The 54,787-nt window shown below is 49.1% G+C and overlaps 2 protein-coding genes and 1 long non-coding RNA gene across 5 annotated transcripts in view; 1 reads left to right on the top strand and 2 right to left on the bottom strand.

Moving 5' to 3' along the window:
- The window catches only part of Arfgef2 (ADP ribosylation factor guanine nucleotide exchange factor 2), an 81,994-nt gene extending 60,224 nt beyond the window's left edge, over positions 1 to 21,770 (bottom strand). For 2 of the 3 annotated variants that reach the window (XM_028868547.2, XM_028868550.2), the window contains exons 1-4: positions 21,474 to 21,769; positions 5,457 to 5,487; positions 4,734 to 4,857; positions 485 to 631 (exon numbers count right to left, since the gene is read on the bottom strand). In XM_028868547.2, the coding sequence (XP_028724380.1) occupies positions 485 to 631; positions 4,734 to 4,857; positions 5,457 to 5,487; positions 21,474 to 21,594 (423 nt within the window). In that variant the 5' untranslated portion in view covers positions 21,595 to 21,769. Of the gene's footprint in view, positions 1 to 484; positions 632 to 4,733; positions 4,858 to 5,456; positions 5,488 to 21,473 lie in introns of all 3 variants that reach the window. The other variant, XM_028868549.2, reaches the window with a different exon arrangement.
- A 10,933-nt stretch (positions 21,771 to 32,703) lies between these two features.
- On the bottom strand, positions 32,704 to 36,360 carry LOC114692652 (EKC/KEOPS complex subunit Tp53rk). Its single transcript, XM_028868546.2, has 2 exons — positions 35,925 to 36,360; positions 32,704 to 33,741 (listed from the first exon to the last, which is right to left on the bottom strand). The coding sequence occupies exons 1-2, from the start codon at positions 36,184 to 36,186 to the stop codon at positions 33,263 to 33,265; spliced, it is 741 nt and encodes a 246-aa protein (XP_028724379.1). The 5' UTR covers positions 36,187 to 36,360; the 3' UTR covers positions 32,704 to 33,262.
- A 4,797-nt stretch (positions 36,361 to 41,157) lies between these two features.
- On the top strand, positions 41,158 to 44,400 carry LOC119087805. Its single transcript, XR_005091280.1, has 3 exons — positions 41,158 to 41,710; positions 43,552 to 43,704; positions 43,963 to 44,400. It is a non-coding gene; the product is annotated as an uncharacterized LOC119087805 (long non-coding RNA).
- The last annotated feature ends 10,387 nt before the right edge of the window (positions 44,401 to 54,787 follow it).

The following is a 54,787-nucleotide window of genomic DNA, read 5'->3' as shown; positions in this document are numbered from 1 at the left end:
AGTACTAATACACAGAAGGTTCCCAGTTTCCCACTCAGCTGAGATACTCGGGATCTAAGATCTACAAGGATGCCTTCATCCATCTCGCTCACTTCCTGACACACTGGTGGTAGCAGCTCACGTCAAGCCCTTCCTGACAGTAAACATGGAACAGGGACGAGCTGGGGAGACGAGAGACAGGAGTGGGTTCTGATGTTAGAGTACCAATGCAGACCTGCAGAGCAATGGTTGGCTGGAACCCTGAATCCCCAGAGAATCTTAAGCAAATGAGTTCACAGGTGATTACAGCATTGTTGGCGGGATTGTCTACTGGGGACCCACCTGGTCCTAGTCCTCTGGGCTTGTTGCATGCTCATAAATCACGATGCTAACAGAAGCTCTAAGTAACTCTTCCACTCTTCTGTGCCAGCTCAACATCACCCAACCAACACTTGGTAAATGAAAAGCCCACATTCCCAAACCCAGACCATGCAAACAGAAATACCTTAATTATTTGTAGCTGAACCCCTTCATCCGTCTGAGGGCCTTGAAAACAATTGCAAATGGTTTCAACGATCCTGTCGATCAGCCGCTTCCCGGGAGCTCCACTGTCAGGGGCGTTGCCAGTGATGTGCCCATATGCGATGAGTTTCTGCACAAAGGAAAAGCCAAGGTTACAAGTTTCTGCCTGGCTAGATAAGACAGGAGGGATGATGGCCTTGAACTTCTGGCTCCTATGGCAGCAGGAGCCAGGCAAGCACAGCTGTTTGAGTACAACTTTAGCCATCTCCCAGTGGATAAGCTGCCTTTCAGAAGCTACCTTCCTGTGCCACCTTATACTCGACCTGGACCTTGGCACAGAGAGAGATCCGTGAGACAAAGGTCAGGGTGAGCTCTATACCTGGCTGAGATTCAGAATCATCCAGAGGAGCCCATAAAAATGCAGTCTCCTGGAGCTCAACCCAGACCTACTGAACTGGACGTTATGGGGCAGAAGCTCAGAATCTTTTTTCCCCCCCTCAACTGTCCAGGTTACTCTAAAGGTCAACCCGACATAAGGCCCAGACTTGTAAGGCACACTGTACTTCCAGGGAGCTGGTAAGGATGTGAACATGCTGTTGTTCTGTATGTAGTTGTGCTTCCTGCCTTTGCCTACACAGGTAGACAAGTGTTCCTGAGGTCGCCCACAGAGCAACCACCAGAGTGCTGGACGGTGGCCACCCTGCAGAAGCTCGCAACATTTCTGAGTGGCTTTCTCCACCTCTAGCTACAAAGTGCCTTCATTCAGTAAGCACAAAAAGACTAAGAGTGGCTTAAACCAGGTGCTGGTGCTGGTGGTGGTGGTGCTGGTGCTGGTGGTGCTGGTGCTGGTGGTGCTGGTGGTGGTGGTGGTGGTGGTGGTGGTGGTGGTGGTGGTGCTGGTGATGGTGGTGATGGTGCTGCTGGTGCTGGTGCTGGTGGTGCTGGTGATGCTGGTGCTGGTGCTGGTGGTGCTGGTGGTGGTGGTGGTGGTGGTGGTGGTGCTGGTGGTGCTGGTGGTGCTGGTGGTGCTGGTGGTGGTGGTGGTGGTGGTGGTGGTGGTGGCGGCGGCGGCAGCGGCACCTTTAACTCCAGCACTCAGGAGGCAGAGGCAGGCGGATCTCTGTGAGTTTGAGGCCAGCCTGGGCTACAAAGCGAGTTTCAGGACAGCCAGCGCTACACAGAGAAACCCTGTCTTGAAAAAAAAAAAAGCATTTATTATTATTTTTTATGTGTATGAGTGCTTTGCCTACATGTATGTCTGTGCACCATGTACATGCCTGCTACCTGTGGAGGCCAAAAGTCGCCATCAGATCCCCTGGAACTGGAGTTACAGAAAGTTTGAGCTACCATATAGGTGCTGGGACTTGAACCTGGGTCCTCTGGAAGAGCTCTTAACCACCGAGCTGTCTCTCTGGCCCCACTGTTGTTGCTTTTGAGAAAGGGTCTCACTGTGTAGTCAGTCCTACCTGGCCTCTGCCTCACACAACTCCACCTTTCTCTGCCTCTACACATGACTGGTGTTTAATTTTTATCTTGACCTTTTAAAAATTCTATTTTTATATGTTTATAATGAACAAAGTTTAGTAACAGTATACATAATGTTAATTTTAAGCTAAAGTAAACTGAAATATATTCCAAAAAATGAATATACAACCAGGAAAACATTAGCTTAGGCAAGACAGGCCCTGCCCTGTGGCAGTGTGGGCGACCAAGTGCTAAGGAAAGGAGCACAGGCCTCCTGGTGCTGCAGAAACTGCAGCAGGGAAGTCTCTAGGCTTCTCCATCAGAGAGGAGCGTCTGTGCCAACTGTGCTCATCACAAAGCAAACCGCGCAGTGTAGGTGACTTCAGCTGCTTCACTTCTCTCGAAACCAGACTTCACCCCTAGATTGTGGCCTTCGGTTTCCAGGACAGGAGTTTCCTCAACTGCCAGGAAATTCCAGTCAGGCAGGCTTAGCAAGGCAGCAGAGGGTGAGCTCCTTTTCCATTCAGTCTCCCAGGGAGCCCATCCACTTCCTGAAGTCATAAAAAGGGTAGTGCACTTTAGGCCTTGTACTAATGTACACAGAGACCCTAGTGTACCTATTAAACTCCAAAGAATTCCATTCAAAAGCAGAAGCACACACCTTAAGCCTCAAGACTCCTAGTGAGCTGGAGGGCAACAAATGCCAAGGTGTTTAATATCATGCATACAGAAACCAGGAAAACACTACTGCCATCCCTGAAAAGGCCAGGTCACGGGGTGAGAGTTAAGACCAAGGCTGCCAGGAGTGGCAGTGCACAACTTTAGTCCCAGCACCGAGGAGGCAGAACCAGGAGGATCTCTGAGTTTGAGGCCAGCCTGGTCTACAGAGTGAGTTCCAAGACAGCCAAGGCTACATAGAGAAACCCTGTCCTGAAAAAAAAAGGTCAGCCATCTCTTCAGAGAACCAGGTACTCTACTGAGCATACAAGTAGAGCATACAAGTCAGGTGGTCTCTACGACAACTACTCACCAACACTACAATGGTGGGAAGGCAGCCTCAGAGAAGCAAATAAACACACATCTCTCTGTTTCTATGACTGCGAGTTCTGTCCCCCAGATCCATATTCTTAAGCCCTAGAACCCAGTGACCATTAGGAGGTTGGGCCTTTGGGAGCTAAACAGACTTCAGGCTACAAGAGCTAGCTGGTACTCTAACACACTAGGGCACAGTGAGAATATGGCAATCTACAAGTTGAGCCAGAGTCCTTACCAAATCAGCTAAGGCCTTGAAACTAGACTGCCCACCCTCCAGAGCTATGAGAGAGGGCCTGGTGTTCTGTAGGACTCAATTACCACAGCCTAAGCTGAGACAACTCTGTTCCAACAAAACTATTCACAAAAGCAGACAACAGACCAGAGTTAGCTTTCAGATAAGATCTTAAGTGTGGGATTAGGAAGTTCTACATACCCAACAAGCCCATTACTTATAGGACAGGAGACCCTGAGCTGGGCTGGCCACTTTATTACCTAAGCCTCAGATTTCTTGACTCTAAACAAAAATGAAAATAGACACCTCAGGGAGTTCCTATAGCCTAATCAAGGTGATGGAAATGAGGTACCCGGGAGTGGGTGGGGAGGGTGATAGCTCAGTGAAGGGTGTGAGCTATTATTCTCCGGACATCAATGTGTTAGGCATGAGGACCAGCTCCCAATCAAATCTTGTCATGGGGAGGAAACAACTAAAATTAAACATATCAAATTTCCTGGGAAAACATTCACAGCCATCAACTATTTTAGGAGAGAAGCAGGACTGTGTCTGCCATTGAAGAGTTCTTGGCTCATTAGATGCTGCACATAGGACAATCTGTACAGAATGATCTGGAATGAAAGAAATGGTTTTTCATTTGGAAGAACTGCTTTTGTGAAAAAGAGAAAAAAAACCTGTCATCAATTCTAAAGTGTATGCGTATTAAAGAAAAGAGATTAATGGAGTAAATATTAGACTGAGGATGCCAAAAATGTGGCTGCCCTGCCACTCTGCAGTTCTCTGCCTTGGCAGACAGAAGCAATCAATGACAACATCCTTCCTCAAGAAACGTGGGGCTGTGTGAGGCTTCACAGACCTCTTAAGACACTCTCTAAGCAACCCTTTATGCTCTTTAGAATGCCCCCTAGTGTGTGAGAAAATGCTTCCCCGAGTTTAGGAGCATGGAAGCCAGGGCTGCCTCAGAACTGCAGTGTTAGGTAAACTTGGTTCAAGCGTGTTCCTAATGCTGCTGGCTGTAAAGTCAATGTTAATGAGCCAACCATACATATTAAGAGATGTCTTTAAATAGAAACACACAGAAAATGATGTTATATACGCATCAGGGAGCCCAAACTGGAGACCTGGAGAACCTAGGCCTGCATTTCTTAGGGCTGGGTAGTTCATGCTCAGAGAAACTGTAGATCAGAACTACCACAAATAATCAGGTGTGTCTGTTTCTACACCTGAGAGTACACGTTAATGCCATCAACAATGAGGCTGGGGGCACTGTATATCAAACACAATCAACCTACAAATAATATACTTCTGAGGAAAATGTGTATTGTAGTGAAGGAGCACAGATCCACCCCTTCCCACCAACATGAGATCTTCACAAAGGAAAATTCGAACGCTCTTGTGCCACCACCTCCAAGGGCATTCTCAGTGCCAGAGCAGTATGGCTGTGGGTAAGGGAGAGCCTGCTGCCCTGAAGGGCCCCTCGCACCAAGTTTACATGTGGTACCTGCAAGCAATCCAGGGATGTGCTGACCACCCGGGGGGACTTGGACTGGCAGGCCAGCTCGAATGGAAGGAAATACTTGTCGGCTTCAATGAAGTTTGCCTTTGGCGGAGCTGCAGCGCCAAGCCTGGAAAAGCAGGAAAGGGTGGAGAGAAAAAATGAAAAAAAAAAAAAAAGAAAGGAAAAAAAGCTCGCTTCTCTCTCCCTCACTCTATTCTCCCATTTTGCTTGTAAGCGCTTAGTTAAAAGTGCTGCAAGCTCTGTCCAGAGTGATGTGGCTACAAGCTGACTACATGTAACTTGAGAAAGAAACCCCCAGGATGTCATGTGCAGAGAGCAAGAGCTCTGGCTTACAAATGGACTCACTGGCGTCCTGGACTGACTCTGCTGCAGCCGCCAGGGTCAAGTTTCTAAACTCTGACTGGCTGGCTCCCGCCATCAAGACGTGGAGCAGGCAATAGGGCCAGCTGCCCCTCAACACGCAGGACAAGGCTTCTATCTCCTTCCCAAGAGAAGGCTAAAGGCATCGACTTGACCTTCTTTCACCATCCCTCCATTACACAAGCACTGGGCCAGCCACCTGCCCAGACCGGGGTTCCACTGTGTGAGGACTGTGCTAGCAGAGTGTGCGCTGCCCCTTTAAATGTAACAGTAAACATGCAAGGAAAGGGGTTCCCATGGCTGCCACTTGCTGTACTCCCAAAAGGAGGAAGCACTGCTGCTTACCTCTGCTTTTCTATTTCTGCTTTAATTTCATCTGGTGGAAGAAGAAAAAGAATATTAGGAGCATGCAACACTTACAGGAAAGAAAGGTTTGCTACAGTCATCCGGAAACCACTAGAAAGAGTATCTATGAGACTATAGAACACTCAAACATGCTATAAAGTGAAGCAAGGACCTATCACAGCAGCAACTGCCGGCCCACGGGAGTTACTGTGCCAGGCATGAGTTGACTTAACACCAAAGGGCCCTGTGGGTGGGCATTAGTGACACTCTGGAGCCATCCTGTGCACACCTCTACCCCTAGATGACAGCAGCACTCCCTCTACTGCAGTGCTGTGCTGTGCTCTGTGATAAGGTCTTTCTGTGCAGCCAAGGTTAACTGGGAACCCAGGATCCTCCTGCCTCAGCCTGTTGAGTGCTACTGGCAGGTACTAGCATGTTCCCCCACAGTCCTGAACTCCACTCATTCCTGAGCAAACTCCCTCCAATGAGAATGAATGATTTCAACGAGGAAACTCAGACATCATGAGAATAGAGAATTTCTCCACATTAAGAACTTGAGGGCTGGGCGGTGGTGGCGCACGCCTTTAATCCCAGCACTTGGGAGGCAGAGCCAGGCGGGTCTCTGTGAGTTCGAGGCCAGCCTGGTCTCCAAAGTGAGTTCCAGGAAAGGCACAAAGCTACACAGAGAAACCCTGTCTCAAAAATCCAGAAACAGGGCTGGAGAGATGGCTCAGAGGTTAAGAGCACCAACTGCTCTTCCAGAGGTCCTGAGTTCAATTCCCAGCAACCACATGGTGGCTCACAACCACCTGTAACGAAATCTGGCACCCTCTTCTGTGTACATAATAAATAAATAAATCTTTAAAAAAAAAAATCCAGAAACAAAACTGGGGGAGTCAGAGTTTGAACCCAGGTCTTGCCTCTGTGGTCTACAATCTACCTTCTCTGCATAGCAGGTATATGGTAAAATAGTTAACACAAAACATTCAACTATGCAAAAACAATACACAGGAGACTAGAAACAGGCTAAGACTGAAACAAGTAAGGCAAATATTGGAAGTTATCTAAATAGTGGACTGGTGATGTTTTGTTCTATTTAAATTACATTTATTTAGTTAGTTGGAGGAAGGGCAACAGTGTGTATGTGAAGATCAGAGAACAACTATTAGTTGTCTGTTCACGACTTCTACCAAGTGGGTCTCAGGGATTGAACTTAGATCATCAGGTGTGGCAGCAAGCACCATCACCTGATGAGTCTTCACCTTGGCCCCTATTCTATTTTTTTTCTTTTCTTTTGTGTGTATGAGTGTTTTGAACACATGTGTGTCTGGGCACATGCATGCTTGATACCTAAAATGGCCAGAAGAGGGAAACAAATCCCCTGTAACTGGAGTTACAGACTGTTGTGAGTCACCATGTGGGTGGTGGGAATCAAACCCAGGTCCTCTAGAAGAACATCCAGAGCGCTAAGACGCTGAACCATCATTCTAACTCCCTCCTTCCCCCCTCCCCCAGTTTCTATGACCTAAACACTTTTTTAGGTTGGTACCATGAAAACAAGAGAATATACTATCTAAATATTCCCGACTTTACCCACCAACCTACTGCGTGTACTCCTACAGGTTAGGCCCCCAGGCCCAGGTAGTATCAAAGCAGGTGAGGGAGAGAGAGGGAGAGAGGGAGGGAGGGAGGGACAGAAGGATGGATAGACGGAAGGACACCAAAGCCTTTCTACATATTCTCTTGAGAGCCAGCAGTCTGGATGAGGGCACGGACCATCCTAATAGCACCAAAACACAGTTCAGGAAGTTTTAAGTTTCATTTGCTTGGAAAAATCAAGAAACTGGACTGAAGAAGTGGTAATGTCTAACCTTCTGGTTGGCATGCACATCCCGACTGCATGCCTATGAAAACATCAGAGAACTGCCCAAATGACTAATATCAAGCCACAAGGCCTATGATGCTTGGGTTTGTGAAAGGAACTGTGCAACATGGACCCTGTCATTAGAGGACATGAATCTCCTAAGAGTGGGGGCCCTGCCTCTGACAGAAGGCTACAAGATTGGCCTACAGGATCTAGCTTCCATCAGTTTATGTAACCCAATGGCTTTGTGAGAGACATCAGAAACACTCTGCTGCCAACTCAAATGTAAGGTTTCCTTCTGGTCATGAGCAGCACTCTTAGGGCTCAGTCAGAAGCATCTGATGAAGCCAAGCCCACACTGGATGCAGGTGGTCCCCAGGTCTCCAACCATCTGTGTTTGAATGCCACTGATGCCAGTTAGTGATCCACAAATCTCACCAGTACAGCCATTTACTGTCTATGTGAGGAACCAAAAGCAACAAGACTAAATTCAGGACTACACACTTGAAGGCCTACATAGGCCAGGCAGGAAGTGTCAAAAGAGAAGTAGGGGATAAAATCTTAGGGACAGGAGAGCAGCAGTACATCCAGTGGTACCATTTCCTGTAAAATCCAGAATTTACAGGGAAGTTCAGATTGGAACTCAAAGTAACTTGTGCTATTCTATAAACACTGTGCCCAGATAAGACTGATCTACTGGCTGCCCTGGCCATGAGGCTACCTGTTTACAATTTCTCTTTCAAGGAATAGGGAAAGCTCAAAAACAGTACTTTACTGGCTACAGAAAAACACCTGTAGGTGGGAAAGATGGCTTTAAAGAACACAGCCAGCCATGAGTAGGGGAGAGAAGCCCTCTCCTAACCCTGCCCATCAATGCCTGAGGCAGGTGGGAGAGTTGGCCCTGAGGTTGTAGATCCAGAGAGGTGTCATCAGCTGCAGCACTCCTACAGCAAGCCTGGGCAACACAGTGGACCTGGCCCTGAAGGTGTAGGTGTGGGAGAACCAACCCTGAGGACTTAAAAGTGGGAGAACTGCCCCCGCCCCTGTGAAATTAGCCAGGGCAATGCAAGAAAGCTTACCCTGATGGTGAGGACAAGGGAGAGCTGGGGGGCTGGCCAACCGTGCAATTACCCAGGCCAGAACCAGGGTTATGAGTTGGCCTAACCCCAACATCCACCAAATTTGTGATCTGCTGGAGCACGGAAGGGATGGGTCCTGCAGACCCAAAGCTGCAGGATCTCCACAACACAGGGCAATAACAGGATAACCATGAGGAGTCCCAGTGAGGGCCAACATCGATAGTGTAGCAGAAAGAAGACCTCGACCAGACCAATGACTCTGCAATAAACATGTGCAAGTAAAGATATATGGATAGGAGGCTTTACTGTGTGACTCACTCTGTCACACTATAGCTTCCATGACGAGATTGATTTTTCCTTTTTTTCTTTTTCTTTTTTTTCTCTTAAATTTTATTTTATTTTATTTTGGGGGGAGGTTCTAAGGGCAGAGGGAAGATATGAAGGGATGAGGAAATGAATGGGATAGAGATGCATGATGTGAAAGACACAAAGAATAAATAACAATTTTTTTTTTTAATGCAGCCAGCAATTGAGCAGGCTCTGCTCAAGTTTAACATGGTTTAGCTGATGAGCAACAAGTGAAGCAGGCCAGAAACCAAGGTCAGACTCTATAAAGATCAGGAAACAAGAGCCAGGGAACTTTCCAGGTAGAGCTGGGATGAATCCAGGAAATGCGTCTAGAGAGCCTGTGTTCATAAGCTCATGTGTCCCTAGCTTTCAAAGTATGCACAGAGAATTAATCTTTACACTATAAGCAGAACATAAATGTAGTTTTGTTTTCACTAACACAAACCACAAAGGAAAAACACAGGCGCTTGCCTTCCCCACTCTGGCAGCTCTTCCAACAGGGAGCTGGTTTACAACCCAGCTATGGAATCTCCCAATCACCTTTCCCATCAGAACCAAGGTAAAAGTACACTCTGGTGTGCCTAGAGTGCTAGGGAAGCCTATGGCCTTCCATACAAAGCAAGCAGCACTGGCACACAGTCCGCAGCAGCAGCATGGAGAAACAGGAGGCCTCTCCCAGGAGCTACTGCTACCAGAGAGTTCAAGAAATCTGAGATGGCCGGACAGGGTGGTGCACACCTTTAACTCAGCATTTGGGAGGCAGAGGTAAGTGGATCTCTGTGAATCTGTAGCCAGCCTAGTCTACACAGAGACTTCCAGGACAGCCAGGGCTAGGTACAGAGACCCTGACTCAAAACAAAACAACAAAAAACAAAGCAAATCTCAGACGCAAATCCCACATTCACAGACTTTTAATTTTCCCTTAAGTATTAAGAATTAGGAATTGGCTGGGCAGTGGTGGCACACGCCTTTAATCCCAGCACTCGGGAGGCAGAGGCAGGCGGATCTCTGTGAGTTCCAGGCCAGCCTGGTCTACAGAGCAAGTTCCAGGATAGGCTCCAAAGCTAAAAGCTATACAGAGAAATCTTGTCTCAAAAAAACAAACAAACAAAAAATTAGGAATTGTTACACTTCGTAAACTACTTCTGTTGGAAAAACAAAAACAAAAACAAAAAACACCCTGAAATCCTGTCCACTGGGCACAAGGGCACAGCATGGCACAGACAGTACAATACCTTCCTAGAAGGAGGAAGCTCCTGAGCCTGCCTACCGTGGGGCAGCTTACACTGGCCATGAGTGTAAAGAGGAAGGCAGGACAGAAGCTAAGATTAGCCAAGAGCTAATCACACAGGCCAGTCAGTGAGCTCGGCCCATTCGCAAATCATCTAGGCAGAGAAGCATCAGCAAATAGGCCACCACAGCCTTTGTCACAGGCTGGACATGTCAAAAAAACAGCTCTGGTGTCCATAGTTCCAGTTGATTGATGGGCCCCAGATGTATCATAGTTCTGGCTGAGAGTTGGACCCTGGATATACCATAGTTCCAAATGATTGATGGGCCCTGGATATACCATAGTTCCAAATGATTGATGGGCCCTAGATATACCACGGTTCCAGATGATTGATGGGCCCTGAATGTACTATGGTTTCAGCTGAGAGATTGGCCCTGGATATACCATGGTTCCAGTTGAGAGGTGGGCCCTGGATATACTATGGTTCTGACTGAGACAGGCCTTGGATATTCCATACCATGGTTCTGGCTGAGATGAGCTCTGGGTAGATGTAGAGAATGTAACTGTTTTCTCACTAAAAAGAGGGAGAATAAGGAACCAGGGCAAGTGCGGGGTAGAACCTCACTGACAGCCTGTTAGTATGAGATTCAAACACAGCCAAGTTCCAAGCCCGGCATGGACAGACACCTGTCAGCTGAGTGGTACCAGATGGGTCATCAAACTTCCTGAAGCTTGACTTCCTACTTAAAAACTTCAGATGACAAGCAGCAGCCCCAGACCCCAGAGACTGTAAGAGGACATGGGTGCAGCTAACTGTATGAACAACCCCAGGAAAGAAGTCTTGCCATAATGTGACAGGGACAGAGCAGGCACACAGCAGGTGGCCAGTGTCACTTCTTTAGCTCTTATCTTAAACCAAAAGCCAGTGGGAATGCACAATCTCTAGTGCCTTGAAAGAAGAGAAGACTCAGGACAGCTGCTGGCCACACTGACCTGGCACTAGCAACAGTGCTGTGTACTCTGCAACCCTGGGTGGCAGAACAAGGTCCATTCATCAGCCAGTGTGACACGTGTGAAGCCCACAGTCCTCTCAGTGAGGACCTCTTAGCAGGCCACCTAATCCAGGGGACACACACCACCCACTTAAGAGGAGGACAGGGAGGATGACGGGGAGAGGGGCAGCTGGGGGGACTCACCCTTGCACTTCACTACTCCATATGCTAATAGCACTGCACTCCTGCCAAAGTGGTAGCTAGCAGCAATAAATGAGCAGGTTGCAAAGAGGGGAGAGAGGCCTGGGCAAGGGCAGCTGCAGCTAGAGTCACGGATTTCCCCGGAGATCCTCTCTGGGTGTTGCCATTACCTACGAAACAACACCCCCATTCACCAGAAACCTGGCAGCAGCTCACCCTCTCCTTCCCTACAGTGACATCACAACCCTCACATCCAACCCTGCCCAACAAGGCCATCATAGGCCAATGTCCTCAGACCCCAGAGCACCTCTTCTAACAGGACAGCCACATATCCCTGCTATCTTATCAGCCCTGTCCCCCTTCAAGTGTCTGTCAACCACCTGCTCCTCCATCCCAAATCCACCTACAATGGCTGGTCACACTCTGACTCTTGGCCCTGTATGGAACTGGGTCACGTGCAGCTCCTTGCTAGCCTCTGTGCATGACCTCCTCTCCTTTCACCTAGTCCTACTCAAATGCTCCCAAAGGACTTTCCTCTGTCCTGCAGCCCTTCCCATGACTGACTTCAGCATTCATTTTCTGCATTTTCCAGGTGGAGCCTTCAGCAGGACTGCTGTCAGAACGAGAGGCACTCAGCAGCCATGACTTCTGACCTCTGGTCTCAATTTCTGGCACAATCCCATCCTCTGGTGACCTGTCTCCACCTCTGCAGACATCCAACAACAGGCAGGTCTAAGATGTTGCCATGCCCAGCCTCATAGCAAGCCTGAATACCAATAGTATGTTCCTCCTGTCCTATTCCTGTACCATGAGGACCATACTTTGTTCTCAGTCTCTCCCACTAACTAGCATCATAACATCCTTCCCTCACAGCTGGTGTAGCAGCCTCTCCTTCACAGAGAAGTCAGAAGTTATCACAAGGAGACTCCCTCAACTTCCTGTTAGCAAGCCTACAAAGGAACGTGCCTGTGCCCACCCTCTGATCCTCTTGTGTCGGGGGAGGGGACATGGGGGGAACCCATGCCTACCTACTTGCTTGGGGACTTCATGTTCTCAGGACTACTCTGACCATTTCTCACCATAAGGCTCCTGTCACCACCACACTTAACTGCCTTACTGTTCTGCTTCAGACTTTTCCCTTTGCTCTCTCCCACTCCATAGCTTTTCTCCACACAGCCACCCGACGGGCTATCCTAGAGTGTGTGACAGTTAATACTGTCAACTTGACGGGATCTAGAATCACCTAGTAGACAAGCCTTTGGCCATGCTTGTGAGAGACTGCCTAGATTAGGCTGCTGAGGTAGGAGGACCCACTTAACTGTGGGCAGCACCTTTCTACAGACTGGAGTCCTGGGTGGAGAAGAGAGAGAGAGAGAGGAAGCTGAGTATCAGCAGCCACTGCTCACTGCTCCCTGAATGCAGACATGTGATCAGGGCCTCAAGCTCCTGAAACTGATCAATGCACGGTCCATCAAACTGTGAACGGAAACGAACTCTTCCTTCCAGAAGCTGCTTGCTGCAGCGAGGAGGTAAGCCATGTGGGAAGTGGCTCACACAGAGTGCAGCCAATGGCTCTCATTTGCTCACCTCTCTCCCACAGCTTGAGGGAAGTGCAAAATCCTTATGGCTATCAAGCCTCTATGATCTAAGCCCAGTCAACCCTTGGTCTCCCCATCCACAACCCTGGATGGCATCCTCCACCCCCAACTATATCCCATGGCTCCCTTCAGTCCCAGGCTCACATGTCACCACTCTAAAGAGGTCTTTGAGCATCATTAACTGCCACCTGGTACCACCCTACTCTGCATCTCCCTAACCCTTTACATGTCACTCTGCTTTCCTCTTCTCATCTTCCTCAGGGTACTGACCACCCTTGACACACTATGTGTCCTGTAGCCCTGCTTCCCCATCAGAGCAGAAACCCCACGGCAAGCCACCGTCTGCAGTGCCCAAGAGAACGTACAGCAGACAGAAGCAGGCATTGTGTGTGCTCAACACCTGTGTAAATTTAACCTCTCCCTCAGTGGATCCTTTTCAATGACATTTAGAAAATTCCAAGTGTCTTCTACCTTAAGGAAAGAAAACTAAAGCTGTGCATGCCAGCACGCCTATAATCCCGGCATTCGGCATTCGGGAGGCTGAGGAAGAACTGTCACCAGTACCAGGCCAACCACCACTCCAACAGCAAGACTGCTTCAAAACCAAAGAAAGAAAAACCTTGAACAGGCCACACACCCCTCCTTCTGAGAGCAACCTAAACACAGCCTGCACTCACTGGTTGTCTCCTCACCTCCCATTCTCACTTCTGACCATGCCAGTGTGGATCTCACCTGCAGCACTCCCCGCAAACCGCTCAAGAGGCCATCGGTGACCACGTCTCCAACCTGATAGCCATGCTTCCAGTCCCCACCTGACTGGCCTCCCTCAGCACCTGACTTACCAAGCCCATGCTCCCAGAATTTTTCTCTGCATCTGCCCTGTGCTTCTCACCTGTCTCTGCTCTAGCTCCCTCTGCACACTCCACCTCCTCTGCCCAGGAAGGAAGAGCTGGAGGTCCTCACGACAGGCCTCACCCACAGATTCCAGAGGGTGTGACTTTGGCTGCATCAGAGCACAGTCCTTGTTTATTTTGCTCCTCTGGCATCATGATCCCAGCTGTGACACCCAAGACATCCCTCTGAAGGAGAGTCAGATTGGTCTGGATAACAGACAAAAACAAAACAAACAGCAACAGATATGCATGGACAGCTCCCTAGCCCTGAGGGGAAAGCTTCTGCATCCCACCACAGAAAGCCTGTTCTCCCCACTCACCGTAAAACCTAGAATGCCACACTAACCAAAACTACCCTGGCAGGAAGAGTCCAAGAGTGAATGAGCAAATATAAAACTATTTTCTAAGGTAACCTCACTGGAAAGAAAGCCAAGCAGTCTCCTGGTGGGTCCCTTGCGCCGGCAGAGGGCCGTGATAAGGAAACCAAGCTCTGAGCTATTCAAAACTCCGCATCTTGGGATGAAGCACACGTTTTCACAGGCCTGCTCTTCTCCATAAGGAACAGGCTTGCTGTTTGCCCCGGCACTGCTTCCACCCTCCCAAGATTTACAAGTACACAGCCAGTCAGTCCTGAGCTCCACAGACCAACTCAGTGGCAGAAGTGAGCACCAGGTCCTCTTCCTTGGCCACACAAGCTTGAGAAGCAATAGGTCATCACCCGTTTCAGCCTGTGCCCCTGCTCACGGCACTAGTGATGCTAGCTCACTTAAGCCGGGTCAGTAGGTATTCTCATCATCTCAAAAACAAGGCATCAAGAAGCTAGATTAGTTACTCTGGGCCATAGGACTATAGGCAAAGGGTCAGCCTTTCTCACCAATCATGATATACATGTCAATTATCAACACAACACAATGTTGAGCTGCTGCTGCTGTAAGGTGAGCTCCCTCCTGGAAACACTACAAAACTTTTCAACAAAGAGGAATCTACAGGAAGCTGGAGAGATGGCTCAGTACTTAAGAGCATGGTCTGCTTCTGCAGAGGACCTGAGGTTGGTTCCCAGCACCCATGACAAGCACCTGTAACTCTTCTTCCAGGGTATCTAGCTGGTATTCTCTTCTAACTTTCACGGGTACTTATACACATGCATGTGCAAACACGCTAAAAACAAAACAAATCTATTTTTAAAAATGGAGATTTGTATTTTTTAAGTTATTTTATTATTTTGTGTATATGGGTGTTTTGCCTGCATGTCTGTGCATCATGTGTGTGCAAAGTCCTGAGAAGCCAGACAGCGTGTTGGATCCCCTGGGACTGGAGTTACAAATGGCTGTGAGCCACCATGCAGGTGTTGGGGGTCAAACCCAGGTCCTCTCTCTTATAGTCTGTGGTCTTAACCAATGAGCCATCAATCCAATCCCTATTGTTTTGTTTTTTAATCTTGGTTTTTTTTTGTTTTTTTTTTAAGTTTTTTTGTTTGTTTTTCAAGACAAGGTTCCTCTGTATAGCCCTGGCTATCCTGGAACTTGCTCTGTAGACTAGACTGGCCACAGTCTGCCTGTCTCCTGAGTGTTAAGATTAAGGGCATGCACTGCCTAGTTTGGTTTTTTGTTTGTTATGGTCTAAAAATATTTATTTATTTATTTATTTATTTATTTATTTATTTATTTATTTATTTATTTATTTATTATGTGTACAGTGTTCTGCTTGCATGCCGGAAGAGGAAACTGGATCTCACTACAGATGGTTATGAGCTACCATGTGGTTGCTGGGAATTGAACTCAGGACCTCTGGAGGAGCAGCCAGTGCTCTTAACCCCTGAGCCATCTCTCCAGCCCTGTTTGTTTTAAAGAGCAATCTGCAGAGGTCATAAGTCTTGCCTGTTCAGTTTTTGGCTTTTCAAGACAAAGTTTATCTGTGTAGCCTTGGCTGTCCTGGAACTCTCTCTGTAGACAGGCTGGACTCAAACTCAAAGATCCACCTCCCTCTAACACTCAAGTACCGGGATTAAAGAAATGCACCACCACCGCCCAGCTTCCAGTTCAGTTTTTATTAAGTGTATCGCCTGCAAACAAAATTCCTAATACAAACACCAGAATTTACTAAAATTGAAGACTTTATTCTGGACAGTATTTCAATTAATTACTCTATTTATTTTTGGATTTTGAGATAAAAGTTTTGCCATAGAACCTTGGCTTGTGCAGAACTTATTCTGTAAATCAAGTTGGCCTCAAACTACAGCAATCTCTTGTCTGGCTTTTGAGTTTTGGAATTACATGTGTACACCCCGATGCCTAATCAAATGTGTCATTTCCGAGACAGAATCTCAATAGATAGCAGAGCATGGCTTCCAACTCATGATCTTCCTGCCTCAGCTTCCAGAATGCTGGGATTACAGGTATGTGCCATATTGGGCAAGTAGCAGTATTTTTAACATTTTTCAAATTTCACACTTAAGGTTCTTCCTAACAGTGACAAGACATTTTTGCTTTGAGGGATTTTTGTACTGTGAACAGGACTTCACACATGCTAGACAAACACTCTGAACTGAACAAACTCTCTAGGCCTAAATGCTGACTATTCATGCACAACTAGGGCTTATAAATACATCTTGTAACTGTCTCTCTTCTGAATAACATTTAAACAAGCTCAACCAAAAAACCAACAAACCCCACCCATGAGCCAGCCACCTCTTCATCCTCTCACAGTACAGCTAAGCCTGGAGAAAGCCTTGCTTGTGCTTCCGATGTCCCCACCTCCCACCCACACCTCCTTTCACCTGCAGTGTGCCACTCAATTAGCTTAGTGGCCACCGTGACCCACAAGGCTCTAAACTCCGCTATCAAGCAGAGAGAGCAGCATGCTGGGACTGGACTTCATCCTCCACAGGTTAGATAAAGGGGAGTTGCAGCCTCCTTTCCTACCCACTCTACAATTGTGGGTAAACTACTCTCCTCTGTTTCCCACTGCATGGGTACCCCAAGACAGTCACCACTCCAGGATCTGTAGGACAGAGCTCAGTGTTGCTAATGCAGACATCAAGAATCAGAAAAAGCTAGCTCAGTGTTCATATGAAACCACCTCCCAGCAAAACAAAGAGTAAAATGCTGCAGAAAGAAACGATCATTTGTTGGACAGTGATGGTGAACATCTTTAATCCCAGCACTCAGGAGGCAGAGGTAGGCAGATCTCTGTGAGGCCAGACTGGCCTATAGAGCAAGTTATAGGACAGCCAGAACTACACGGAGAAACCCTGTCTCAAAAAAACAAAAACAAAAAAGAAAAAAAATCTTTTTGACCATAGCTTTCAAACGGATCTTAGAGTTAAGCTATAGAAAACAATTTCTTCACTGAAATGTCACCAGAGTGTAAAACTGTTTTTAAATACATGTAACTACAGAATCAGTTTTATATGAAAAATAGATACATGTTTGTTCTTAGATTTTTATGATGACTGAGCATGACAGCAATTACAGAACACTTTGACCCTTTCATAGTACTTTCTGCATATTAAATTATTAAATACTCTATCTCATAAACACACAGAAAGAGAGAGAGAGAGAGAGAGAGAGAGAGAGAGAGAGAGAGAAGAGAGGATCATTAGATGATCCAGTTAAACTGTAGACAAATCTTTCCATATTTAATTTAAAAACACTTAAGATTTATTTATTTTTTTTTTTGGTCAAGTTTCCAAACTCCATACAATTTAAGAACAGAAATATAAAGAGGCATCACTGAGAAAGATGGGCCTTAAGTAAGACAATTATAAAAGGAAGATTTTAAGTATGGAATCAAATCCCCCAACTGAGGGTTGAAAGGTTGGAGATTATTAATGCAAATCCAGGCTTCATTGAAGGGGCGAGAGCAACAGTGTCTTTGGGTGAAGAATACTCTTTCTCCTGACAGAGTTAGAAGGACACCACCATCTATGTATGCATTGATATTTAGAGAGATGAGTCACTGAGGTCACTCCTCTTCCACCCTGATCATCCCCACTTTTACAAGATACAACTCCTGTCTTCACTGCACTTAGCAAGTCAGCGCCATAACAAGCACAGCCTTTCTGTCATGTAATCACACTTTTTAGAAAGGATTTATTTATTCTTATTTTATTTGTCTACATGTGCATATATATACACCATGTGTATGTCTAATGCCCACAGAGGCGAGAAGAGGGTGTTAGATTCCTTAGTACTGGAGTTATAGACTGTTGTGAGCCACCATGTATGTACTGGGAATAGAACCCAGGTCTTCTGCAAAGGCAGTAGCACTCCTAACAATCCTAACTGCTAAAGCCAACTCTCTAGTCCCATAATTACACTCTGATTTATTTTATCTACAAACAAGAAAATCAGTAAGTAACTCCTAAAAGACCTAACCAAGGTTAAAAGCACCAAATTAGGGTGCTTACAGATTCTGTGGTAACAATCATGGCAGCAAGCATCTGCTGAGGGCCCAACTAACTTCATCTTTTTTTTTTCTTGTTTTTTGAGACAAAGTTTCTCTATGTAGCTTTGGTGCCTGTCCTGGATCTCGCTCTGTAGAGCAGGCTGGCCTCGAACTCACAGAGATCCGCCTGGCTCTGCCTCCCAAGTGTTGGGATTAAAGGTGTGCACCACCACCACCTGGCCTAATTTCATCTTAACGGTAACCCTGACAAACATGTAAAATTAAGTATAAACACAGCAAGTAAAGGCAGGTGATTTGAACCCGGAAGGTCTTGAATCCCAAAAGGCTCAGAGCTTCTCAGACATGAGCTACAGCCCTGAAGCCCTAACACAGTCCCCCCATTCCCCCCACTCTGCTGTAACTGGCAGAAACCTGTCACAGAAACAGTTCCTGGTAAGGACTCTTTATCATCCAAGCACTTCAGCTTTTATTGGTCACTTACAGTTCATACCATAATTAATGACAATCTACCCATTATCTTTAAAACACATTATACTTTTGGGGGTTGGAAAGAGAGTTCTGTGGTTAAGAGCACTGCCTGTTCTTCCAGAGGACCAAGGTTTCAATTCCCAGCACCCACATGGTGGCTCACAACTGTCTGTTCTTTAACTCCAGTTCTAAGAGATCCAACACCCTCACACAGACATATAAACAAGCAAAACATCAATGCATATAAAATAAAAATAAATCATTAGAAAAAAAAGCAAAGCAAGAGAAAAAATCCTGCTTTAAAAAAATAAATAATAAATAAAACACATTATACTTTTTACCCACTTTCTCGCTTCAGCCATTTTTCCTTATTTCTTCCTCTTTTTTGTGCATATATGTGGTACACATTCATGGTATGCATGGTCACGTGTGTACTCATGTGTGCATGTGTGTCTACGCCTGTGTGCACGGAGGCCCAAAGCTGAGGTTGGATGTCTTTCTTGATCACTCTCCACTGAACCAGGCAGTGTCTCCCACTGAACCAGAGCTTTCCAATTCAGCTAGCTAGCTAACCAGCTTGCCCCAAGCACCCTCTAGATCTACCTCCCAAGTGCTTGTGCTATAGGCAGCCACCGCACTTGACTGGCTTGTCTGTACGTGGGTTCTGGGAGCTGGTCCTCACACTCATGCTGAACACATTTCTCTTCTTAAGTGGGATTACTCAGACCCAAGACAAGGCCTCAAGATACAAAGTGAAGGAACACCACGTACTCTGTGATGTTTTTACTGTTCAGAAATAAAAGCAAGTCTTTTCACTAACTATGTACACGGCTATTCTCTTAAATGATGGCTCCCTTAAACCAGGCCTGTGTGAGCTCCCTAATCCCTGGTAACAACATGCCATCCCTCCAATTTCATATAACCTAGAGTCAAGTTACTTCCTGTTGAGGCCATTTTTTACATACATGTGTGTATGTAGTGTGCATGCATGTATGCATGCCCACATATGGACACACACATGTACAATAATTCAAATGTGCATTTCTACAGAGTTGGAAAATTCTGAACTTCTCAAAAAAAACATGATCCAAGAATATCTAATAATCTATCAATGTTATGGTCACCCAATAATTTTATAAATAGGTTCTTAGCAATGTGATATTTGATGTTAAAATTTCTGAACAATAAATTAAAACTATGGCAAGAATGGAGTCCAGGCAGTTTCAACCTGAGGCTCATGCCTAACTCACAAGCTGCTTTTCTAATGCTTACCCTACATTCCTGATAAAATAAAACCCAACTCTCAGGCCTGGTTTTCAAAGCAGAAAAGATTTAAAACTTTAGGTCTCAGTAAATCCCTTCCACAGACCCCAAATTTCATAAGATTAGCTGCTTCTGGATTACACAGGCAGCCAGCACCTCCTACCAACAACACTTTATGGCCCTACGGGTTCTCAAATGCTTCCCACACACGGCCTGGACCTTCCACAGGGAAGTGCAAAGCTCACAAGTCCATTCCGAGGTCTCAAGTGAACTCTCTCCTTGTACCAAATGGAGAAATGTGACTGTAACAGAAAATCTGCCTTTCTATTTATTCAATTTGTTAGGAAAACAGTCCCTCTAAAAAGATCCCAACAGGGGACCAGGCAGTGACTGTGCATGCCTTTAATCCCAGCACTGGGGGGGGGGGGGAGGGCAGAAGCAAGCGGGTCTCTGTAAGTTGGAGACCAGCCTGGTCTACAGAGCGAGATCCAGGACAGCCAAGGCTGTTACACAAAGAAACCCTGTCTCTAAAAACCAAAAAAAAAAAAAAAAAAAGGATCCCAACATGGAATTGCATAGGCATTAGGGTGGTGAATTAGCAGGAAGATAGATTTGGCCAAATGTTCTGGTGCTCCCCCGCCCACATCTTTTTCCTCTTGAAACTCCACATGGTAGACACATCTTGCCTTTCAGAACTGGGCTCTAACATCACGTTCTCGAGAAGGACTACTTTCCTAATCATCCGATCTAAAGCCGACCTCGGGTCCTCGGTGTCACTTCTTACTCTCTTATTCTCACAACAGTATTTATTAGTATTGTTTGATCTGCTCTACCAGAATGTAAGATCTACAGGAGTAAGCAAGGACTCCATTTCTCCTTCACAGCCATGTCCTCAGTGCCTGGTACACCAGCACTTGATAAGTACCTAAAAGCTAGGAGACTGATGTTGGTGTCAACTACCAAGCTTTTACCTAGTTAGAAGCTAGAGACATCTCTCTTTCCATAATCCATGGATCCATTCAACAAGCAAATATTTACCGAGTAACTACTGTATGCCAAGCACTGTCGTGGGTGCACAGGGTACCGCATTGAACAAATCAGACAAGTATCTTTGCTGGGCAGAACCTTTATTTTAGGGACCCGCCCTAAAATGAATAGATGTCTTGCACACTGTCCAATGCCTGGAACACAGATCACCCTACATGCCTTCGAGGTGAAGAGCTCTCAGAGCCCAAGTGTTCTCCAGTGGGACATTTCCAAACCAAGCCTCTGGGGTTCCTCAGCACCACCTGGGCAGCTCTGTCACCTGCTCTGCTCGCTTACGTGGGAGAACCCCAACCAGAACAGTCCAGGTAAAGGGAAAACTTAAAGAGCAAAGGCTTCTGAAGACTTGAGATGGTTGAGGGGAGGAACCAGGAAACGGGACAAGAAGTCGTGGCAAGGCCCTAGGCAAGGAGGCTGGAGAACCAGCTCTGGCTGTCACCAAGTTGCTAGGTGACCTTGGGCCAGTCCCGGCCGCCCCAACAGCAGCTCCCCCGGGGGCAGGAGGCGGAAGGAGCCGGGAGAATGGGACTCGGGTTGGGGGGAAGCAGAGGCCAGGAGGCCCGGGGGCCCGGGGGGTAACGGCCGGCGTGGGGAGGCCGGCGCGGGCCAGGCCGGGGCGGCTCACTCACCGAGCGCCACCTGGCAGGCCCTACGCAGCTGGGAGTGCTGGGGCCGCTTCACCTCCTTGTCAGCTAGGATCTTCTCCAGGGCCCGGGACACGAACATGCTCTTGGTCTGGCTTTCCTGCATGGCCCCGGCCGGCGGGGGCGGCGGCCCCGCGAGCCGGCGGCGCGAGCGAGCAGGGGAGCGAGGCTGAGGGGTCAGGCGTCCCGGCCGGCACCGGCCGCGTCCGTGCGCGCCGCCCTGTCAGGAAGAGACGCCCCGGCCCCACGGCGCCGCCATGTTGGAGCGCGTCACGTGACCACGTGACTGGTGGTGCCGCTACGTCTGCTGTGCGTCGGTCGGTCGACCCTGTGACCCCAAGGGCGGGGGCCAGCCCGGGGGCGGGGCCAGGGGTGAGGGTGGGACCCTGTGGGGGCGTGATGAGAGGGGGGCCTGCGGGGGCGGGGCTGTGGTGGGGGCGTGGTCTGTGTGCTGGGGGCGGGGCCTACACAGGTTGGGCGGGGTTGATGCCCGGCCTTGGGATGGGGGGCATGTCCAAGGGGGATAGAGGGCCAGGTAGGGCGAGTGATGGTCACAGGCGAAGACTATGAGGGAGAAGAAAAAGGAGGTGAGAGGCTGGAGAAGTGGGCAGCCCTGAAGGGAGGGAAGGTGCAGGTGACAGGTGGTAGGAAGAGAGGTGAGGAGCTGGAGCATGAGACAGATGAGCTGAGCAAAGAGAAAGAGGGAGGAGGTAAAAGGTGGGAAAAAGGAATTAGTGATAATAAGCACGAGGAGAAGGCAGAGGGGAGGGGAAGGAACGAGACAGGTGACAGAGAGTAGGGGCCGTGAAGAGCCAGGAGACTGAGGATAGGAAGATGGTGAGGAGGGGGATCCAGGAAGGGCAGAGGAAAGAGGAGGCTCAGTGAGAACCAGGGAGGAAGTGAGAACCAGGGCTGAGGATGAAGCCAGGAGGTGAGGGTATGAGAGGAGGCGGGGGAGAGGGGCCGGGCAGAGCCAGGGGAACGGAAAAGAAGGCAGGGAGAGAAAGTGGAGAAAGATGGCACTAGAGGAGATGAAGGAGAGGAGGGGAGGAAATCTGGAGAGAACGTGCTGGCAGACAGGAGGCAAAGAAAGGGTGGGGGGCGGGGGAAAGGGAGGGGAGAGGAGAAGAGGGGAGGGGAAGGGAGAGGGGGAGGGGAGGGGAGGAGAGGAGGGGGAAGGAGAGGGGAGGAGAGGAGAGGGAAGGAGAGGGGAGGGGAGGGGAGAAGGGAAGGAAGGGGAGGGGAGGAGAGGAAAGGGAGGGGAGAAGAGGAAAGGGGAGGGAGGGGAGGAGAGGAGGGGAGGGGAGGGGGAAGGAGAGGGGAGGGAAGGGAAGGAAGGTCAGAAGGTATATTCACAGTGTCCCAACCCTTCAGGATTTGCATCCTGTCAACAAGTCACACCAGTCCTGGACCAGCTTTACCACATCCACACGGTCCTGTTGCCACAAGGGAGACAGCTCCTGGCTGGGTAATCGGGGGCTTCAGCTTGTTTTTTGTTTGTTTTGTTTTTGTTTTTACATAGGGTCTTACTTTGTAGCCTTGACTAGCCTGAAACTCATTACAGAGACCAGGCTGGCCTTGAGTCTACAGTAACCCTTCTGTCGCTGCAGGCGCTGGGGTGATGGGCATACAGCGCACAATCACCTTGGTGATGGAGTGTCTGTTTACTTGCTGGCTTGGTTTTGTTTGTTTGTTTGTTTGGATACATGTCTCACTATGTATTTCAGGGTGGCCTTGACCATGAACTCAATGTCCCCTCCTCAGCTGGGATTGTAGGAGTATGCCACCACACCTGAACATCTGCTTTCTAAGTGCCCGTCTATGGCGGTGCTGCCAAGGACTCCCCCTTCTTCCTGGTCAGTTTCCATCACCCTCAAGTTCTCACAGTATGGAGGCCAAGATAGGGGCCTTTGAGGCATTTGACAGGAGAAGAAACTGACTCAGGTGGCCCGTGTGGCACGGCCTGTACATGAGTGGAAGACCGAGGCCCTGACCCCAGGGCGGCTCAGCGGTGCTGATGCCCCATCCCCTGCCTCCCCACAGGGCAGTCTTGACGCTTCAGCTCATAAGCAGACAGTTATCCCTCATGGTAATTTTGGGACTGTCCCACGCCAACATGTTCAAATGCTCAGCTCAAACATCCCCGTTATCTGTGTCTCCCTTGCTGAAGTTTCTAACAGCATTTGCGGACGGACCTTTTGTGCTTGTCAGTTTGCTGGGCTCTGTCCCTGGAGGTCTGGTCCAGAGCCAGGTGGAACATTGCAAGACTGGAAATTCCACTGATTCCAATGTGACCTTGAAGATCCTGTCAGCAGGAAGCAGTCTGTTTCTCCATGCCCCTGAGCCAGGGCTACCCTCATGACTGTCCTGACTAACAGAGTGGCAGGGTGTGAGGCTGGGCACAGGGAGGCCTGGCCCATACCTTCTTTTGCAGGGTGCTGCACGATTATCAGAAGAGTGCCGGAACAAAGACATAGAGAGAACCCAGTTCTCCCAGCCGTAGGCAGTCCTCGGCCAACCTGTCTTCAGCAGGGGAATACAGCAGCATGAGACACTCTAGTGAGACCAGCAGAGTTGCTTAGAAAACCATCTTCCAGAGGGAAACAACAAACACTTACGTTAAGTCATTCTAGCTTGGGGGTGGTTGTTACACAGCAACCAATCACTGGAATCGGTTGATCCTTATGCCTTGAATGAATGAATGAATGAATGAATGAACGAACGAACGAACGCATGAATGTGTGAAATTCTCAAAGTACAGTGCCGGACAGCCTAGTGATTGTGTGTGTGTGTGTGTGTGTGTGTGTGTTTTAATTTTCAGGAGCTGAGGACTGAACCCATGGCCTTGTGCTTGCTAGGCAAGCGCTCTACCACTGAGCTGAATCCCCACCCCACCAAGTGATATTTTGAACTGCAGATCCTGTAGGGAGGTCAGACCGAGACATTTAGGGCTCGCTGCAGGGGAACAAAAGGCAAACAAGTCCAACTCCCTTAACTGCTGATTGTTGAAAGGATGCTTTCAACAGCTTTGACAGGACAGGGGAGGCTCACGGGCCACTTACAAAGCAGGATCCCCCAGCACTAAGCCAAGCTGAAATTAGTGGGACTCAAGCTGGCTGTGCAGACAACAAGCAAAGACAAGGGGGGACTGTCACCAAGGGGGAACCTTGTTCCATATAATGCCCTTTGAAGCCCCCAGATCAGCCAAGGAAGCACACAGACAGCTCTCAAGGCAAAACCACCTGTCAGTTGACCTAAATGACATTAATTTGGGAGTTCAGAGAGTGAGCAATACATTATAAGCCTCCCAGTAGCTTCCTTGCGGATGACACTGCTAATGTGTGTCTTATGATAACAGTTGCCTTGTTACTTCTGCAGACACTCAAAGGCCACTTTTGCTACATTGGTGACTCCTCACTAGAGCTGCAGGACCTGATGAGCATCTGAGATGGAACAAAGCTCTGAACAAACTCCATCTTCAAACCATGTCTGCCCCTGTAAACTATCTCAACCATTGAGCCAGACTCTACTCAGCTGATAGGTGGAATGTTGTGTGATATTTTGTTTGTGTTCTGACAAATAAAGCTTGCCTAGAGATCAGAGGGTAGAGCTAGCCACTAGTTAACCATAGAGGTCAGGTGGTGGTGACTCACACCTTTGATCCCAGCACTTGGGATGCTCAGGCCTTTGATCCCAGAACTCAGAGGTGAAGATGGGAATATAAGGCAGGAGGAGACAGGATCTCAGCCCATTTCAGTCTGAGGACCTGGAGAGGTAAGAAGTCACTAGTGGCTGCTCATTTGCTTCCCTGATCTTTCAGGTTATTCCTCCAATATTTGACTCCTTGTTTGTATTGATAAGACTAATTAGGATCACGCTTCAGTTGGGAAATGTTTATCCAAGACAACAATCCAGAGCAGACTTGACCTAGTGTCCACTGAGCCAATATATGTTTCTTTTGTTTCACCCTTGACAAATACAACGCCCGTAGTCCTTCAGCCCTGCTGTAAGGCCCAGACTCAACCATAGCTGGACCATGACAGCCAGGAGAACAACAGAGCACTTCCTGAGAACTGAGCCCACCAAGCACCAAGTCAAGAACATCTTCCTTTATCCTTGAGACAGGGTCTCATGTAGCTCAGTTGGCCTTGAACTTCTGACCCTCTTGCCCCTTCCTCCCCAAAGCTGGGATCACAGGCATATGCTATTGTGCCCTGTCTGTGTAGTTCTGGAGCTCACATCCAGAGTTTCACACATGCTAGGTAAGTGGTCTACCAGTGGAGCCACATTCCCAGCCCTAAAAGAACATGAACGATGAGTGGACAATTGCCAGACTTTAACCAGCTCCCCTCCAGAAAATCAATAAAACCTGCAGTTCCCCTTGTCAGGCGGGCGACTGGGCACCTCTGCTTTCCCCAGGCTTGAGTCACAGTAAAGGAACCTCGCCTCTGTCATGCCTTGGGCTCCTTTCTCCTGTTTATGCACGAAATGATCTGCCATCCACTGTGAAGACCACGCCACGCCTCTACTTACAATCCAGAGGTGGCTCCCTGTTAACTCTCAGTGTTGTTCTATGGGGACAAGCTGGCACAGGCCCTCCAAGCACTCAGACCTCATCTCCCATCTTTCTCTCCTTCTCAGGCATGGGTAGGCTGCTCTAGGCTCCTTCATGTCCCTTTAAGAGTTTGGCTTAGCCGGGCGGTGGTGGCACACGCCTTTAATCCCAGCACTCGGGAGGCAGAGCCAGGCGGATCTCTGTGAGTTCGAGGCCAGCCTGGGCTACCAAGTGAGTTCCAGGAAAGGCACAAGGCTACACAGAGAAACCCTGTCTCGAAAAACCAAAAAAAAAAAAAAAAAAAAAAAAAAAGAGTTTGGCTTAGACGGGCTGTGGCAACGCATCCCTTTTATCCCAGCACTGGGAAGGTAGAGGCAGGCATGCAGCTCTCTGAGTTCAAAGCCAGCCTGGTCTACAGAATGAGTTCCAGGACAGCCAAGGCTACACAGAGAAACCTTGTCTCAAAACAAACAAACAAACAAACAAACAAAAGGGTTCAGCTTCTGTGATCTTGTGCCTCTCAATCAGTGCTTCTCTGTGAAGGCCAAGAAGTTCCCTGGAGGTGTTTTAAAATTTGGGGGTGGGGTAGTGGGGAGTGAACCCAGGGTCATATATGTGCTTGGTCAGTGATATATCACTGTGCTATACCCTCAGTCTTCACTTTATATTTTATTTTGAGAAGGGTCTCATCAAGTTACTTTGGCTTTGAAGTCAAGGTGGGCCTGAAGTTGTAATGTCCCGTCTCAGCTTCCTGAGTAGATGGGTTGCAGGTCTGGGCCACAGCTGGCATTTTGAAATTGTGTTGAGGAAATACTGTTACTGTTATAGTAGGGATGGTGGGGATGCTGGAATTATACCGTCCAGGTCTAGGTCAGCCCATAGGGCAAGGATTACATGTGTGCCCTGTGGCTGGACAATCTTGGAGCTGAGAAGTGTATTAACAGGGACAGGACCTAGGAACGAAGTCTACTTTGCATAGAAGCATGCACTATGTTTTGCATAGCTTGGGTCCTTTCGCCCTACCTCCTAGAAACATGTAACCCAGATTAGCCTTGAACTCGGTATGTAGCTGAGGATGACTTTGGACTCCTGATCCTCCTGCCTCCATTTCCCAAGTGTGTCCCACTACTTCCAGTTGTAGAGGTTTAATATCATAAAGTTTTCCAGAAATACAACTCTCGTAAGTCAAGGGAACATGCATTTTGTCTGGCATATCACCAAATAGTGCTTACTACCTGTTGTGTCTGAAAGCACAATAATCACGATCATATGCTCCAAGTGGTGACATTTCCATCAGAAGGCTGAGCAGTCTGTAAGGTGGAGCCTTGCTAAAGGAAGTGGGGTGTGACAGCCGTCCTGGAACACACGCTGTAGACCAGGCTGGCCTCGAACTCACAGAGATCTGGCTGCCTCTGCCTCCCCAGTGCTGGGATTAAAGGCGTGTGTGCCCACTGGCTGGGGCCTTGGGGTTTTATAGACTGGCTGTCCCATGGGGACTATGGTGGATATGATGCTCATGCCGCCAAGCCTGTTCCGGCATGATGGACCATAGCCCTTCTCAGGCTGTGGGCTGAACAAACCCTTCCTCCCTTCCGCTGCTTCTCCTCAGAGACTATTGAGAAAGGTACCCACCCTCACCGGAAACCCTGGGCATGGACCCTCCTGCTAGTGACTGGTTCAGGACTGGTGGGGCTGTAGCTGCAGCGGGTAGGGCTGGAGGATGCCGCCTGCGGGTGGCAGCTTGAGCCTGTGGTCTAGTGTAACCGCGCCTGTTTATTGAAATAAAACTAGTAAATTACATACTGCTTTCTCTTGGCTCATCTTTTTAAGGCCATTATGATTTATTAAAACTACGAGTGTAGGAAGATACTATTATCTACAAATTTCTATTCAAAATAGTTCCTGGAGCCTTTTGGTTCTGAAATGAGGTGTGTACTATTTACTGAGATTGTAAGCATGTCATTGGCCCCTTCCCGCCATTCTATTCTGTTCTCGGTTCAGTGTCACCAACAGGAGGCCTCTCCTATCCTGTCTGAAGCCCCTCCCTCATCACCTGCTTCCACATTACCCTGACGACTTTCTTACTTGCAATTTGAAAAGATGGTGTCTAGTTCCTGTAAATTATCTATTGCTGTAAGACAAATGGTCTAAATAACTAATGGTTTAAAATTATGCATCAAGGCTGGGGTGGTGGTGCACATCTGTGATGCCAGCTACTCAGAGACCAGGCAGAAGGAAAGTGAGTTCAAGGCTAGCTTGGGCAACTTGGTCAAATTAATAGTAATAGCTGGGCAGTGGTGGCGCATACCTTTAATCCCAGCACTCAGGAGGCAGAGGCAGAGGCAGAGGCAGAGGCAGAGGCAGAGGCAGAGGCAGAGGCAGAGGCAGAGGCAGAGGCAGATGGATATCTGTGAGTTTGAGGCCAGGAACTACAGAGTGAGTTCCAGGACAGCCAAGACTATACAGAGAAATCCTGTCTTGAAAAACAAAACAAAAAAATTAATAGTAATAACAACTGGGTATCTGGTGCACACCTTTAATCCCAGCACTCAGGAGGCTGAGGCAGGCAAATCTCTGTGCGTTTGAGATCAGCCTGATCCACACAGTGAATTTCAGAACAGCCAAGGCCACATAGAGAGATCCTGTCTCAAAATAAATAACTAAAAAGACTAACTAAAACAAAACCTATAACTATGGCACTCTGGGAGGCTAAGGCAGGAGGACTGGGACAAGTTTGAGACCACCCTGGGATACAGGGCAAGACACTGACCCAACATAAATAAATAAATATGAACAAAAAAGTGAGGCGTTTATCACCTTATGGCTCCCGTGAAGTAGAACTCTGAGGCTGTCCTGGTGACTCGGGTCATCAGGCTTGGCAGCAGGCCTCTTTATCTGCTGAAGCCATCTCACTGGCCCTCCAGCAACAGTTTTTATTTGAACCCTTTCCTTCCTCCAGTGCCAGGTGGGACTTGACTGTGTGGAGACAACGGCCTCTTTGCTCTTGCTGGACTAGGGGAGCACTGTGGCTGTTTTCCTTGATTTAGCCCTGGACAGACCACTTTCCTCCACTCTCCTCCCCTCTCCTCCCTTCTCTCCCAGTCCAGGTCATTTGTCCCTGGCTCTTTTCTTGCTACATGCTATCTGTGATCACATGGCTGTTTGTCCATCTCTCCCTTGTTCTTTGTCCCTGATCGTCAACGTTCACTGCCAACTTGACTAGATTTGAAATCACCTATGAGACACATCCCTGAGTATGAGGACATTTCTAGGAAGGCTAACTGAGAAGACCACCCACCCAAATGTTGGTGGTACCATCCCGATTATATGCAAAGGAGAAAGCAAGCTGAACGCCACTGCATCTCTCCGCTTCCATCTATAAAAGCCTAGAGCTCGCTACTGCGCCTTCCCACCATGAACTGCATCCTCTCCACCTCTGAGCTAAATGAACCCTTCCTTACTTTAACCTGCTTGCTAGATAGTTAAAGCTGTTAACAAGAGAAGTAATTCATAGTTTTTGCCCGTCTCCTCCTGAGACGACTAAATATGTAAACCTGAGTTCCAGACAAACAAGTACATTTTGTTAATATGGGTTACAGTTTGAATAAGAAACGTCCTGCACCTGGGTCTCTGGCATTTTGGGAAGCTAGGGTGACTCTGAGGAGTATCTCAGCTTGCTTAAGAGACAGAATCCAGTACCTTTTTATTGTTTTCTTCCTCTTGGAGTTGATCAGTAGCAGAGTTGCCCCCCAGTGGAATTCTCCTTACCCTCTGCTTTCCTGAGTAATGTCTCCACATAGCAAGGCAGCCAGTCCGGAGGTCTGGGATCTGGGTGTGTCTGATTTTCCAGGAGCCTGTCTGCCCCCCCCCCCCCAGCACACACAGACTCCTTCTTCTCCTGCCAGGCTGGACAGCCTGCCTTCTTGGGTGTCTGTCTCTGCACCGTGGCTTAGCTGCCTTCCCCACTGTTTAGTTTTTTCGAGGCATTTTTTTTCTTTTTTTTAATATTTTAAGCCAGGCAGTGGTGGTGGTGCACACCTTTAATCCTAGTACTCAGAAGGCAGAGGTAGACAGATCTCTGTGAGTTCGAGGCCAGCCTAGTCTACAGAGTGAGTTTCAGGACAACAGAAAAACAATCTTGAACACCACCACCCCACAAAGATTTTCAAACTATGTGTATTTGTGTGCCTGTGTATTGGTACAGACACATGTGAGTGAAAGTGCCAGTGTTGGATCTGCTGGAGTTGGGGGACAAGGGGGTTGTGAGCTACTCAATGTGGGAGCTAGGAACTAAGGTTTTCTGCAAGAGCAGTACTTCCTCTTTATGGCCGAGACATCTAACTAGCTCCATATTTTAATGTACAAACATACACCTCCACGCCTACCAGAGTTCAGAGCAGGCTCAAAGCAGCAGCATTACTGGGGTAGAACTTGAGGATTTTCTTCAAAGTAAGAGTATGTCTATAGCACGAATCTTGATTGGTCTTAATAAAAACCCGGAACCGGATATTGGGGTAAATGCTGAAAAATCAGAGAAGAGCAGCCAGCCACTAGTTCTTACCTCTACGAAATCCTCGGCTGAAAGGGGCCCTGAGCTCATCTCCTCCCGCCTTATATTCCTCTCTCCGCCCAGCCATATCACTTCCTGTCTCCATCTCCCTAGTGCTGGGATTAAAGGCGTGAGATCCCAAGTGCTTGGATCAAAGGTGTGTGCCACCACTGCCTGGCTGTTTTTAAGACTGGATTTTGTTTGTTTTGTTTGTTTTTTGAGACAAGGTTTCTCTATAGCTTTGGAGCCTGTCCTGGAACTCACTCTGTAGACCAGGCTGGCCTCAAACTTAGAGACCTGCCTGCCTCTGCCTCTTGAGCACTGTGATTAAAGGTGTGCGCCACCAACGCCCAGCTTGGATAAACTGTGTAGTCCAGGCTAGCCTTGAACTCACAGAGATCCATCTGCCTCTGCCTCCCAAGTGCTAGAATTAAAAGTGTGTGCCACCACTGCTTGGCCTCTATGGCCAACTAGTAGCTTAGTTCTGCACTCCGATCTTCAGGAAAGCCTTAGTTGTTAGGTCACAAACAAAATATCAGAGCACATTCGTCTGCTTTCATCATCCATCTTTCCATCTGTCACTGACTCATCCCATTTGGCCACCCTACCATCCACCTCAGCTGTGCTGTAATTGTGTGTGTGTGTATATGCCGTTTGCACTAAGGACATGTTCAGTGTGGGTGTTTCACACATCACAGAAGCCAGGTGTGTCGTGATGTGGTTTTTGTTTGTTTGTCTTGGCAGGGCCTCTCCAGGGCTGCAGGCGCTGCCCCTGCACAGTGAATAGGAAGGGAGGACAGTTTCATAGGAAAATGAGCGCACGCCTTTAATCCTAGCATTGGGGAGGCAGGAGGCAGGCAGATCTCTGTGAGTTCAAGGTGAGCCTGGTCTACAGAGTTGAGTTCCAGGACAGCCAGAGCTGTTACAGAGAAACCCTGTCTCAAAAACAAAAAGAAAATGATAAGGGTGTAAGCAGTTACCTAGACAGAAGCTGGCTTCGGAAGGGCACTCTGGACTCAGATGCTATCTTCAGATGAACACTGTCCTAAGCAGTGTTGGCCTCCCCAGCCCATCTCCAAGCAGCTGCTCACCTTGTGTGAGTACCAAACCCTGACTGTCTCCACCAACGCCCCGAATGGAACAGATTATCGGCACCAGACTCTGCTCCAAAGTACCAAGACTGGAGCTGCACATCCTCTCTGCTCTAAGTTATCCTCCAGACTGTGGGCGGGGAGTTCATCTCTGCCTTCTGAGTTGCGGAGAGCTTTGCTGCCCGCCTGATTCCCTCCCCAACGCCCCACACAGAACTGGCTCCTGTCCTCTCCATGAAAGCGGTTATCCTGGCTTTTTATCCTGTCAGTCTAAAAGGGCTGAGAGCAAGAACTGTCTCCTACTTCTCAGATTCCTTAGAACTGGGTGTCATCCACCTCGCCCCCACTCTCAATAAACTGTCGTCCATGAAGATGCTCTTTTGTTGGTTTTCCCACTTCATGATACTCTGGGGGTGAAAAACCCACGAGCTACATTTTTGTAGATCTGAACTGTGTGTAATCCTGTAATTTTCCACTGAGGAAAATAAGGATACTGGTATTAGCTAAAATGTTTATAAACAGGCTGGATAGAAGACTCAGTGATTCAGAGTGTGTGCTGCTTTTCCACAGGATCAGAGTTTGTGTCTCAGCACCCATATAGGACAGCTCACACCAGATTTTTAACTCGGGCTCCAAGGGTTCGGGCACCCTCTTTGGCCTACACATATACCCAGAGACATACACACATGTAAAAAGAAATATTTAAAATATATATATATGTATTTCTTTAGGAGGCTGGAGAGATGGCTCAGCCGTTAAGAGCACTTGCTGCTCCGGCAAACAAGAGGATATGTACCCCAGCAGCCGCCACCACCCCATCCCATCCCCATCCGGCCCACTGATACAAAAATTGTTTAGTACGCCAGTGAGATGGGGACAGGATTTTGGAGCCAAGTCTGATTAGCTGGATTCAATCCCCAGAATCCATACTGTAGAACCAGAAACCTGACTCCCAAAAGTCGTTCTTTGACCTCCACATACACGTGTATACACACAAAATAAATATGCAAGACATAAAAATATAGTCATAGCTGATGTTTCATTTCTTACAGAACCAGTGGAAAGCCAGGCATGGTGGCTTATAATCTCCAATCCCAGCAAGCTGAGGTAGGAGGACTGCCATGAATTTAAGGCCAGCCTGGGCTACTCACTCAGTTCTGCCTAGAACAGGCCTTATGTACACTAAGCTCCTGAGAACAGTGAACCACAGGTGACGGTGCACAGGCCACTTAACACAACCCCACAGCCTGAGGTCCAGCCTCGTCCACAGCGTTCTCATTGTGAGACCCCCCAGCCTGTGGTCCAACCTCATACACAGCATTTGTACTGTGAGACCCACAGCCTGAGGTCCAGCCTCGTCCACATGTTCTCACTGTGAGACCCACAGCCTGAGGTCCAGCCTCGTCCACATGTTCTCCCTGTGAGACCCACAGCCTGCGGTCCAGCCTCATCCACAGTGTTCTCCCTGTGAGACCCACAGCCTGTGGTCCAGCCTCATCCACAGCGTTCTCCCTGTGAGACCCACAGCCTGTGGTCCAGCCTCGTCCACAGCGTTCTCCCTGGGAGCCAGTCATTACAGCTACCCGACCATGGACCGCTTTCTCCCTCTCAGGCGCACCTCATCTAACTTCTTCAGCACTGGACTGGACTTCTTGGAGGACGCACCGTAGCTCTTCAGAAAGGCTTCAAACACAGTCTCAGTGTGGGGGTGGGTGCTGAGGAAGGCCTTCTCTAGGACATAGAGGTCGACGCCTTTATCTTCCGGCAGTCCCGAAACAAAACTCAGCCCGAAGTCGATGAGCACAATGTGCAGCTGCTCCAGGGGCCGTTTCAGGAGCATGTTGGAGGTGGTGAGGTCCCCGTGAATGAGGTCTTCATCGTGCATTCTAGCCAGAACCTGCCCGATTCTCCTGGCCAAGCCCATGAGGCACTGGGGGTCTTTCTCAGTCTCCATAGTGGACTGAATATAATCGCGAACAGTCACCGAGTCTTCGATTTCTTCCATATACAAGCAGTTAGAAGCATAGTCCACGAAGAAGACAACCGGAGCAGCTATTCCTGTGAGGAACACACACGTGATTAGTGAGTAAGTTCTTTATGAAGGCGGGCGTCACCCGCACAGGGAGCCGGTCTTTATGATGGTGGGCGTCACCTGCACAGGGGAGCCAGTCTTTATGAAGGCGGGCGTCACCCGCACAGGGAGCCGGTCTTTATGATGGTGGGCGTCACCCACACAGGGGAACCAGTCTTTATGAAGGCAGGCGTCACCTGAATAGGTGAAGCCAGATTTTCCTTCTAAATCTACTTACTCTGGAACATGTGTAGGAATACGGTAAAAATGACATCTTAACCAGAAGCCTGCCCTGCTCACACCCTGCAGGACTATGGCCTGAGACAAGACCAGGGTACATCTACAAGTGTCAAAGCTTGCTCCTCCTTTCTCAAGCCACCTTAGGACCCGAATTCATGCTACAAAAAAACCAAATGAATTAAGAAGCCAGAAAGGGGGGGGGGGTTGGAGAGATGGCTCAGAGGTTAAGAGTACCAACTATTCTTCCAGATGTCCTGAGTTCAATTCCCAGCACCCACATGGTGGCCCACAACCATCTGTAATGAGATTTGGCACCCTCTTCTGTGTATATAATAAAAATAAACTTAAAAAAAAAAAAAAAGTCAGAAGGGAAGCCTCCTCCAGTCTGACAGCTTCTTCCTGACGAGCAGGAGGCTAAGTAGCATGTCATCTTACAGACTCATCTTTTTCCCAGAACGGCGGGTTCAAATCCCAGCTCCCTCCTCATTAGCTGTGAAACCTCAAGGTTCCATTAGCTTCCCTGTCTCAGTTTCCACTACTGTGATGTGGTAACAAAAGCTCGGATAACTCCAGGAGTCTCTCCTGAATGTCAACCTCGTTCAGGACTCTCCTAGAAACTGGAGACCTGTCAACGATGGTAGCCACCATCTGCGTCTGATAAAACTTATAAAAGAAGGTGAGACAGAAAATATGAACACTACTTTATAACTCCATTAACTCCGCTAGGTCAAGAAAATACCGGTCCGGTCATTGTGGAGTCTCCCCAGACGGCCCTGCACCTATCAGTGCCCAGTGAGAGTCTACGCCTAAAAACCAGTAAGTGTAAAAGCAAAGGGTCCACGCTTCTGAGCCACAGATAGCCCACCTAGTGGCTGTGGAACCTCGGGCACTTTCCCTTTGTGCCTCAGTTTCTCTGGAGGGCAGTTTTGTTGGTGGGGGTGTAAATAATGTTGAGAAAAAAAAGAATCATTTAATAAAATCAGACGTTTATTGACTGCTTTGTCAACATACAACATGTGACACATAGACCTTCTCTAATGATCACAACATCCCTGAGGTTCCCGCTACACACAAGGAAACTGAGGCGCGCAGATGGGAGTCGGGGGGGGGGGGGGGGGGGGGGGGGTCGGGTGCTAGACGACTTGCTGAAGGGCCAGGCGGGAAGCAGCGCTTAGAATCTGAATCCGCAGAGCCTGGTTTGTCAAGGCATCTGCTGCTTAAAACTACCAAACGGAAGGGGGAGGACGGTAAGCGGAAACGGTAGAAACGGGGAAACTGAGGCTAAAGGACAAGTTGAGAGGCAGCTGCGGAGCTGCACGCGAACCAAGCAGAATGGCGTTCCCGCGCTACGCTGTGAGTTCCTAAGCATCGCCGTTCCGTCCGGTCTCCTCGGCCTCAGAACCCCGTCCAGCCCCGTCCCGTCCGGTCTCCCCGGCCTCGGAGCCCCGTCCAGTCCCGTCCAGTCCTGTCTCCCCGGCCTCGGAGCCCTGTTCAGTCCCGTCCTGTCCCGTCTCGCCGGCCTCGGAGCCCCGTCCAGTCCCGTTCCGTCCGGTCTCCCCGGCCTCGGAGCCCTGTCCAACCCGTCCCGTCCGGTCTCCCCGGCCTCGGAGCCCTGTCCAACCCGTCCCGTCCGGTCTCCCCGGTCTCGGAGCCCCGTCCAGTCCCGTCCCGTCCGGTCTCCCGGCCTCGGAGCCCTGTCCAACCCGTCCCGTCCGGTCTCCCCGGCCTCGGAGCCCCGTCCAGTCCCGTCCCGTCCGGTCTCCCCGGCCTCGGAGCCCTGTCCAACCCGTCCCGTCCGGTTTCCCCGGCCTCGGAGCCCCGTCCAGTCCCGTCCCGTCCGGTCTCCCCGGTCTCGGAGCCCCGTCCAGTCCCGTCCCGTCCGGTCTCCCCGGCCTCGGAGCCCCGTCCAGCCCCGTCCCGTCCGTCTCACCCGCGCGGCGGCAGCGGAGCAGCGCGCGCGCCTCCTGCACCGTCCTCCGCCGGCCGAGCCGCGCCTCCAGCGCCGGGTGCCGGTAGCTCTTGGGGAAGCGGTGCTTCACCACGGCCGCGCGGCCCTGGAAGCGGCCGCGGAAGACGCGCGCCTCGGCGCCCTGCTGCACCAGCTCCAGGCCGCTCAGGAAGAGGCGGCTCCGCTCGCGCGCCGCGGCCAGCGCCTCGGCCTCCGCCTCCCGCTCCGAGGACGCCTCGGCCATGCCTGCGGCTCGTCCCGACCCCGGCAGCGCCGCTTCCGCTCGCTTCGGAAATCCTCGGGCCTCTTCCGCCACACGACACCGTCCTGCCCCCCGCTTCCGCCCTCCCGGAGCGGTTCCGCCTGGCGACCGTTCTGAGCTCGGGCTCTCGGGACGCGCGACTTGACCCTTTCCGCAGTTCTTCGTCTATCTCCGTGAACGCTCGGCAACTTTCGGTCAACAGCTTCTCACTTTCGGCTTTCTCCGGAAAGCCCGTTGGTGATGCTCAGGCTTTGAGAGCCGGCTCCAAGTTGGAGGGAGGCTCTTTTGGGAAAACTCTTTTGTGGACGCTCTGCTCCTTTCTGCTAGGGTACTTTCCTTTCCTTTCCTTCCATTTCTCCCTCCTTCCCTTCCTCCCTTCCCTTTCCTTCCTTTCTTTTTTTGAGACGGTGTCTCCCTGTGTAACCCAAGTTAGCTTCGAGCTCACGGTTTTCCCACTTTAGTCAATGGAAACATGCTCTTTAAGCCAGGTGGTAGTGTAGAGAGAAAGAGGCCAAGGAAAAACACCCTGACCCTGACTTGGGGACAGGGATTGAAATCAGGGATTGCCCTGAGCCCCCTGAGCACAACCCCCCACGCCCGTGAGCATGGAAAAGTCCACCAATCCTAAACTACACTGGAAAGCCCCCCCCCATCCTATATAAGGTCTGTACCCTGTTCAGTTTGCTGCTGCCTCACCCTAAAGGCAGCCGCCCTCGCGGATTCTTCCTTCCTAGTAACTCTCTTGAGTGAGATTGGTTGTGCAGTGTGACACTTTGGCATGAGTTGTAACAGCTTTCTCTGGAGCCGAAGCCGGAGCAGAGTGAAGCAGAACTTGAACCTTTTCACAGGGGAAACCTTCCCCTAGCAGAGCAGAGTTGTTACACTCAGGAGCACCTAAGCAGTGCCCGGACACTTCACCCGACCAGAGCAGAGCTGTAACAACTTCACTAGGGAAACCTCCCCTGCTGCGGCAGAGTTGTTACATTGGGGAAACCTTTCCCTGGAGCGGGGCTGTAAACTGCTATGCTTACAGTGACTTGGTGGCATTCCTTGGCTCCCTACTGCCGGGATACCTCACCATCTGAGATGCAATGCTTACAGGGAGGAAGGGGATAGGCGGAGCTCTCTACCCAGATGCCACTGGTGCCTGGCATCAGCGTGCCAGCAGCCAGCACCATCCCTCTGAATTCGATTTTCTCATCTTCAGAATGAGGGTGCCGGGTTCTGTTGGGGCTTATCAGAATTACAGAAGAAGCTGACAGGGCCCTCTTCACGTGGCCTCTGACCTCCCTACCCCTGCCCCATGCTCCTTGGGGTGCTGTTGAAAATACAGAAGAGGAGCCCTCTGGACCTGGGGTTGCTATGGCACCTGCATCCTGGCTCTGTGGTTTCGTTCATACTCGTGACAGAGCCCTTTTCACACATCAGAGCCTGTGTGTGGGCAGGATGTTTTCCAGCAAAGCTCACCCAGAACCGGTTCCCTCTACATCCCCCAGTGCTCACGTTTGTAGCTTCGTATGCTTCGTTATTTGTGTCCGCACAGCCATTGCTATGGTGACCAAAACCATTGGAATCTAAAAGCCAAGCTTGCTAAGTCAGACTGGATTTAACTCTTTAAATCCGAATCAAATTTTCAATGACTCGCTACTATGCTGAGGATAGAGTACCTAAACCTTAATTCAGCCCATGAGGCCCTGCAGGGAACTCCTGCATCTCTTGTAGACCCTTCCCTCACCCGCCACGCCCCCATTCTCTGCAGAGCAGGGACAGAATGTCTCAGGACTGAACTCAGTGCACCAAGAGAGCTGGGCCAAGGTGCCTAGTACTGCTGGCACAGTGATGCACAGGGCAGGGCATTTTGAATTATTTATCACTGCAGCAGCAACAAATGACACCCTTAAACACCAGGGGAAATGATGTGTGCCCCCCCTCATGGGGGCTCATTGAACTTTTATATCCAGATGCTGCTCAAATTCTCCCTCTTCACTGCCAGCTCCACCCCCCCACCCCCCGAAAGGGGTCACCTGAGAGTTTCTTGGGAAGGGGGGTCGAACTTTTCAGGGTGGAATTTCCCAGGGTTGAGATTGGTGGGATTTCATATCCAGAGATTGGGCTTTTTACTCTGTAGGGTGGGGGCAGGGTCCAGCAGTCAGCGCAGCTAGAGTGCTCTGTGGGTGGAGGCTGGCAGTTAGAGGTCCTAGGGAAGGAGCCTGGCCACTCGTGTGTGGCTCCGGGACCTTGAAATCTCTCCAGCCCCTTCCACTTCCCTTTTTTGAGATAGACTTTCTCAGTGAAGCTAGAGCTTGCCATTTTGGCTCGTGAGTGAGCTCCAAGGATTGCTTCATCTTTGCCCACCCCTGTCCCCCAGCGCTCCTCTGTGCCTGCTCTTTATGTGGTGAGGGGGCTCAGGACTCAAGTCCTCAGGCTGGAGCAACAAGGGCCTTGCCCCCACCCCCAGCCATCTCCCCACCCCCTTGAACTCTTCTGGTCAAAGGAGTCTGTGCCATTGCTTCTGCACATAAACCAGCAGCTTCGGCGATCTTTCTGTGTGTGTGCCCACCGGATTTGGCCCTATCAAGTTGTTAAATTCCTTCCAGATTTAGGCTCTGGTGCCCTCTTTCTGCTCCTCAGGTTTGACAGGCAGGAAAGATGGTCACTGAGATATCCCCAAACTCTCTGTACCATGTTGCTCCTGGCAGGCTCTCGTGTGACTCTTTTGTTACAGCTGAGATACTACTTTTTTTGGGGGGGGCGGGGGGCAAGAACACTGCCTTCTGATCTGCATCGCATCCTATCAGGAGACATGGGACAGCTTTGGTGACACTTAGGTTCAAGCCGCACTTGGTTAAGATAGTGTCTCCCAGTTCTCCCCACTGTATCGCGAGCTGTACTCTGGCTAAATCACGGTATTTGAGAGACCATATCTGGGGAAAGAACACCTTGTGACCTAAAACCCTTTCAACCAATTACTTAGCAGGGCTCCTGACTTCGGGCCTCAGTTTGCTCCTCTGAAAAGTAAGGACAACGCCCCCTCAGCTGCTAGTTTTGAGGACCGGTGCTTGGCGCACAATGAACACTCCATAGATGTCAAGAATTCCACGATGGAGACTAGCACTCCAGAAAACTAACATAGGACCAACGATCCGGCTCCTGGGAGGGCCGGAGGCGCCCAGGCCCTGTGACCACGCCCCTTCCGCGCGCAGCCCCCTGGGACTCGTAGTTCCGGGCGTGGCCGCGGGACTACTAATCCGGTTCCCACCTCACCACACCCCACCGGCTCGCCGCTGCGGAGTCAATGTAGGAAGCCACCCTGAGGAAGATGGCGACGAGCAGCAACAGGAGGATGCCAGGGTCTGAGATGAGTGTGGGCTGGATGTTAGGTCTACAGTTTGTAGGTTTGATGAGAGGTCCGCCCTCTGTGCGAGTGGATGCTGAGTTTGTGGTCTCTGCCGGGTGGCGGGGAGCGGGGGTGGTGGTGAGTGCGGGGTGGATGCGGTGTATGCTGTGGGGTGGATGCTTTGCGGATGAAGAGTTTGAGGTGTGTGCAGGGTAGAAGCGAGTCTGCATTCTGTATGGAATGAGTGCGGGATCTGCCCTCCTCCATGCGTCTGTCGTCTGGTATCAATCCTCACCATGGTCACTTTCATTCCGCAATCGCCAGTCTTGCCTCGTTCATTGATTCTGTTTAAATGAAGAGAGTCTGCACTGCCTGTGAGAGAAGCTCGAGGCAGGCAGTGCTACTTCATAGGCAGCTTGGTGGCAGCACCCTAACAACCACACCTATTCTGTGCCTGGGCGTAGCAAGCATTCTGGTAACTTCGCAAGGAGTAAAAGGCATCAGTGGTCATGGAAGAGAAGGATCAGAAGTTCAAAGTCAGGACTTGGTGAGATGGCTCAGCACGTACTGTTCTTCCAGAGGACCTGAGTTTCTAAGCAGCCACCTTGTGCTGCTCACAACAGCCTGTAAACCCAGATCCAGGGGGATTTGCTGCTTTGAATCTCTACAGCACCTGCACTCATATGCACGCATGCATAATTTAAAACAATAAAAATAAGTCTTTTTAAAAATCATGAAGGCCCTGAAATGTTCTTTTAAAAAGCGTTCAGGTTCACCCACACAGGAAGTTTGAGGTCACCTTGGGCTGGAGACCCTGTCTTGAGGAAAAAGCAAGCTGAGTGCCTGTGGATGTGCTGTGACCGGCTGCCACACATTCAACTGCCGTTGGCAGAGCTGATCCTGCCACCTTGCCTTGCTCACTCTGATGGAGTGTGCCCTCAAACTGTGAGACAAAATAAACCCTTGAGTGACTTCCGCCAGGTATTCTGTCAAAGCAATGAAAAAAATTAATACAGGTTTGTGTTTTCATTCTCTCCTCTCCTCTGGTCCCCTTTTGTTTTGTTATTCTTTCTTCCTTCCTTTCTTTCATTTTTCTTTTCTCTCTCTTTCTCTCTCTCTCTTTTTTTTTTTTTCTCGAGACAGGGTTTCTCTGTGTAACCCTGGCTGTCCTGGAACTTGCTCTGTAGCCCTGGCTGGCCTCAAACTCACAGAGATCCACCTGCCTCTACCTCCCAAGCGCTGGGATTAAAGTTGTAGACCACCACCGCCTGGCTTATTTCTAATTACTTGTTGTGGAATATTCCTTTACACTTGTGAAGATGTGTCATTGTGAATGGCTTATTAAAGGGCTGGATGGCCAATAGCTAGGCAAGAAGAGACTAGGAGGGACTTCTGGGGACAGAGAGAACTCAAAGAGGAAGAAAGACGGAGTCACCAGCCAGACGGAGAGGAAGCAGGATGGGAGTGCAGAGTAAAGGTAACTGAGCCACATAAAAGAACATGGATTAAAATATATGGGTTAATTTAGGTTATAAGAACTAGTTAGGAACAAGACTAAACTAAGGCAGAGCTTTCATAATTAATAATAAGTCTCTGTGTCATTTTTTTGTGACTTGGTAGTCCAAAGAAAAATCTGTCTACAAATACTAGTATGTATGTATGTCTCTGTGTGGGTATGGAGTGTACATATTAGTCATGTGCTTGTGGCAGCCGGAGGTGTCAGATCCTCCTGGAACTGGAGTTACAGGAAGCTGTGGGATGCCTGACAAGGGTGTGGGGAATTGAACTTAGGTCTTCTGGAAGATCAGTACATACTATTAACTAATGAACTGTTTTTTTTTCAGTCCCCTCTTCTACCCTTCCTTTATGTGTCTGTCCTGAACTAAATGAGAATTTCAGATAAATGACAAATATGTTTTGTTGATCCCAGTATGCATTATGGTTTGAATGTGAAATGTCCTTCACAGGCTCATGTGTTCTAACACTTTGTTCCCAGTTGGTGGCGCTGTTCTAAGAAGTTGCTGTACTCCTTCCTAGGACTGTGGCCTAGCTAACAGAAGTCAGTGCAGTTCCACCAAGCTCTGCTTCCCCTGGATATGAAGATCTGAGGAGCTTCTGCCGCATTGGACTGGCCCACTCCCACATGCTGCTCCCCTGCCAACGACTCAGGTGCTTCTCTGTCATGGTGGACTATATCCCCAGACTATATGCCAAAATAAGCCTTTCCTCCCTTGAGTCCCTTCAGTAATTTGGTCACAGCCACAAAAGTAACTAATACACTGTGCCCATGCAGTAGGGTATAGTTATTCCAAAAACTGTTGGCTGAGTAAAAACACAGCTGACACTGTGCACAGGACCTTCCGACCTGCAGCCACACTGCACCCATGAGTCCTGTCACTGAAACACAAATCGCTGCCATCAGAGACAACAGTGCAATCACCCGGGTCTCTGGACTCGGGAAAACTAGGCTGAGGAACGTATCTCAGCTTCCCCACGACACAGAATCCAGCACCTTTGATTATTTTCTTCTCCTTGAAGTTGGTCAGTAGTGGAGCTGCCTCTATGATGCCCTGCTTTCCTCTGAGCAATCTCTCCAGTATCTCCACTGTCTCCACTGAATACATGCCTGGCTTTCCAGGAGCTGTCTGCTCCTACCCCACCACACACACAGACCCTCCTTATTCTCTTGCCAGGCTGGACAGCCTGCCTGCCTCCCTGGGCCCTGTCCCTGAGCCAGTGCTTAGCTGCCTTCCCCACATTTTGAAACTGGATTTTTAAAATATCTTCTTTTAGATTTCTTTATTTTAGGTATTTAACTGTTTTGCCTGCATTTGAGTTGGTGCACCATGTCCTAAAGAGGTCAGAAGGGGCTGGGCAGTGGTGGTGCACAGTGGTGGAGCCTTTAATCCCAGTACTTGGGAGGCAGAGACAGGTAGATCTCTGAGTCTGAGGCCAACCTGGTCTACAGAGTGAGTTCCAGGACAGCCAAAGCTACAACAAAAAACCCTGTCTCAAGAACAAATAAAACAAAACAAAACAAACAAACAACAAAAAAGAGGTCAGAAGAGGGCATTGGAGCTCCTACAACTAGAGTTACAAATGGTATGGGGGTGCTGGGAGGACCTAACCCAGGTCCTCTACAAGAACAAGTGTTTTTAACTACTGAGCCATCTCTTCAGTCCCTGAAACAGTGCTATGCTTGTTCATTTTTGAGACAGGGTTTCTCTGTACTTTGGCTGTCCTGGAACTAGTTCTGTAGACTAGGCTGGCTTCAAACTCACAGAGCTCACAAAGATCTGCCTGCCTCTTCCTCCTGGGTGCTGGGATTAAAGATACATGCTACCACCATCCAGTTGAAACAGTGCTTTTTAAAATATATACTTAAAATATGTAACCTCAAATGCAGCTTCTCAGGGCCTTCCAGGACTCAGAGTGGGGTTTGAGGCAAAAGCTTCATTAGGATGGGCCCCAGTTAAGACCATGAAAGAGGATTTGGGGGTTTTCCCCATGGCAAGATAGATCTGTTCTCTATGTAGCCATCCATCTACCCATCCACCCATGTATGTGTCTATCTGTCCATCCATCCACCCATCTGCTTATCCATCCATTTACCCACCCAAACATTCATGGATTTATCCATCCACTCACCCACCGACCACCCATCCATGGTTTCAACCATTTACTCACCCAACTCACCTACCCAGGGCCCAAGTTTCTTAGAGAATGAGGTAAGTGTAGGGCCATTAACTGAGTGCGGAAAAGGAGGCTCAAGACTCAGGCCCAAGGTTACACTTGCAGATGAACACTTCCAGAAGCAATGCTGACCTCTTCCAGCAGCTCACTTTTTGTCATGGCTAGAATAGGAAAGGAAGCTGGTGCCCCTTAACTCCATTTTCTCCACCTCAACGCCATTTCCATCTTGTCCACCAGAGGGCGTAAGTGCCCCAGCAGGCTCCTTGTCTGATTTTACTCTTAAAAAAGACTGAAGGTTCTGGCTTTCCTTTTCTTAGACTCCAACTCAAGAGCCAGAGCCATCTAGGAACCAAAATGAAATCTGGCATCACGTCACGTGTGAGGAGAGTTTTTATACTGACCTGTTCAGTGCGCAAAACACAATCTCTCCTGGTGCCTGAGCCCACTTTGAAGACTACAGGAGACTGAGGGTTAGTGATCCCGCATGGCAGCCTTAAGGGAGGTGCGCAAGGTGTTATCCTGATACTGGTATTTATCCTAGGATACCTGTGCCTCACCTATGACTTGTTCTCCCCAAACCTCGAGGTTCCTGGAAAGGAAGAGGTCATCCTTCAACATGGCATCAATCTTAGCTGCCTCTCACAAGGGGACTTGGGAAACTTGAGGGGAGGCAAGCGTCCCTGGGAGTGTCAGCTGTCCCAGAGTGTCTTCCTTTTGCCCTTTTCTAGCGATCCAAAGACCCACCAAGACCTCCATCTGCACTGCGGGTGGCTGAGTTGAAGCCATGGGAACCGGAGGTGAGGGCGCAAACCCCCATTGTCTCTTCACCCACGCCCCGAATGGAACAGATTATCGGCACCAGACTCTGCTCCAAAGTACCAAGACTGGAGCTGCACATCCTCTCTGCTCTAAGTTATCCTCCAGACTGTGGGCGGGGAGTTCATCTCTGCCTTCTGAGTTGTGGAGAGCTTTGCTGCCCGCCTGATTCCCTCCCAACGCCCCACACAGAACTGGCTCCTGTCCTCTCCATGAAAGCGGTTATCCTGGCTTTTTATCCTGTCAGCTTAAAAGGGCTGAGAGCAAGAACTGTTTCCTGCTTCTCAGATTCCTTAGAACTGGGGTGTCATCCACCTCGCCCCCACTCTCAATAAACTGTCGTCCATGAAGATGCTCTTTTGTTGGTTTTCCTACTTCATGATACTCTGGGGAAAACACAGTATGTGGCTAAACTTTTAGGAATGCCAAATGCTGTTTCACATTTTAATTTCCCATTGGTGGCAGCGATATTGATGCTATTTAAAACATTCTATTTCAGGGGATGGAGCTGTGGCTCAATTGGTGGAGTCCTTGCCTAGCATGCAGAAAGACCTGAGCTTGATCCCCCAACAACACATAAAACTAGACACGATGGCACAGGCCTGTAATCCCAGCACTGGGGAAGTGGAAGCAGGAGGGTCAAGGTCATTCTTAACTCTATAGAAAGCTTGCGTTTAGCCTGAGATACAGGAGACTCTGTCTAAAAATGATTCTGTTTTCTTTTTCTTTCTTTCTTTTTTTTTTTTTCATCTTTTGAGACAAGATCTTTTGTAGTCCTGACTGTCATCAAGCTATGTGTCCAAGGCTGGCCTTGAACTCCCAATCCTCCTGCCTCTAACTTCCAAATGCTGGGATTATAGGCATGGACCACCATGCCCTGCTCTTATAGTCTTTCATTGTGAAGTACTTTTTTTTTTTTTTTTTTTTTTTTTTTTCGAGACAGGGTTTCTCTGTGTAGCTTTGCACCTTTCCTGGATCTCACTCTGTAGACCAGGCTGGCCTCGAACTCACAGAGATTGAATGCCTCCCGAGTGCTGGGATTAAGGGCGTGCGCCACCACCGCCCATGAAGTACTATTGTAGATTTCTTTCTTTCTTCCTTTCTTCCTTTCTTCCTTTCTTCCTTTCTTCCTTCCTTCCTTCCTTCCTTTCTTTCTTTCTTTCTTTCTTTCTTTCTTTCTTTCTTTCTTTCTTTCTTTCTTTCTTTCTTTCTTCCTTCCTTCCTTCCTCCCTCCCTCCCTCCCTCCCTCCCTCTCTCTCTCTCTCTCTCTCTCTCTCTCTCTCTCTCTCTCTCTCTCTTTCTGAGATAGGGTCTCACTATGTTGCTCTGGCTGTCTTGGAATTCACAATATAGACCAGGCTAGCCTCAAACAGAGATCCACCTGCCTCTGTCTCCCCAGTACTGGGATTAAAGGTGTGCACCATCATGCCCAGATAATGAAAGATTTCTGTTTCAGGAGTTTGTTTTACCCTAAGTCTTGACTTGTGCATATAAAAAGTAGACTGTCCTTAATTTGACCTTTCAGGCATTCATTTTATCTTTAAGAATTGTCACTGACCTTGAGACATCCAAAAGGCTAGAGACAGTTGTCCCTTCAGGCCTAGCTCAGACCCCAAAGAAGAGCTGACTGACATCAGAAAACACTGGGTTGCCATATGATAGAGCAAACTTACTCCTGACTATTGCCAAGAGAACTGAAAGCAAGACACAGACTTACACACAAAGGCTTGTGCAAGGTTGTTCCAAGTGGAAAACAGTGCTAAGATGTCCCCATGTTCACAATGAGATGAGATGAGTGGGGCAATGAATGGGTCAGCTGGCTGGGCACGGTGGCTCACGCCTTTAATCCCAGCACTTGAGAGGCAAAGGCAGGCGGATCTCGGTGAGTTCTACGACAGCCAGGGCTACATGAAGAAACTCTGTCTCGAAAAAAACCCAAAACAACCCCTACAAATTCTTTTTTTGCTTCTGAAATTATTGGGTTAGGTTTTCTATCACTTGAAGTCAAGTGACAGACATGCATTTCCACAGCTGGATGCTCTGTTCCAGGTGTTGCCAAGAGTTCATCATTCTGATTCGTTATCTCCTAGGGAGCCAAATTCTAATTAATGATCAGGTGATCAATCAATCAGAGAGCAGAACTCCTGTGGGTATTCCAACAGCGTGTAATTCAGGGGGTTGCCCTATAGATGGCAGAAATGAGGCAAAAAACAATACGAATGAATGGCCCCAGAGGGAGAAGCTGCTGCGTTGGGGTGGGGCAGGACAGGGTCGGGTGGGGTGTCCAGAACCAGGAGGAGCTGCAAAGCAGAGCTAACTGGGGTCCTGTGATGGAAGCTGGAATCTTTAGGAGCCCGAGGGAGGGAATGCATCCTGACGGTCCTGTCAGAGCTGTGACACAGCACCTACTAAAGATAACGCACACTCACAAGTGCTCATAAGCATTGTTGGATCTTTTTATTACTCTTTGCCTCTTTTGGGGGCCCACTACCCAGCTCCCAAATAAATCACATGGAGTCTTATTCTTTTTTATGAATGCCCGGCCTTAGTTTGGCTTATTTCTAGCCTTAAATTATCCCATTTACCTTTTGCCTTTGGAAATTTATCTTTCTCTAGTCTACATATTTTTCTTGACTTCTTACCTCATGGCTGGCTGTGTAGCTGGGTGGCTGGCCCCTAACATCCTCCTCCTTTTCTTGCTCCTCCATCTTTCTCTCCTCAGATTTTTCCTCCTATTCATTCTCTCTGCCTGCCAGCCCCGCCTATCCTTTCCCCTGCCTTTTATTGGCTGTCCAGCTCTTTATTAGACCAATCAGGTGTTTTAGACAGGCAAAGCAACACAGCTTCACAGAGTTAAACAAACGCAACATAGAAAATGCACAACACATCTTTGCATCATTAAACAGATGTTCCACAGCATAAGCAAATGTAACACATCTTTTTTTTTTTTTTTTTTTTTTTTTGGTTTTTCAAGACAGGGTTTCTCTGTGTAGCTTTGCGCCTTTCCTGGAACTCGCTTTGGAGACCAGGCTGGCCTCGAACTCACAGAGATCCGCCTGGCTCTGCCTCCCGAGTGCTGGGATTAAAGGCGTGCGCCACCACCACCCGGCCTAAATGTAACACATCTTTAACTAATATTCTACAACACATATATGCACGCACACACACACACACACACACACACACACAAATGCACAAACACAAATGCACATACTGCACAGGTGCACAATGCTCACACACATGCATGCATATACATGTGCATGAAGAGGAAATTTTTTTTTTTCTCTCTGAGACAGAGTTTCTCTGTGTAACAGTCTTGGCTGTCCTGGAACTTACTTTGTAGACCAGGCTGGGAAGGAGCAAATATTTTTTAAAGATTTATTTATTTTTATGTGCATTGATGTTTTGACTACATATATGTCTATGTGAAGGTGCTAGATTCCCTGGAACCAGAGTTACTGCTGTGAGCTGCCATGTGGGTGCTGGGAATTGAACTCAGGACCTCTGAAAGAGCAGCCAGTGATCTTAACTGCTAAGCCATCTCTCCAGAAAGGAAGCAAATACCCCTATGCCCCCTTCCTCTCACTTCCTTCCACCACGGACTAAGCACCCTCAAAACCAAGGAGCTTCCGTAGGCGGCGCTCCTCTCTGCCCTCCGTAAACCCTTGGAGCTGCTGCTCACACTCAGACCTGGAGAGAGCCTCCCTGTGAGGGTAGGCATGGCAGTGTTGGTGCTGCCATTGGCCACGCAGGGTAGGCTGTGGGGCTGGACCAGCCGATGCATGAAGCATAAACAGCCATCAGCACACAGTAAGTGTTCAAGGAATGTGCTACGAAGTGGGCCAGTCCTCAGGGCTGCCATCCACTGCAGCATCCCTGTCATTAGGGCCCCGTGTTGACCGTGAGGCTTAATGAGATGGAGAGCCCAAGTGTTCGCCAGGGGGAGAGCCTCCCTCCAGAGCCACTTTTGGTTGTCACAAATGGGGGCAGGGCACTGCTAGCATCTACAGAAACTGGGGAGGTGGTGGCCAAATGCTGCAGTCCAGGACAGCCTCAGGAGGGGACTGGTCTAACGTCTGAAGTAACCACAGTGACAGGAGTGTGGGGAGCACTTTAGCTACCAGCCCCAAACCCAAGGAACTTAAGAGAGAGCCACCAAAGATGTACTGTGCAAGCCATGGTCTTCCCAGACCCAGCCCTCCACTGTTCTGTTAACATCTTGGTCCTCAGCAGGCAGCCACCCTCCCTGGAGACAATCCCTCTCCTCTGTCACAGCTGCCCCAACCACACTTGGTACTTCTTTCCCCTTCTGGTCCCTCTTAATTCCCCACTGATTTCTTCTGGGAAATGGTTCTTTCTGATTCTAGAATGGCAAGCTTGGAGGGTCCCTCATCAAGCCAGGCCCTCCGCAGGGAGCCGTGAGTGCAAGTTCTCATCATCCAATCAGCCGTGTAACAGCCCTGCAAGGGTTTGCAGAGTCGAGACAGGCAGAATGAATTCCCACAGTCACGCAGCGGAGAACTGCGGAAGTTAGGATTCAAACCCAGGGCTGTGCTACGCTGCAGGACGGCCGCAGGCTATCCCATCTTGCCAGGAACCTTCCCACCTCTGAAAGACTGCCAGGAGATGCAGAAATGAAAAACAGACAAACAAATCAGCCCACCCCATCTCCTTTATGGGCTGTAGGACAATAAGAAGTCTCAAGTCCTAGAGCTCTCAGCTTGGGTTCTGGGACTGCTAGGGAGGAAGGGATCCTGCTGTGATCCTGGGGGAGCTCAGAGGAACTACCCTGGGGGGGGGGGTCTCTGCATCAGGGGGTGAGGTACCTGTGAGGAGCAACTTGGGCAGTACTGGAGAGGGCCCGTGCTGAGTGCTATGCTGGGATGTGGGACCTGGTGATCACCGGAATGATGCTCATCTTCCCCTGGAGGGAGGGGCAGCTTGGGAAAACACTAGCGCAGCCCCAATGGGAACAGTAGACTGACCTTACAGATTACAGAGAGGAAGAAAAATCTTGCTTGGTAGGCCTGTTCTGTCCAGGCCCCTAGGGGCAGCTGTTTCTGTCTCATGTGCAGGGGCTGTGTGGGTAACAGTTCCAGGAGGTGGCTAGGCAACCGGGGCAGAGCAGGGTGAGTAGGAGAAGACCCCAGTGCCAAGTGAGATTCTCAACAGCAATGGGACTGCCTCGGCTGGCTGAGGCCCAAGGTCATTCTTCCCCTGGCCTGGGGCACAGTGCCATCCAAAGTGAGCCCAGGACAGTTAGGCGCCCTGGAGCTACTGGACAGCCAACTTCAATGCCATTCCTACCCCTGTTGTTTATGCCAGCACAGTGGTGTTCATTACCACTGGCCTTACCCCGCCCTGAGTAGTCATAGCGTAGATCTGCCATTAAAACAAAAACATCCCACCTGCTCGTGCTTTAGAGACAGGCTATACCATGGCTTGTCTGTCGGTTCCCTCCTTGGGAGTATCTAGAGTGTCTGGTTTATTGCCAGCACAAAGTCCCTATAAGCAGGGCATAAGTGTACACATTTCCACGGGAGGTGTGTGTGTGTGTGTGTGTGTGTGTGACAGGAGGTGAAACAGCCCCATGAAGAGTTCATTTCTGGCTACATTGCAAATTTGAGACCAACCTGAGATACACGAGACCCTGTCTGTTTGGCTGTTTGGTGGGTTTGTTCATTTTATTTTTCTGGTTTTTTTTTTGAGACAGGTTCTGACTGTGTAGCTTTGGCTGGCCTGGAATTCAATACATAGACCAGGTCTTATAGAGATCCGCCTGCCTCTGCCTCCTGAGTGCTGGGATTAAAAATGTGTGCTACCATGCCTGGCTGAGATCTTGTTTTGAAAAAGAGAAAGAGAGGGGGCTGGAGGGATGACTCAGAGTTCAAAGCACTGACTGCTCTTCCAGGCTTTGGTTCCCGCGCCCACAGGGCAGCTTACCACTGTTTGTAACTTCAGTCTCAAGGGATCTGACACCCTCTTCTGACCTCCACAGGCACCAGACACTCAAAGACATACATGCAGGCAAAACACTCATGCCTGCCAAGTAAACCTCAAACAAGTTTAAAAAGAAGGAGAGAGGGGTGGGGTGGGGTGGGAAGAAATAGCGCAGCTGAGGACAATGCAATTTTAATTTCATAAAACTGAAAATTTCCCTCCAAAAGATGGAGTCAGCGTACCGGAACTTACGATCTTGTTTCCTGGTTGTCGACAGCGCGTGACAACATGAGAACGTCCACAGTGTGGATTTCACAACCTTTGAGGCTGAGACATCTCATGTGCTCTTAACCATCTGCTTTTCCTCTCTGTGTGCTGCCTGGCTCCCTCCTTCGCCTCCTACTGTATCCAGAAGTTTGTTTTTGTTATGAGACAGGGTTTCTCTGTGTAGCTTTGGAGCCTGTCTTGGAACTGGCTCTGTAGACCAGGTTGGCCTCGAACTCACAGAGATCCACTTGCCCTCTGCTTCCCGAGTGCTAGGATTAAAGGTGTGTGCCACCACAGCCAGGCTCATTTTTTATTTTTTATTTTATTTTATTTATTTATTTATTTATTTATTTATTTATTTATTTATTGTTTTTCGAGACAGGGTTTTTCTGTGTAGCTTTGCGCCTTGCCTGGAACTCGCTTTGTAGACCAGGCTAGCCTTGAACTCACAGAGATCCGCCTGCTTCTGCCTCCTGAGTGCTGGGATTAAAGGTGTGCACCACCACCGCCCGGCTTTTTAAAACATTTTCTTTTCTTTTCTTCTTCTTTTTTTTATGTGTATAGGTGTTTTGCCATGGAAGTCGGGTCTGCTGGAACTGGAATTACAGACAGTTGTGAGCTGCCATGTGGGTGCTGGGAATGAACCCAGGTCTTCGGGAAGAGCAGTCAGTGCTCTCAAACACTGAGCCATCTCTCCAGCCCCCCCGGGCTCATTTTTTATAACAAGAATTTGCAGCTATGGCTTTCAACCAGTGGTAGAACATTTGCCCAGAATGCATCAGGCTCTTTGTTTGATCCCCACTCCCCAGCTTCCTCCCCCTCTAAAAAAAAAGACTCTAGTTCTTTATTTATATTTGGGCACTAATATTTTGTCTGTTTAAGATACTGAGTATTTCTCCATTTCTGTAACTTTCCAATGTAGTTTTCTGGTTTTTCTCATTGCTATATGGGGCGCATTTCTAAAACTTTTTTGGGGAAGCAACTGTGAATGGAATCTGGTACTCTGCCATTGGGCCACTTCCCCAGTCCTATTTATAAAGCCCCCTCTTCCAGCCACTTTTCAAGACATTATCTGATAAAACCTAGCCCAGGCTCGATATCACTAAGTAGCTAAGGTTGGCCTTGAACTCCTGATCCTCCAGCTTCTATTTCCATGTGTCAGGACTGCAGACCTGGTTTTATGGGGCGTGGGGGATTGAAACTAGGCCTTTCTTGCATGTTAGGCAAAGCAGCCTATCAACTGAACTCCTCCTGCAGCCTTATTAATACGATTCTCCACAACGGTTGCCAGCACATAGTTAGCAGCAGACTGCTGCAGCAGAAACAACGCATGTTGAGCCTCCTGCATGGGAAGGCCTGGGGGAAGAGTCAGTCTTGGAGTGAGGTAATTAGCACAAAATATGAGGACCTACCAAAACCTCCAGGATAAATAATATTTGTGAAGACATACATGCCTATAGAAACCAAAATGAATGTGAATCCACCATGAGGAAAACAGGAACGCTTGAAGTCAAGACTGTAGAGTGCCTTCCACATACTGCCTTGCCTCACAGAAGAACTCATAGATGGGATAACGGAGACACAAAAGAGTTAATTTTCCAAAGACTCTATGGACGATCAATAACAGAGCTGGGACTTGAACTCAGGACAAGTGCTCTAGAGTCTATGCTGTTTGCCATGTGACTTGGGCAAATCACCTGCCTTCTCTCTTCATTTTTCTAGTTCCATTTCTTCCTTGATGGTCCTCAGGGATGGTGATTCCTGCTGTGGCTGTTGCCAACGCTTGAGTTTTTTCTAGACCAAGTCTCATGTGGCCCACTCTGGCACCAAACTCACTGTGTAGACAAGGATGACATTGGACTCTTCCTGGTCCTCCTGCGTCCACCTCCCGAGAGCTGCTTACAGGTGTGTGTTGCCACACCTGGCTTTGTCTATCTATCTCATTTCTACTCAGAGGTACCTGTGCATGTATGTCTGGCTTCAGAGGCTCACCGTGAGACTCCACTCAGACGCTCCACACACACCTAAAGGATTTTGTAAACTGTAAGGTAGTGTGCACTGGGAGGCAGAATGATATAGTCATCAGCAGTGTGGGTCTCCAGTTGCAACCCAGCCCTGACATCCGTTAGCTGAATAACTTTTGGGTTTAACTGAGTAACACTTAGCCTGTCTGTGCCTCAGTTCCCTCACCTATCAAATGAGCCTGATAATAGTGACTCCGTGGGCTTCTGGAAAGTTCTGTGTTAGAAAGGCATGGCTCTCATCTCTAGCCTTTACTTATCTAGATGTCCACTAACCACTGTGGAGCCCAGCAGAGCCTAGGGCGAAGTCAGTCAGTGGGTCAGCACCTGGGTCAACCTGGCAATCCTGAGCCAAAGTCTGTCTCTTTGAGGGTTCATCCTGTCTGGGCATAGCTTCTGGGGCCTCCTGGGAAATTCCATGGTAAAGCCTTGGGAGACAGGCTGTGGGTCACACAATCATCTCAGTGCATGCTTCTGGCGGTCAGATCTGGCGGAACAGTGGCCAGCTGGAGACTGCTGGCTCACAAAAGTCAGGTCATGAGCCTGGGGTGGACCAGGCTTCTCTTTGATTGTATTGAGCAAGTGGCTTGGGTACAGGGGGAGGAAGTGAGAGGCCCTGTCTGGGGACGACCAGTGTCTGAAGGCCGAGCTAAGCAGAAACACTGCCACGCACCTGGCCAGACTCCGAGGCTTCTGGAACTTCTTCCAACATGAATATTTTCTTCCTTTCTTTCTTTCTTCTCCTCCTCCCCCTCCTCCTCCCCCCTCTCCCCCTCCCTCTCCCCCTACTCCTCCTCCTTCTGTTTTGTTTGCTTTTAGAGACAGGGTTTCTCTGTGTAGCTCTGACTATCCTGGAACTCCTTTTGTAGTCTAGGCTAGCCTCGAACTCACAGAGATCCTCCTGCCTATGCCCGTTTATTCTTTTTTGTTGTTTTTGTTTTGGTTTGGTTTTGTGAGACAGGGTTTCTCTGTGCAGTCCTGGCTGTCCTGGAACTTGTAGACAAGGCTGGCCCCAAACTCAGATCCACTTGCTTCACCATACCCTCTTGATCTGTTCATTTGCCATGGCTTTTGCTATTTTTAGAAAACGGTGGTGCATGCTTGCATGAGTGTGTGGGTTTGCATGCATGTGTGCATGTGTGTGTGTGTGTGTGTGTGTGTGTGTGTGTGTGTGTGTGTGCCTGCATGCACATGAATACAAATGTTCATGGGGTCCAAAGACTGTTTCCTGGGGTCAGTTCTCTTTCCACTCGTAGAGGCAGGGTCCCTCCTGTTTCTGCCCCTGTGCAGTGTGCTCCAGGCTAGCTCTCCCTCTAACTCCAGACAGTTCTCATCGGTCTCCCACCTCTCTGGAATCTAGAATTACAGAGATGTGCCACCATCCCTGGCTTTCTGCACAGGCTCCAGAGATCTAACCCAGGTTATCAGGCTTGCCTGCCAAGCGCTCTTTACCTGCTGAGCCATCTCACTGGTCTCCAGGCTGTTTCCAGACTGCCACATGGTTGGCACTATGCAGCTTGCAGCTTTTCAGAGAAAGGTTTCCAGTTGGCAATTGGCATTTAAGTCTCTGCATGGGTTGACATGCTTGTCTTCTTTTGCTTTTTCTTATCCTCCTGCTGAATCATAGCCCACTGGCTGGATACTGTTGTTTACATTTCCACTCATCTATGGAGACATCTTGGTTATGTATATGTTTTAGGCAATGATGAATAAAGCTGCTAAAAATATACCTGGAGTCCAGGTCATCATGTAGACTTGAGGCTCTCATTTTGGGGGGTAAATATCAAACCAAAGAGCATAATTGCTGGCTGAGTGGGATGGTACAGGCATGCTTCATTTTGTAAGAAGTTTCCCAACAGGCTTTTTCAATGGCCTTAGGACTCTGTATCCCACCCTCGGGAAGAGCATTCCAGCAGAGCTCAGCAGCACTCAGTGTCGTCAGCCTGCATCTCTAAGCGAAAGCCTTCCCACACTTATGGCTTTCTCCCTGCTCACACATTCCTTCAGTGGCAAGTATTTATTTATTCTAGAAATATTTACCACGCGTGTGTGAGGAGACACAGCCACTGCTTCAGGGCCTGGAGAGCCAACAATGAGAGGGCACCACACCCCTCCAAGGGCTGTATCTGTGGGATGCAGATGGGCTATGGCAGCCATGATGAAGATGGATAAAGTCACGTTCCTGACTGTGACGTCTGGGTTTTATTCTGTTACATTTTCAGGGAACCAAAGCCAGGCCTTGTGCATGCTAGACAAGTGCATCACCCCTGAGCTGCCCCCCACAGCCCCTGCTCATCTTCCTGTGTGTTATTCACTCCCCTGAAACCCAAAGGGAGGTGCACCAGCTTTTCTTCTTGTCACTGTGGCAGAATGAATGCCTGCCCGGAGCAACCTGAAGGAGAGGCTTACTTTGACCCCACTGGCTCCACCCACCATTGTTGGGTCATGCTGTGTGGGGTTTGTACATCTTGGGGATCTGGAAGCAGAGCGCTACACCAGAAGCTGAATC

The sequence above is a fragment of the Peromyscus leucopus genome, chromosome 4 (assembly GCF_004664715.2).
Source record: "Peromyscus leucopus breed LL Stock chromosome 4, UCI_PerLeu_2.1, whole genome shotgun sequence".
Classification (NCBI taxonomy): Eukaryota; Metazoa; Chordata; class Mammalia; order Rodentia; family Cricetidae; genus Peromyscus; species Peromyscus leucopus.
Note: the sequence above shows the minus strand (reverse complement) of the source record. Positions and strands in the feature narration are given on the sequence as shown.

Excerpts from the sequence above, each read along its gene's own strand:
- LOC114692652 (XM_028868546.2), bottom strand. The coding sequence starts at position 36,186 with ATGGCCGAGGCGTCCTCGGAGCGGGAGGCGGAGGCCGAGGCGCTGGCC. Across the intron at positions 33,742-35,924 it reads GCTCCGCTGCCGCCGCGCGG|GAATAGCTGCTCCGGTTGTC; the intron begins GTGAGACGGACG and ends TGTTCCTCACAG.